Below are 72,089 nucleotides of genomic sequence, written 5' to 3'. Positions count from 1 at the left end.
CAAACAAGACACATCATCTGGGAAATGATTGGAACTTTGGACATTTCCCAGAGATGTTGATTGGTTTTCAGATATGAAACCAATGCCTCTCCCATGTCAGCATCATCATGAAGGTTTAATCTGATGTACTGATCTCTGTCTTGTGGATCGAAGCCAGTTGTCTCCACCTGGGCAAATTTTGGGTGACACCTGAGTACTGATTCCACCATGTGTGGTCGGGTGGTGACCAGCACAAAACTTTTTGTAAGGACTCTATTGTGTAAGATATCCTGAACCCTGTACATGCCCTCCTTAGATTGCAAAACATGAGATGGAATTTCATCTAATCCGTCCAACAGCAAAGCAATGCGTGATTCATGAGCAGAAATAAACCCTTTCACTACATGTTTCGTCAGTTTGGTGTCTTGAGCTAGAATTTGGTCAAATATGGCATCCAAGACACAACTAGATTGCTGCATTTGCCTCAGCTTTATCCAAAGCACAAGATCGAATCTACCATGTAAGGGTTTTGAACTTAGGGTGATGGAGGAGTTTGCAACCTTCACTAACAGGGTTGATTTACCTGTCCCGGCCCCACCAATAAGAAGAATCTTGATTTCCTTAACTTTTTCCTGATTGAACAAATCATCCAAGGAATTGAGAATGTCATATAGTGCTTCATCCAAGAATAATTTTCCTTCTGGTAATCTCACCGACCTCACTGATTTTGTTTTGCCTGGAATGTTCTTTTGCAGATGTAGAGGGATAAAGAATTCCTCAATACCCACATGACGTGACTGCAGTGTAGGGTGTGCAGGAATAGTCGTTGCAGTTTGCTTGTAGTTGTCGATAATTTCCTGTTGCAAATCCTCAAAGGTTCCCGGCCCCTGGAGTCCGGTGATTTCTAAAAGAAATCATAAAATTAGTATGAATAAACTATTTATTACATGAACATGATTCATAACAATTCTTTCAAGCTGCAATTCATCAAAACTGAACAATCTGCATGCCCAGTTTTCGACCTATTATTTTTCTTCTGTAAAAAGGTTTATTTTTTTTACCTATATTTCGTAACATATTCAATTGATTGATGTTTCCAATTACATGCAGTAAAATGTACACTGAGAAATTTTTGGACCTTAAATGTATGATTTCTTATTTCTTAGGCACACAATTTGTGCAACTTTAATGTATAAAAACTATTTGACATCCCTTTTTGATAAATTTGATTGAAAAGTGCACTGCTTTAAACACTTAAAATTTTCCATGCTTTTCCAAGCAACTGAGCGTGCTGTTGCTGTGATGTCATTTCAGAAAGACACTGTTCAGTTTAGGGGTTTTCTGTTCAATCAAGCACCCATTATTTGGTCATTGAAAACATTTGTAAGAAAGGTTTACTGACACGACTAGCCAAAGAAAAGAAAGTTTACTACCGCAAAATATCAAAAATTTTAGCAACTTGTTGTGCTGAAATAACTGTAACATTGAGGTTTCTGACCAGAATGACATCACAGTTTTGCTCATCAATATGGAAATTTGGATTAGCATAAACACACAAAAAGCACCAAAATACCCTTGAAAAAAAGCAAAAAAGAAAATGAGGTTAAATTGGACACAAAGGTGCATTTCCAAGGATTGCATTGAAACAAAAATCACATTACATGGGCCCTTTAATTTGACATCCCTGAGATCAAAATGCATGTATTGATAAACGCAGCTGCACAAGGTTGACATTGTGTGCAATAGCCAGTCTCTATTCACTCTATGATGAAGTCAATGCAGAAACTTTGATAAATTGATCACGCCACAAAAGGGGTGATGAAAGGACGAACTGTTGCTGGCGGTAAATCAAACAGCAAAAGAGCATTAATACTGTACTGTGCAGTGTTTCAAGGAATCAAGGTCACTTTCAAGTCTCATGTACAAGAAGTTTCATCTTAAGGGTGTGGACCCGCTGTTTAGTCCTCAGTGTCTTTCTCAACACCAGAACTACAAAAACAAGAACTACAAAAACAGCTAAATAAGTCATGGAACTCTGTTCAACAAATATGCTAAAAACAGTATACCACCCTCCCCCTGCCCAACCCCTCCCCACAAAAAATATGTCAACACTTGATTTAAGATATCAAACTACTTTATTGTATCAAAACAAGATTAAATTAATTTACCTGGTCCCTCCAACAGCTTGTTGTAATAAGTGATATTAACTCCCCCTGAACCAACAACGATAGGGTTCTGGCTACCACTGATCGTGCCGATGCTTCCTATGCTGGCTCCAGGTCTTTGTGGGTAATCTACAATCAAAAGCAAGAATTAAAATATCCTTCAATTCAATTCAATTAAATAATTTGGGAAAAATAGTGTGAGGACCCTGTCTCCACTTTTTGTAGCTTCACTGAATTTGTGACTTTTCTTTTGGCGATATTTCCAGACTTTTTTGTGTTCATGTTCAGGGGCCATAGTTTAGTTTATGCATGGTACCTCGTCTCTTCAATTTGCATTGTTCAAGGTTGCAGACCAGTAAATCGATCCGAAATTGCCTACGCCGGCCAAATCACAATTTGCATGCCCTCAAAATCTTCAGTATTTGAGCATGCTGTGGGCCATGAACTTGAGGGTTTGTAAAATATATATGGTTGGAAGCCGTGCACAGGACTGGGAGCTTGCAGTTCCGTTCAATTTGGATGAAATTGCAATGGAGTGTACCGATAGGCATCGTTTTTCAAAATGGTGATGGGCGTCAGGACTATTTTCAGGGGTGATCATCTTCGGATGGAAATTTCTCCTAAAAGTCATCAGTTGACACCCTCCCCCCCAAAAAAAAAAAAATTGAAAAGAAAATGAAAGATGATGAAATAAACTTTAATTTGATGTGTGTCTCGAACACCTTGGAAAGTTGTGAGTATTTTTCCCCAATTTCTGAAGTGGGAGCATTTACCATTGGGGTCTATGGAAGTTTATTTACTGGTCTGCAACCTATAATCACCCTTGCCAGCCCAGGTTGGACCAAATAGTTCATTGCAGGCATGCAACTGGGAAATCACCAAAAAGAGGAAATTCAAATTTTTCCCAGACTTTTTACAGTGTTTTTCTATTTTCAATGGCACACATGGGAAGTAAAAAAAGAGGAAATCAGCTGATCCGAGGAAAAGTTGCATGCCTGCTTCTGCTGCCATAGCGAACAAAATTACAACAATGTTTATTTCATATTTTTAGTTTTACCTGATGGAGGAAGCTGAAATTTTGTTTACATACATGTACATGTATATATTCCTCGTGTCCAAAATTACAAAGATCTTCGGTTTAGAAAAAGTAACTATGTCCTTGGACGTGTTTACAGAAAATAAATTGCAGATCCAGATTTCATCGGAAACATCCTTAGTACGAACATGTCATGTGAAGACATACTGTTGGCTCTCAGGTACATGTATGTGAAAAACACCATATTTAGGGGTTTTAAAAATATCATTTATAAGATGGAATTTGCATTGGTGTGATGTAAATCAATATTGTGTTTTTGCCCTTCACAGACGTCAGGCGCGGATCCAGGATTTTTTTAGATGGGGGGGCACAACTTTGGAGAATTTGCTCCGAGAACTAATACGAGCGTGAAGCTCCTGAAAATTTGGGATTCTAGATGCTCTGTGGTGCAATCTGAGGCCATTCCCGGCCCCTTTACCCCTGAATTGTTTGAGCAAAAGCTTTTAAGATTTTAAGAAGTTACTGTGTACTTCAAAATTGTAAACCATGTATTTTCGTATTCATATTTCTTGCACTGTATTTTGGAAAAAGAATCCAATTGACATAGTTTGTAAACTGTTGCAACAATGCGTTAAGGCATTTGCTCCGAGGACTAATGAGAGCGCAGAGCACAAATGCCTTACGGTGTGGGGTCAGGGGCCCGGTAATAAAGGGCCCCGGGAAATTCTGGATTCAAGATTCTCTGTGGTGCAAATCTGAGGCAATTCCTGGCCCCCTTTTCCCCTATAGCCCTGGGTTAAGTGTAAAATGTTTTAAGATACTTCGGATTTTTTTCATTTTCATTTTGGTTTGCGGTAACACATGTAACATGTTAACACATACTCTTGTATTTATAGCCTTTTAAGTTTCTTCTGTTCTTCACTTGATAACCATATATTTTCGTCTGCATATTTATTTTCGAGCATTTGATTTATGAAAAGGAATTGGATAGGCTTATAGTTTGTAAACTGTTGAAAGGATGGGAATAGGGGCTTCTGCCCGAGGACTAATGTGAGTGCGGAGGGCAAATGTCTTAAGGCGTGGGTCCGGGGCCGGCTTGAGGGCACCGGAAATTTTTGGATTTTAGATGCTCTGTTGTTTCAAACACACTGTTGATTTTAAAAGTCTTTTAAGTTTCTTCTGTTCTTCACTTGATAACCATGGATTTTTGTCTGTATAATTGTTTTCATGCAATTTATTTTTGAAAAGGAATAATTGTATAGACTTAGTTTGTAAACTGTTTAAGGATGCTTTCTAATGTTTTGTTTCAAGTTTAAATTGTTAGTTTTAGAACAAACCGCTTGAACATGTACATGTACATTGAGTTCAAGTTAAAAATTTGTGTAATTTAATCAAACTACCAGTAAAACAGAGGAGTAATTAGGCCTCCATGCACATTGTAACTTCACAGATCTCAATGAAATGTCCCATTCAATCCCGAGAGCCCCCCCCCCCCTCCCCCTGGGCTGACAGGGGGCTGGTCTGCAGTGGGGTCTCCCTTGTCTTACATGTCTTAGGGACGCTGCTATGCTATATATTGTGCCTAATAGCGTCAATGCAAAGGAGGGAGGGGAAGGATGCTGTCAGGGAACCGATATCAGGGCCAGGGGAGTCATAACATGCAGGGTTTACAGACAAATGTTTGTGTCTCACCCGGTCTTGGCTGTAGTTGCGGGGGTGGTTGTTGTGTTGGTTCCTGCTGGGAAGGCTGTCTGCTGCCGGACTGAGTCGTTTGTTGATCATCCCTCACTCTATCAGCCAGTACTTGTTGGGTCGCAGCTGTGCTTGGACCAGGGTTAGTTTGTGTCTCACCCGGTCTTGGCAGTAGTTGTGGCGGTGTTTGTTGCATTGGTTCCTGCTGGGAAGGCTGTTCATAACTTGACTGAGTTTTTTGTTGATCATCTGGTAGTTGTTGGGTCAGAGCTGCCTGACTGTCTATTACTGTGGTTACGGTATTAAAGAGCAACCCACAAACCAAATTTGAAGTTCCTAAGTTAAGTATTTCTCAAGCATTCATGCTGACAATACAGCAATTAGTGACCTTGACCTAGCTGTCAGCCCCAAAAGCAACAGGCCTCTTAAGACTATCAAGAACAACGGACAACCCACAAACCAAAGTTAAAGCTCCTACGTAATTATTCTCAAGTTATCATGTTGACAAGATTTCTATTCTATTGATTAAGCAATAGTGACCTTGACCTTTGACCTGTCAGCCCCAAAAGCAATAGGCTTCTTTAGACTACCAGGAACAACCTCCAAACCAAATTTCAAGTTCCTTAAGTAAAGTATTTCTCAAGTTAACTTGTTGACAAGATTTCTTTGTTTTAGCAATAGTGACCTTGCCCTTTGACCAGTCGGCCCCAAAATTAATAGGCCTGTTAAGACTATCCAGAACAATCCACAAACCAAATGTCAGGTTCCTAAGTAAAGTATTTCTCAAGTAATCGCGCTTAACAAGAGTTAACCTAACGTACCATGCACACACACACACGCACTAGCACGTTTGTTTATGGTATAAATTGAGGATTTTCTTTTGTTCCTCTTCCCTTTTCCTTAGTTTGTACCTTAGCTTTTTCGCAACAGCTCTCATCGGTTTTGTACATGTACACATTTTCCAACCGAGGAGTACTCGATGGAGTTTGCAGAAACTTAGACAGACCAGCAGCCGATTTCACAAAATCTTACGTAACATTTGGCGCAACTCTGCTTGAGCCAAAATTGATTGCGTAAGTTGCGCATTTCACTTATGACACATTTCACGAAAGTTGCATAGTGCGTAAGTCCGCAAGTTGCACAATAAATTATGAGGCAAGTTGCACCATCATTTTAGGCGGCCTAAGTTGTGGCATAGCAACTGAAATGACATATTTTACCAGCAAATCAGGACTGTCACAGAGCTCGTTATTGCGCAACTCATCAAGGTTGATACCAGTGGCGGATCCAGAGAGGTTCGTGCCGGGGGGGCGCAACGGCTCATTCGAGTGAAAAATGGCCTTATTTAAAAAAAAATTTGGTCACTGACGGGGGGCGCACGCCCCCGTAGCACCCCCCTGGATCCGCCAATGGATACAAGAGGGACAAAATAATTTTCAAAATGGCGGGCTGAGGTGATCCAATGACTGTTTCCCAAACAAAAAAATTCACACACAAACAGCCGTCGTAAATGCTGCTTTTATCCTCGTCCAAGATGCTTAAATTATTTAAAGCATTGTGCAGCTGCGCCAAAATTTGTGAAATCGATCCTAAGTTTATTGTGCAACTTATTAACAACTTTGTTGCGTAAGTCTTACTCATGGCACAAGCTGCGCACTTTTTTTTTATGAAATCGGCTGCTGCCCACTGTCATGGCGCAACCAACAAAGGGTCTATAAGTAAAACCAAAATTCAAGATTATTTGAAATGCTATACAACAGACATTTTTTTGGATAAGAAACATTCAATTTACATACCTACATTTGTATTTTTCTTAAATTATGGCAGAGTTTTTGCTTTACCGTCTTTGAGTCCGATCTCATGAATGCCTGTTGCCTTGACGTCGCCCTCACTGAACAGCCTCTCAGCCTCCATATCCAACTTGGGTGTGGACTCAGCTAGATACACGTCTACAATGTAGTCTAGTGCAGGGGTGAGATTGTTGGGAAATGAAAAATCCACAAAATAATCAGTAAATAAATGCAATGTGGATCTGCAAACATTTTAACTCATTTGCATACGTGTCCTGAATGACTTCAAATTAGCTTCAGATTCACGTTTACATTCAAATGCGTGATGCAATCAAACTAAATGAGTCGTTTGTTGGCAATTATGATTTTAAGATACAGCCCAAAATAGGCCAGTAGGGGTGAAAATTTCAAAATTGACTTTTTTGTAAAATCGGAATGTCTTCTTCCAAGTCAACTTTTTCCCCCAAGACAATCTCACGATAAAGTATTTAATATGTGACATTTTTGCTAATAAAGTTCAATAAGCTGAAAACAAAGCATGTTTATTGCTGTGTAATAAACACTTCTATTTTGAATCGTTGATTTCTCGGTTTGATTTCTCTGTTCTCTTCTTTCTGATCTGCCTGTGTTCTAAGTCCCATAACTTCTGAACGGAAGGTCGTATTCACATGGGGTTTTCAGCAAATATAAACTGAAATACAGCTCTATTCAGAAATGTAAAAAAAAAAACCACAAAATTCGATAAGGGCCAACAAATGACTCTTTTTAGCATGATCGCATCACATGATTGTGCATTTGGCCTGAAGACTGCTGACCCACCTGCGACCATGTTCTCGTGTTTCTTGTCAATCTTGAGGATTTCTTGGAAAGTTGTAACAGCTGCCTCATAATCCTCCAGGCCCTGCTGAGCCTTGCCAAGGTGCACCAATGCCTTGACGTTGTTTGGTTCCAACTGCAAGGCAGTCCGGCAGTCCTCCATTGCCTCTGTAAACTTTTCCAATTTGTTGTAAGCCTGGGGGGGGGGGAATAAGTGAAAAGAGGGGATTCAAATTTGCCACATAGTGATCAACGAAGCGTTGTGTGTCTCAACAGGATAACAGGTGTGTCGCCTGGGATTAATCGTCTGCCTTATGTGCAATACTACCAAAACATACATGTAAGATGAGTAATTGGCCCCCCTCCCAAAATGATATATTTTCCTTTCTTTTTATTCCCTTTATGTGAAAACTTTTCAGGAAATAAATTAAAACGTTGCGTATCTCTCTCAAAAGCCATCAGCAATGTGCAAATAGTGCACAGTACTATATACTTAATCCCTTTCCCCTTTTCAGAAAATCAAGCCCTCTTGGCCCCTCCCCCTACTCCTCCAAAATGGTTATGGACCCCCCCCCCCCTTGAGAATGGTTGCATGTGCAGTCTACAAAAATGGCTGTTTACTTCATGAACCCTACGTTGCATATAAGTACAGCACGTTACAAATTATCTCATATACACCACAATGCCTATATGACGTGGGCGTAAAGGGTGCATGTGCCTCGCAACAGAGTACTGCAGCTTTTCAATATCATATCTGGCACGAGCGAGTTAAAAACCTTGCTCTTTTTGACTTTCAAAACAATTGTTGACTGCTGTGATGTGGGATATGTCATGTTTAGCACCCTCTGCTTTACCTGCAGGTGCTATGCCCCCCTCTGCATGGTGTCATATCCCACATCACAGCTGTCAACAATTGTTCATTTGTCTACCTTTGGGAGAGTGTGTCATAGAGGTTAGGGTAGAGTTTTAATGATTCAAGTCAATGACTCGACTCGAGTCTGACTTGAGTCTCAATTTTTGGTGACTTGACTCAACTCAAGTAAAAGCAAATGACTCGACTCGACTTGAGTCACTGCGAGCAAATGACTCAACTCGACTCGAGTCCTTCATTAGAAAAACTCGACTCGACTCGAGGAAGGCTAATAAGACTCGAGTCCCAAAAATGTAAGCAAAATTTTGCAAAAAATATCGAATTGACTCACGCTAAATACTTCACTCGGCTCGACCCGACTCGACTACACACTGTGACTCGACTCAACCTTACTGACCTAATGACTCGACTCGAGTCACTTCATTAAAATGACTCGACTTGACTTGAGTCACAAAAATGAGTGACTCGTTTCAACTCTGGGTTGGGTTATGTGTCTCATGATGAGAGGGTCCAAATCCAGCTGCTAGAAATATGGTGTGTCCTTGGGCAAGCCACTTCACCTCCACTTGCCTCTCTCCACCCAGGAGTACTCATGTAAATGGGTAAGGGTATTAATTGGGGAGCAACCTACAATGGACTGATCCAGGGGGAATAGAAATATTCTCAGCCATTTCATGAATACAGAGATAAACGCCAGCCTGATGGGCCATCTTGGCTGGTAACAGACTTGACTTGACTTGTTTACCTTTGCCCTGTTGGTGTACAGCACCACAAAGTCTTTCAGACGCTCAAGGCCCAGCGTGTAGAGCTCAACAGCTTGTGTGTAATCGCCCTGATGAAATGCTTGGTTCCCCTGATCTTTCAGTACCGTCGCCTCTGCTTTACGCTTCTCTCTGCGCTCATTGGCGTCTGCTTCCAGGGCCCTCTTGACATTATCTGAAAATAAAGTTAATCGCACGTAACATAAAAGGATAGAGTTTACTACAGTCATCCCCCATTAACCCTAAGGTAAAAAAAAATTCTCCGGTTTCTGGTATGGAGTTTGCCCCAAAAGTTGTGCGGCGATGAAGGTGTTTTTTTTTTACCCCACTTTTTTTTTCTTCAAATGTTGGATGATATGTTGCAGATGACACTTCGATCCCCTTAAAAATCACAAAAATATCGTTTATGTGGAGCTTGAGGTGACCTCAGTAAGGCCATAAGGCTCGAGAAGTCTGCACCCACTTACAATCTCGACCGAAACGAGCATTCTTCTGGAAATTTGGATAGTCAAGACAAACATCAGGGAAAACGGTAATGTCAGACCATACAGCGACATCGACATTGTGCATGAGCTGCCAGGCTGGTCATTAGTCTGCTCCCTTACATATTGCGATAATTAAAATGCATTTTCAGATTCCCCGAGATACACGACCATTGCTCCCTCACTCTGGCTTCCAGACACACAATAACAAAATTACAACACCGTGTGCAACATTTTGCAGAAAATTGAGGCTTTATGACAAAAATGTGTGGCTGATTTTGCAGGATGCACTGCGTCAAGGTCTTGGACTGGACCTTGTGTTGTTTATGCTCAGCCATACATATTTAGGCCTTCATTATACATGTACTAATCCTCCGCACTGCTCCAGGATGCCTCTGGCTCTGCCTCAACAAATTGACAGTGATTGCTGGAAGATTTTGCAGGATTGAGGCAGTGCCGGTCACCCCTCCAAGGATCACATAAATAGCAGAGCATTTTGCAGGATTGAGGCTGTATGCAATTTTTACAAGGCAGTTGGAGGATTTTCCCGGACTGAGGGTGCATCCTCGCAAAAACGCCTAGGAAGTTAGGATTAATACAAATACTGCTGATACAAATGCTGGTTATGGGCAATGGAATGTAATGTCAGTATTTCAAACAGAGCTTTTAAGGGCTCAGTGAATAAACCTGACAATGTATTTTTAAAATGTTCTACATGGTCATGGTCAAGGAGATAAGACGGAGTTTGGGATCATTTCTCTAAATTGTTATTTAGGTATAATGGTCAATTGGCTTTGTCACTGATATACCTTTCATAATGGTGAAATTGCCCTTAAAGCAAACCAAAAACCTTCGTCCCAACTGTGCATTTACATGTCTGTGTACAGTGAATACAGTGAATACAGTGAAGTGGAGTAACTTTAATAATTACACTTACGTAATGTCATAACGAACATTTTGGCCTAGTTCGGCTGAGTTTGTATTAACGATCAGTACACTGTACAACAGCACACACAGTAGTCTTGGCCCAAGACACTATTGATCAACAGTGGATGATGCATACACTTTAATGGCACAACAATTAGACCGGCAGGCCTAAAGTTGCACTCATGTCTTATCCATTTTGTTTCAGTGGTTTTAACTTTTTCTTTAGTTTTTTCCCCAGGCTTTCCTAGGGAAACAATCAGCGACTGGAAAAAAGGTTCAATGGCTCGCCCAATGGTTGTAAACGTACGCCCTGGCATACATGTATGTGCGGTGATCAATCACCATCACTTTATAGGGAACCAATCAGCGATCGCAAAAAAGGTTTCATGGCTCACATGACGGTTGTGGACATTCGCGCTATAGATACGTGCGGTGATCAAGCATGGAGCTATAAAAATGACTGTGATTGATCAAATTTATACAGACAGTCTTATTTACATAAACTGGCCACGCCCCATTGCTACAAAATGACCAAGATATTAGTGAGAGAAAGTACAAAATCAACTATGCAAGGGCGCTACACAACAATGCAACTATCGCTCTTGATCACTGACGTCTTGGGCCGAGACTATACACACAGGGGTTTGGCATTGGAATAATAGACTTTTTCTAACTAGACCAAATCTCGGGGGTGGCCCCGGGCGACATGGTAGTAAAAATAAGCCACGTTTCTCACTTGAAATTTTCATCCCTGTGCCATCCCCCAGCCACCCCCGAGATCGCTCATCCCCGGGGCGAGCTCACCCCTGCTCGGGACAGGGTTGAAAAATCTTATCCCCAGGGCGAGACACTTTCCCCCTGGCGAAAACTGTAGTGTGAAACGAGTAGGGGTGAAAACGCCCAAGGGCGAGCATCAGAGGGTTGAAAAGACTGTAAAGTCTGATGTTATTGCAACAGTTCATCTGAAAATACGGTTAATTGCAAACAATGTGTGTTTTGGGGTGGCTTTTGGACCAAAGCAAATCCAACCGTACCATTCAACAACCAACGGCTCGATCAATCGTAATCATACTGGAAAAAATACTTGTAAAAAATCCAATAAAAATGTCGGGAAGTTTACCAGATATTTTGACATGGAAATACACACGGGGTTTTATTCCTTTCTTTCCTAATGTATTAAATAATATTGGATGAGTACTAATAAGTAAGAATAGTGAATTATGCTCTGTGAAGAGGCATACAAATCAGAAGAACGTAAAATATGGCTAAATAGGTCAGTTAACAGAGCACTGGAACGGTGATTCAGAGGTTTTCTGTTCAAATCTCACTCTAGTCAATTTCTTGACTAATCTGCTTAAAAATGCAAAGACAAAGAGATACGACTTTTCTCGTCACTGTTGCTCGGCAACAAGCTGTCAAAAAAGAAATTCTGATTCTTATTGAATCCTCTGTCTCGATCAAACTTAGAAATATGCTGACTCACGGGGATGGGTAGCGGGAATGTCTTCCACTGCTGGTGAAGATGCCTCTTCTAAAATTATGAAGAAAAAAAGTAAAACAGATTAGTCTCCAATCCAGCCACTGTCAACTTTGGAAACCAGTTACAGTCTTTATTTTGCAAATCATTTTAGTTGAATGAAAGAACTGATGGAATTGAAATATAACAGCATGGCTGATCATCAAAATAAATAGTACTAATTGTATTTCTAAAAAAAGAGAAAAACTATATAGACCATTTGCAAGGTGCGCCATGACAGTGGACAGGTTTTATTTAAATTTAGTTACAACTAGAGGTTGTAGGAACAACCACACAGTGTTGGGCCATGGATTACCGAAAACTTTGCCACACACATCAACTCAAAATATGCATGTTTTTTCCATGTTTGACTTTTTCAACATGCCGCCAGAGGGCGCTCTAACATTTGATGACGTCACCTGTAAAATGCTTGTACAGTACTGCCTAGACAGACACTCACATCGTTGAAAGCAAGTTCCCATCTTCTGCCGATTTCAAATAATAAGACACTTCCCGTTTCGACCGGAAGGAAGGGTCACGTGATTTTGCACTTAATACCAAAAATGAAGACCCTGCAATATTGCATCGATTGCCATAATAAACAAAATCATATTTGTAGAAGTTGATTTTATATTGATTTTCAAAGATTAAATCTAGAAATCTTTGATTGCTTGTAATATGATACTTGATGACGTCATTGTGACGTCATTACCAGAAAGTTCAAGAGCTATTTTAACTGTGCTATATATAGCCAAATCTTGATTATATCTATCACGGTTGATTTTTTAGCAATTTTTGAAGGTTTAAAGGTCTTTTTATTGTAACTTCCGATCTGATGACGTAATCATTTTTTTTTTGCGCACAGATCTTGTCTGCATTAAGGTCATCATGTACATGAATTTTTAAGCGAATACTGCAAACTTCGCCACAGACATCAAGTGAAAATGCGTTTTTCACGCTTTTTAACCTGCCGCTAGAGGGCACTCTAACTCTTAATGGCGTCACCCATTATTTTTTTTGAAAGGTTATTCCAGGCAGACACCAACACCATTGAAAGCAAGTTCATATCTTTTTCCACTTTCAAATTATTAGCCACTTCCTGTTTCGACCGGAAGGAAGGGTCACGCAATTTTACATGCACAGGATAAAAGGAAGAGCATGTATTATCATGTCGATCCCTGCAAAACTCTAGTTCCGGTCTCTCACGGTTGATTTTATATTGAATTCCAAAGATCAAATTTATTATATTTTGAAGTGACGTCACGTGACCCACGATGACGTCATGATGACTTAATTACAAAAAAATACATCTGCAGTGGGTTGTGCATTCGTGAATTGACAATTAATAAATACCTTGGAGAGTTGATTGTTTCTGATTGGTCGAGACTCGATCAAGTGGCCGGTCATTAACGGTGATAATGGACCGGCTTCAAAGATCAAGCGAATAAATGGCCCCTGAACCAGCATTGATCAAGCCCCGTTCAACCCTATGCAAGCCAATGATTGGTCAAAATATAGTAACAGTCCTGCGGTAGCTTTTAACAATAGAGCACTGCACATGCTCTCAACCCCCATCGCGTGAGACTGACGCGCGAGTACGCAACACAGTTGCTAGGGATGCGTGCCTGCGTGCGCGTAAGGAAGTTTTGAAACGACATCGTACAGCAGTGCAGTATATACTGAGGATGTTTACGACGAAAGCGTAGATCTACAATTTATTTTCTTTGAAACACTTCACCCACCGACATATTTACCTTTCCTAAACCAAGCATCTTTGTAATTCGGGACACAAGGAATGTGTAAACGAGATTTCAGCTTCCTCCATCAGGTAAAGATATGAAAACATTGTTGTAATTTGTTTCGCTACGGCAGCAGTTTCTGTTGAGTTTACATCGTTATAGCTGTTAAGCTAAAATATGGCCCATGAACATAACTACAAAAAAGTCTGGAAATATCGTCGGAAAAAAGTCACAAAATTGGAGCATTTTACTGTTTATTTCGTTATAAAGGTATTTATTAATGGGAATAACAGTGTGAGGATCCGGTCTTCACTGCGTGATAATGATCGGGTGTGGGGGTGACTGCTGTTAATGGACCTCGACTTTGTCTCGGTCCATTAACAGCGGTCACCCCCACACCCGGTATTATCACGCAGTGAAGACCGGCTCCTCACACTGTTATTCCCTTATTGAAGTTCATATCACTTTTCATTTTCCCAAACAGTTCGGGAGAAGAAATGTGTCTTGAAGAATAATAAAAACAAGAATATTGAATTCTTACAAAAACAATAGGTTTTAGGCTAAAGCCCAACACCTAACTAGTGCAGTGCCCGTCTAAAATGTGTATGTTCGGGAAGCGCAAATTGCTTTGCCGGAAGTTGTTTGGGCGAGTGGTTCTCAAAATAGCTGCAAAAAATAGTGCAGATATTTACCCTTACTGGACAATGGTATCACTCTGCAAAAAGGTTGATCAGTCAACCGTCTACAATGGTCGCTCAGTCGACTGCAAAAATAATGTGCCCGTGCAGCCACCACGTACGTGTACATAATTATGGAAACATATGGTTTGCAATGCTATTCACCCATACTGGACAATGGTATCGCCCTACAATGCACGTGCGCGTGCCCGTCCTTTTTCCTTTGTTACTTTGTTACACTTCCTAAGATTCAGCCCCTTTACTTGCATGCCCCCTCTCTTACCCTCTTATACCCACCTCTTTTCTTTTTTTCACTGAATCCGTTCTCCATGCTCGTCTGGCTGCCCTCCGCTCATTTTGTTCTGTTTTTGCCCTTTTGGCTATTTGTTGTATTCGGTTATTCGTTCTTTTGTCATTTAATTGTTTACATTTTGTGCCGTTTTGATTGCTTGTTGCTGTTCTGTTGAGGTCGAATAAATAATAATAATAATAATAATAATAATTGAGCATGCGCGTTTTAGCTATACATGACGTAAACAATTGAAAAGAATGGCAGTGCGTGGTGTTATGTTCTAAGCTATATATACTGCCACGTTAGGCCTCAGAAAATACTGCTTTTTTGCAGCTTTTTCGAGAACCGCTCGTCCAAACTACTTCAAACTTGACACTGCACATTCTGTTGTCCCGAGCAATACACCCGCCAATTTTCAACTTCATACGGCGCCAGGTTCTGGAGATAATCGACGGACAGACAGACAGACAGACAGACACAGACACACACACACACACAGATTCCTGGAATTATAGTAGAGATACAAGCACAACATACCTGATCAAGTGAATCCATTGATCTCCATTAGTAAGACTGGATAGGACATGCGTACACTTGCGCGCAGAGAAGATTTGGAAAACGTGGACACAAACAGCTGGGTAGTACAGTGCGGGTTTAATGTTTGCGACTGCGCTTGCGTGACTTGGGCGTGCTGTGCATGGTCTGTGTGGGACGAACGCATTTCAAACCCTCACCTATGACTACGCGTGCGTGCACAAGATGGAGGGCGCTGTGTCCTATCCAGTCTTACTAAATGGAGATCAATGAGTGTATCACACAGAAACACAGCCTTGCCTACTGTCATGGCGCACCATGCAAAGGGTCTGTTAGGCTTTATAACTTACCTGCAACTTGGGCCTTCCCATCGTCCACATTTGTTTCTGAAAGTGAAATAATAAAGGCACTTGCATTACGGTCTTTCCTCGCTAAATGTTACACTGGGACATCGAGCATGATTTCAATTTTGTTTAATCGATGAAGATCCTTTCTAACAAATGAGAATAGTATTAGACTGGATAGGACACGCGTACACTTGCGCGCAGAAAAGATTAGGAAAACGCAGAGACAAACAGCTGGGTAGTACAGTGCGGGTTTAATGTTTGCGACTGCGCATGCGTGACATGGGCGTGCTGCATAGTCTGTGTGTGACAAACGCATTTCAAACTTTAAAACCTCACTGATGACTACGCGTGCGTGCACATTAAGATTGAGGGTGCTCACGTGTGTTTCAGCCCCATAAACCGTGCGTGCATTTAGTTGTCTTCTCACGCATGCGCAATGGTTTCCTCCGCGTCGTCGGCTTGCAAACAGCGGTTGCAGACGACGCACTGAACGATTGTTTGTTTTCATGTCTTAAAATGTATCCTTCTCAAACGTACTTAGAAGATGATTCAAACCAAAAATTATCAGTAGACCAAGTGAACAAAGATATAAATTGTCTCTACAGTGTGGTAACGGTGCTAAAAACCTTTTCAAATATATAAAAAAAGCAATAATTATGGACAAAAAACGTACAAAATGAAAAGGAAAAACATCGTTCGCTTTTCAGTTTGGTTTACACATTTGGCCAATTTGCCGGGTTTACCTCAGATCAGCCGTAGTACCATCGGAAAGGATGATAGATTATATTCATTTTACAGGTGATTTGATGTAAGAAGGAAACCTGTAGCTTATAAAAATCGTCATTGTTCGAGTTAACCCATTTTGAAAGCGTCGTGCACAAATACACTGGTCCCAGTGCCCTCTATGATCGTACTTAACTGCATTTCAGGGCCGGGAACCAGTCAGTTGTCAATTGTTTCAGTTAAATGTATACATTTCCAACGCGTCAAAAGATTACAAACGGAGCTGCGCGTGGCGCGTGGCTCGCCATATGTTTACGGGCCAGATTCCAGGGTCTGTGTACAGGTACGTGCACACTAACGTTACATTCAACGAAAAAAAACGTATAACGTGAGACCTTACTTTTCTCATTGAAACGGTTTCCGACTTAAATGATATTTATACATCGTACTTTCCGTGGCATCCTTTACCATTTTACAGTGAAGACAAGTTTACAATTACTCGGCAAAACTGAAAAATTATCCCCTAAACTGTCGCCTGTTTTGAATTTGTGACCCAATACTTTCGTACTACACGACACGGAAAAACAAAAAAAATGCATCAAATACTCTCTGTTTTTTGCGCTAAGGTTTGCAAAAGTGACTTTGATTGCCTAAAATTCCTGTCCACGTGGAAAGAAAAATTTATCAAAGTATTTCGAGCGTGATGTTGACCGATACTTCAGTGGGTCAAACTGCGACTGCAAACATCCATGTTTGCTGATTATCAGTATTTCATATTTTGAGTGCGCATGCGCGCAAACTAAATGAGCGGCTGAAACATACGTGCGCTGTGTCGTATCCAGTCTTACTAATGGAGATCACTGAGTGTATCACACAGAAACACAGCCTTGCCTACTGTCATGACGCACCATGCAAAGGGTCTGTTAGGCTCTATAACTTACCTGCAACTTGGGGCTTCCCATCGTCCACATTTGTTTCTGAAAATGAAATAATAAAGCTACTTGTATTACGTCTTTCCTCGCTAAATGTTACACTGGGACATCGAGCATGATTTCAATTTTGTGATGAAGATCCTTTCTAACAAATGAGAATAGTATTAGGGCCCAGTAAACCCAAGTCCATCTTGTGCTCAACTGTTTAATCGTCTGAAGAACTTGACATGAGGAAATACTGAAATCTTTTTTGACATAACGTTTGTTACACAGATAGACTTTGATTATCATTTTTTTTTAAATGGAAGTCCAAGAATCATTCTGTTACCAACTGACGCATGCGCATTATGGCCACTGACTAAACCTGGTTGCAGAATAGTACCGGTAGCTGCGGGCAGGGTAAGGGCAGTTGCTTTGAGAATTAGCTGGTGCAAAACTCTTGCCATCAATGGGGGGCTACTGGAGCAGTATTGCGCTAGGAATGATACATGTATGTAAACGATGCGATGTTTGCTCCGATTCCAATTAAATGAGTAAGTGAGACACCTCGGAATGATATACAATGCGATGGTTGCTCTGGTTCAAAGTGAGTGAGATTCTCGCTGATCATCAATTATTCATTGATGATATTTGTCCAAGTAAAGTGGTTTGTGTGATGACATACAATAGCTGGATGCTGTGAGGGAGTTGAGGTTTCAAGATTTTGTCGAGCATACAAAGACCTATTGTAAAGCATTAGATTTAGATTTCAAATTGGCTGATGGTTGTCCAACTTCAACGAACCTCTTTGAGCGAATCTACTCCGACGATTTCCCATTGTTGGTCAGACTAGGACCACGCTCCAACACAGGCAAACTTCCTGCAGAAAAATAAAAAGGAAACCAATTGTTATACTCATTTAATTATAGCACATCCATACGTACCAATTCGAATTAAATGGTAGATTAAAAACATTGCCTTATGCCTGTACATTGGAACCGTCTGTAATTATCAACCTCCATCTCACTGCCGTTGTAGGTGGTCTGTATTCTGTCAACTATCAGTACTGATATCGGTCCACGTATCCACCCACAATAAACATAATTTAAAAATCATATCGCTAAAAATCATACTTAATTTGGACCAGCCAGACAAAAAGTAAACAAACAAAACACTTCAAACCATCCCTTTGACACTCTTCACATCCAGTAATTACACTTAATTACCTGCATGGAGCCAACTTTAAGAGTCCGTTGATAAAAATATCCTTTTTTTTATCTTCCCTTTAAGAAATAAAATGGACCGATTCCAGGGCAGTTGTTTGATAAGTTACTAGTCTAAATAAGGCAAGCATATGACTGTAAAGCAATCGTATCAGTCAGAGCCTAGCCATGACCAATTTCCCCACCTAACGTTCCTGTACCATTAAGTGTGTGTACAAATGGGCCACCAATAGCTAGCCGCTCATGGCATGCATGCCTCTGTGACTCGTATCTTGGCCTTGCAAGCTCAAAATCTTTGAGGAAACTTTTTGTAGTTTCATTATCTGTAATTTTGTGTGTAATGTGTCAGTTTTCTTCAAAATTGAAAGACGCCCAGAATAAATACACTAAGAAATAAACAAAGATTTTATCTTTGAACCAAATTCAAACAAAAAGGCCAAATGCACTGTGCAGTAATGCCCCGCCCCATCACTATGCACACATATTATTTAGCAGTATGATTTTAGTCTATTAAAAGGCCAACATCATGCAAGATTTAGTAGGCCCAAATAATTTCTAGATGCACATGCATAGCTAGGTACACAGCTTTAACATTTTCCTGGGCTCTGTTGTTATGACTGCTACAAACATGTAAATGGTAAATCTTTCTTGAAGTTTGTTTGTCAGATTTAGATGGTCTCTCTGTATGACCTTAACAACCTTGTTTCCATGGGTACGATCTTACTTAGTTCCTATCGTGCCTTGTGCGATCTTTACCCCTGGAATTGTGTAATCTAAATGTGCCAAATAGTGGCACATTTAAATTTGGACTGCAGTCAAGTATCTAACGCACGATGCGGTGGTTAACATTTGGGATTTATTTTAATTTGACGTACCTACATGTACATGTACGTCGTCCCTTTACAACACAAGATACAGATTTTCTGAGGCTAAAACCGAGACTTCCTTTATCCATCATTCAGGCATCCCGCAGTTTAAAAAAATGTTCGTACGTGACGTGACGTGCAGGAGATAATGCACAAGCGCTTACAGGGCGTGCAGTTTTTTAAATATACACACGCAGTACGCTCTGAATAGCCGGTTAACGCTGTTTATGTATTCCTCATGGCCAGGGATAAGCCAAGGAACGCACACACGCCCATGGAGTCAAGGCTGTGACCTAAACAACTAGCCAGTAAAATAAAAAACTAGGACAAAATTAGGACAAAATGTGGGGACAATATTGCGTTAAAACAAAACCCATTTATTACAATTACTATTTTTGAAAGTAACATTGCAATATGGAGTCAGACAAAATCACACCATTCCACTCAATGACGTTGTGTTTAACAATAGTTAGTCCATGTACGGTAACGGTAGTACAATGTATGTTTGTTTTTCCCAAACTTTGGTAATCTTCGGCAGTTACTTTATTACAGAAAGGAACTCAGGGTGAGTAAAAAAATGCATCCCAAATGGCAGGACCAATTCTTGAATGAAGTTTTGCCTGTAGCACTTTCAAAATCTAGGATACGAAAGCCCAATTCATAAGCTTTCTTTTAGTACAAGAATCATTCATATCACTCATTTACTTTTCAGTTATGGAATTTTGAACATAAACATTGTTATAAAAGTTCTGTTCATGGATCACAAAAAAGTGTTCTTTCAGCAAAAGGAAAACAATTCTCATAGGAATGCATGGGAATTGTTTTTGTTTTGCTGAAAGAACATGATGTAAGTTCTTGTACACATTATTGAGTACAGTTGAATGAATTATATGTGATCGATCTGAACGTACGTGTAACTTCAAGTAGGGCCAAGACAATTCAATCAATCAGAACAGAAGCCGTTGTGATTTTTCACTAGATGTTTTAAAGTACATACATGTATATTTCAATATCAAAAAAACGATCAGGCTATCTAAATTGCCTGATCACTTCTCTGTATTGAAAATAATAAAATATTTAGTGCCATTTTGTTCAATATCTTACAGCATTATGTACTGTGAACATGTCTGCATGTGTCCATATTTACCCCCCCCCCCTATTTACCCCCCCCCCACCCCTCGCTTTAAAGATATTCCAAACAACTTCCATGTTGTAAAAGAAAAATAACCACACCTGCATACATGAAGTACATCCCCAAGGCAATATATGTAACCTTAACAATGATAATACCTGTTAAATTCTTAGGGAGGGGGAGGGAGGGGTGGGGGTGGGGGCGGGGTTGGGGGCAGAGGGGGAGGTGGAGAAGGAAGAGGGGTGGTGGGGGAGGGGGGGCTGTGAGACAGCTGCTGGTGTAAATTTTGGCAGGTTCACCTGCAAATTGATATCTATTTGGGCAAATACATGTACATACAGCAATCAGAATCTGAATTAGGTGGCAAGGGAAGGGGCTGGGCCTAGCTGGGTGGGGATGACTGGACATCAATTACTAATGATGCACTTCAATCAGAGGACAATGGATAGGGCTATTATTATTCACACTAGCTTGCAAACACATGATGTTTGCCGACGTGACAATAATTTTCCGACAAACCCAAGTTATTGTTGGGTGGTCACACCCCACCCTCAACCCCAAGCAATGCCCCAGGGGTGGGGGGAAGGGGAGGCTGTGAAAAGGAAGCTGTGTAATTTCTAAAGTTTTCACCTGCAAATTATTTAGTTTATATATTTGTTTCGTTATACAATCAACATGCCAGATCTAAATTTGGTGGCAAAGGGGGAATGGGCGAGGCCTAGCTGGGTGTGTGGGGGGACTATACAACTTACTATTCATCCACTACTCTAACAATGATACATAGTGTGATTCTGTTTGTAAAAATGTTTTAGATTCAGGAATAATTCCAATTACACAAGTTATTACTCAAAACAAATAGCAAAACTGAAAATACACCTTTTAAGGTTTTTTGTGAAAATTACCATTTTTGGAGCACCACTGCTCAAAGGATACACAATAACCCAAGATTTCTCACCAGACCAATGTCTGAACTAACCATAACGGAAGGGAAATCATTCCGAGTGCCCTGGCAGGTGCTATTTTGGAGTATTAAAAATGACGTAAAAAATGCAATTTAGCTAGTTGTAAAAACATGCTGTATTGAAGTGCCTAAAAATAATATTAAGATGATTTTTCAAAAGTGTTTCTATTTTTTCTTGTTAAGGGTAAGGATGATACTTTGTCGTGATATAGTTACTTTTGTGACATTACTTCGTGTTTTGGCTTGATGGCCTTTAATACAAAAATAATACAAAAAAATGAATTTTTGCAGCCTCTAAATACTGATTTAAAAAGTATATTGTGGTTTCTTACTCCCCAAGTCCTTTCAATTTTTTGACTGCACATGGACACTTTATGAAGTATATACACAAAATGACTCTTAAAGGGAAGATACAACATTTGCAAACATCAAAAAACGAAATGATCAAATTATCACGAAATATCTTACTGGACTAATAGGGAATGCCAGTCTAAAGCATCCTGTAAAGTTGTGGCTCCTGGTGTGCTGACATTTTCAAGAAAAAATGTGTTTTTCCAATGCTGGTTCGCCAACCAGTGCTAGGGAAAACTTTTTTTTTAAAAGTGCTCCTAATTTTTCATATTTAGTTCGTATGCATTTTCTTTGCAATTGATTTCACACCTGTGAAGAACTACAAGCCTGCTAGACTGATTCTCTGATCTTACAATTACCTAAAGCCTGTAATTGCTCCGTTTCATTTTAAGTGGGTCAGGAAACCAGACTTCAAGAATATGATTGGTTTTCTTGGTTTTTCCAGCACCAACCCAAAACGTGAAACAAGTCAGTGTAACAATATTTGCTATAACATACTAATCCTCCAAATCCATTTATTTCTGAAAATTGCAGCACAAGCAAATGTTGTACATTCCCTTGAAATGTTTACATGTAGCATTGCCTTACTTGAGAGTAACTTACTTCAAGCCGACACAACAGGAGTATCACTTGCCCCAAAAAGCTATTTTACCACTTACGTCATAATGTAATCGTACTTAAAAATTGTCCAAAGTTTAAGAAAAGTTTCATTTGGAATGCGTTCTCTTGCGCACTATAAAGCATCCCCCCCCCCCTCAAAATCATGATACTTATAATATTTTTAAAAGTATTTACAAACATTAACACAACTACATGTATACCCTTAAAAATGATGGTCATCATGTAACTATTTTGAGAAGGAATTCCAAGGTACAAAATGTTGGTCCTCAAAAATCAAACTGTGTAGATTTCATATCAGTCATGCAACGTGGGTGTCTCAAGATGGTTGTCTTACTCGCAATTTATCAACAATTAATAAACACCTAAGACAGTTTACCCATTTCTATTGGTTGAGAGCTCGTCATGCAGCCATCTTAAATGGTTGATTAAACACTGACTGGCTGGTCTTTAACACTGATCCCTTTTACCCTTTTATTGGTTGAATGTTTACAATCCTCGGTAAGGCATACACAACACTATCGGTGTGTCTGTACTTCATAGTCCAAAATTCACACTACACCAGCACAGTTGCATTCTGCGTCAATCGGGCAGTGCCCGCAAGGCCAATCTCCATATACACACTGTAGGAGGTTTCTACAACTACCGAGTACTCGTAAGCCAGAGGGGCTTTTAAAAAAACATGAAGTAAACTGTTGAACCAAATGTTTGGAAATTTACAATTTTTGACTTCTGTTAACTGTTTGTCCAAAAAAGTATATTTATGAATGGGAATAAATATGCGTTTGGCCAGTATTAAACACTATGTTTAAGATTGGTTTGAAATCGGATGCCGATAATTATCCTCCCCTTCGACTTAGGTCATTATCAGCATCCAGACTCCAAACCAGTAAAACTGGCCAAACAACTATTAATTCCCTTATGAAAGCACAATAGGTTTACTCATGCCTATCCTAGTGATACAAAACCATTGCTCTCTCACTCTGCCTCAAAGGGTTATATTCTTGCTGCCCGCACAGATTCCCGCTTTGCTTTTGAGGGGGAACAATAGGGTACCACCAATTACGCAAGTATGTGAATGTCAATCAATACCCTGATTGCAAAACTGTGAAGGAGCATTTCAAATACAAGTTCAGAATTGTGTACATGTAACTAACGAACCACAATACTTGAATTTCTCATCGGATAAAGCAGCTTGAACTCTTACCTTTCTGGGCAGAACGGAGGGCTACATTACACTATGTACCGGTACACACATGTACGTGTACACTCTACAGGATGCAAACACTCCAGTCCAAGTACAACTCAATGTCTGTGAGCAGACTTCATAAATGAAGGCATGCAATGGCTGAGTGCGACGTCCTCAATCTGATGAAACCCTCGCATGCAAAATCTTATATATGTCGGCTTTGGTATCGACATTTGCATATTATATCTTTGCACGTGATCTCTTTGTGCCGCACCCACTCGATACCCACCAATGAAACTGACGGATATTTTTAGGTCATTATTAAATAAAGACGGTTATCATCAGCCTCTTGCGTGATACCCAGGGGCCCAGGTCTCCAATTGGACGGCGCATTCCCTCACTCCCTGGATGTTGCATCACTCAACAATTACTTGACTCAATTAAGGAATACACACAGTACATAAACGACACCTCATTCCCAGGGATATTGCAAAGTTCACCAATCACATGACACCAGGAACCCATCAATTTAAACGGCACGTCAGCTCATTCCCAGGAATGTTGAATCGTTCCACACTTAGGTGACACCAAGAACACTCTTGGTGGATGACACATAAGCTTGATTCCCAGGGACTGTGTCATGTGACATGGTTCCATTGGCAGGTCACATGGCTAGTTGTACCCCAACCAGAATGCACCTACGCTTAAAATGCAGGGACCCTGTAAAGCCGTCCAACAGGATAGTGATAGGATATGATTACAGGATTGCATGTCAGCATTACACTTGTTAGTTGCATTCAAGAGGATTTTATCTCTTTGGGTCTATTTTGTAACCATTAAGTCACTTTGCTGTTTCAATATTATAACAATGAACAGGAACAAATTAAGTAACATAACTTTCACTGAATGGGAGGTTTGCAGTAACACCATGTGAATGATATCTCTTTGTGAGTTGTGTGGTTCTGAGAAGAACCAGTTGGTTTAACTCGACGTTTCGAACAGTATGCTCTGTTCGTCAGCAGTCTCCTGATGACAAACAGAGCATACTGTTCAGAATGGCGAGTTAGGCCTTAACAAACTGGTTCTTCTCAGAACTACACAACTCACTAAGAGATATCATTCACATGGTGTTACTGCAACCTCCCATACATTGGTCATGTCCACCGCACTAACCCTTAAAGTCTCATTTAACATTTAACTTTGTTATAAATGATGAAACATAACTGACATAACTGACATATCTCAGGTTAACTGAATTTGACAAAGTTCCAACGCCACATAGGGTAAAAGAAGTAAAAACAACAATTAAAATATAGCCCTCAGATATCATCACATAGTAATTCAGAACATTTTGAAAATTGTAAAACCAATGTCAAACCAACAGCGCGCTTCATTTAAATAATAGACAACAGGTGACCAATCAAACTGCCTCCAGGGATTCCACATGTACACTGTCATTAGCTGCTCAGGGGATTGCAAGAACTGCAAGAATTTGATATATGTAACACCTGAACCAGTTCAATGGATATACCTGTACCACATACGACAAGTTATTGCTCAAGACTAAACTTGTCCAGCTGGATTGGACCTGAAAGTCTCATACGTTTACTCAATGCAAGGCCAGCACAGCGAGTTAAAACAGCTAAAATACAGGAGTATTTGGAAGTGAACCTATCCAAGATCCAAGGCACCATAGCGTGCCAAAAACCACTCAGCAATGACATTTGAACCGTCTGCATTGTCAATCATCCTGCATCTCTTCATAGGCCGCCGTTGTCTGTAGTCTGTAATCTATTTGAACTGATATCATCCCCAAGATAAACACAAATTATAACCAAATCACACTGTGAACCAGCCAGACAAAAGTAAACAAACAAAACACTTCAAATTATTCCTGGACACTCTAAAAAAACCAAATATGCATAAGCCTAGCCACATGAAGCCTCAAAACTACAACTTCTAAACACTTTATTTTTGTTAGGTTTCTGTAAAGAAATAAGGTGAAGCATTTCCAGGGCAGCCGTGGGATAAGTTCCTAATCCATTAACAGTCAAAATACCACTGTGTTAAGCTTGGACGGTATTTCGGTATAACCGGATAGTGAAGGTTTTTTTTAATAACCGACTAATGACGACTAATGATCTACAAAAACCGAAACACCGGCGATCTCGGTATGGAATTTCAATACCGCGATATTCTTCCTAATTGCATTCAGAACCTTGCAAAGGTCTTTCAAACAGAAAGAGAAACACCTGATCCACATGTTTCATTCCATTCAGTGTCATGTCTGCATTGTCAATTAAGTGGAAAGATAAGACGTTATTGTCAATCTCGACTTGATAACCCAATACTTCAGCGGCTGCAGTCCTACTAGAAAGGCCTTTGAAGTTTGATTACGCCGCCGTGTTTGCGGTTTTCTTTGTGTGTAGTGTCTGGACGAAAGTTCAAACAACGTTTACCATACACAGGGGATGTTTTGACGGTCGTAACAAAAACTGGTTGTGTCGTTTTTCCGTGGTTGTTTTAGGGGATTTTAATTCTGAATCATCGTGCGTATTTTTGCTAAAATAAAGTTTCCAAAAATATCAGCGACAAGAAACACCGCTACAAGTCTTGGTTTTGACCGCCAAAACAATCCTTGTTCCACGGCGTACCTTTCTTTAATTCTTAGCTATAATTTGAGAAAAATTGATCACCGTGTTTGACATTTTTATAAGGCATCATGAGTTCAACGGGTAATCAACAATCAACATCTACACACCCGCTAGACACTGAAAGAGATTAAAAAAGCTGAAGACGGGGTCGGCAGGAGTGAAGTTTATATAAGTAGTCTTGACAGAATCAGATCAGTTTCCAAGGAGTGGTAGTTTGATGGAAGTTTGTAATAAAATAAACGTTGGGTACACGTTATTTCGGAGACAAAATACTTAGTAGTACTGTCACCAACATTGTTTTATCTTTGTTAATAAGTAAAGCCTGTCTTTTGTGGTATAAAAATGCGGCCCAAAAACTGCTCCACACCCACTTCAATTTCTCGAATCAAACATGGCAGACCTCGCAGACGTCGCAGAAATACGCCTAGTGGCAAAGAAAAAAACGAAATCAGTTGTGTGGAATTACTTCGGTTTCGAGCCAAACGAAGATGGAGCGCCAAAGAACGAAAATGAAGCGATATGCCGCCTCTGCCGCAAAAAAGTCGCCGCTAAGCAGGGAAACACTTCGAACCTACTCGCTCATGTCCGTGCAAACCATCCTGCAACGCACGCCAGAATCACTACTGGGAAACAGCGTGCTACTGATGCTGCATCACGGTCCTCGGCAGGCTTGGGCGTGGACCCGGGAGCATCAACATCAACGGAGTCTACGGCATCAACCAGCGTCAAGCAGGGCACGATTAAAGACGCATTTTCCCGGGCCACTAAGTATTCTCGACAGAGTTCGCGATGGAAGGAACTGACTGACTCTGTTACTCATTTTCTTGCCAAGGAAATGCTGCCGTTTTACACTGTGGAGAAACGCGGCTTCAAAGCCATGTTGTCGAAGTTCGATCGGCAGTACGAGTTACCAGGACGGCGACATTTCAGCAAAGTCGCCATTCCGCAGCTGTACACGCAAGTTAGGTCGCGGGTGGAGGATGAGATGCGCGAGGCAGATTTTTTTTCCGCCACAACAGATATGTGGTCCAGTTCCAATATGGAGCCATACATGAGCTTCACAATTCATTTCATTTCGCCGGACTGGAAGCTTCAGTCCAGATGTCTGGACACCTCCTTCCTGCCAGAAAGCCATACTGCGGAGAATCTCGCCAACGCTCTCCGTTCCACGTTAACACAGTGGAACTTGCCTGTAAGCAAATTATCTTGCATTACAACAGACAATGGAGCCAACATTGTTGCTGCTATCCGACAGTTACAATGGCCTTGGCTGAATTGTTTCGGCCACAACCTCAACTTGGGAGTGACCAGAGCAATCACCGATGAACCTCAGCGCCAGCGAACAAGTCGCGCTCTCGGGCTGTGTCGCTCCATCGTCGGAAGTTTTTCTCACAGCTGGTCTCTGAAGAAAGAACTCACCAAAACCCAAGGCAACCTGAATCTGCCAGAACACTCACTCATCACGGTAGGTACACATTAATGTTGTTGACCTCTTTATAATTGTGGATTTAAAAAGTAACTAATAATAGAGTTAATATATTAAAAAATAATTTCGGTAATCGGTAAATCTCGTAAATGTATATATACTTATAAAAACATTTCTTATTTTGTCTTTTCCTAAGTTTCGTGACACATGTTAAATTCGTTATTTTCTTTAAATCTCTAATCCTTCAGGACTGTGCCACTCGATGGGGTTCCAAGCAGAAAATGATCGAGCGAATCCTGGAGCAAGCGCCGGCCATACGCAGATTGTTCGCCGAGGACCGTGCACATTCCCATCTACTGCCGACGTGGCAGGATATCAGCGTTCTGGAGGCAGTAAACAAGGCCCTGAAACCTGTGGCTGCCTTCACCGACATTATGTCCGGTGAGGAGTACGTCACTGTTTCATCACTGGTCCCTATGCTTCACCATCTTCAGACCAATGTACTACAGGACGATGAGGCTGATGCTGAGCTAACCGCAGACATCAAGAGATCAATCATGAGAAAGATGGACTCTCTCTACGACCGCGAAAAGACACAAGAGTTGCTTCATGTGGCCACCCTTCTTGATCCGCGCTACCGTGCCGACAACTTCAAAGAGGACCGCCTCCAGTCAACAAAGGCCACGGTCGTAGATGAGATTACAGAGCAAGCCGCACCGGCACCAGCACCTGACGTCATGGAGCAACAACAGGAAGACCAACCAGTGATCGCCCCTAATCCACCACCACAGAAGCGGAAACTAACCCTGGGTAATGTACTGGGGAAGAAAAGACGCTCAGAGGACCCGACCACGCCCATAGACCAGCGGGCAAATGTAGAACTTGAGCGGTACCTGTCCATGGTTTTGGATGATGTAGACGGAGAAACGGATCCCCTTATGTGGTGGCGCGACCATCAACGGTCATTTCCACTTCTGGCCAAGCTAAGCAGGAAATACTTATGCATTTGCGCTACCAGCTCCCCCTCCGAACGACTGTTTAGTACCGCGGGACATGTTGTCTCACCACAACGATCCCTTCTAAAACCGGACAAAGTCAACATGCTGGTGTTTTTGGCAAAGAACTTGTAAACGTTAACGGTGGCGATAACTTCAATGAACACTAAAACTAAATACGGCCTCTATATGATGATTTGTTTCCCCTTTATTTGTTTTTAACATTATGTATTTATTATTTATACATTCGTTTTTTTTGTTTTTTTTATTTATTTATTTATTTTAAAAAATTATTTACTTATTTTTTGGGGGTCATTTTTTTTATTTGGACGTCTTTTAACCCAAGTACATTTCAAGCCAAAGTGGCACTCCTAGCATAGTAGCATCCAGAGATTGAAAAGAATACATTTTACTCTTAACTAACTGGTAGCACATATTTTTCTGATTGGAAACCACAAAAAATCCTGACGGGCTCGGCCTGTTGCCTGACTCGTCTCTTATGTTTGTAAATATTGTAAATACATTTTCAATTTCGCATTATTTCGTACTAGCTAAATTGAAAGAGGAAAGTCAGGAAACCAACCTAAGATTAGTAAGAGTCTGAGAACACAACTCTTTCGCAGACAACCAAACTTGTTATTAAAAGCAATGTTTCTGTTGTTTACTGCGGAGGCAGAGAGGTTAACCAGAAACTTGTGATTTTCGTTTTTCGAACGTTAATAAACAGTTAACATGTTTCATGATCATACATAATATTTATTTTATTTCATATTTACTCGAAATAAAGATTTGGGAAGTGACATCTGTAATTCTGTATATTCAACTGAGTTTTAGGCTATTGAGTTAATTATGCTTCACGGTTAATATCACTACTGAAAATCACTTTTTAGAATTGTCAGGTCATCTTTTGTTTGTTCCCAACTTCTCAGGCGAAACGAAAAAAATAGTGGATTGGGTCACTACACGTGTTTGTACAAGGCTCACGTACATTACATGTACATGTACAGTCGTACGCACAGTATGCGTGTACATAGTATGTCGGTACAATAAGAGAGCGCATACTCCACACAGCTCAAGGTAATACACACGTGCTTTTCCCACGCACTACTTGCACGCACGCCGCGGGCTAATGTCATTTTAAACAAATCTGATTGGCCGTCTAAAAAGACGCCCAGAACATTTTTCATTCATGGTAAGGTTTCGTCACACCGATTACGGCCTCCTATTGGCGTCTGCTCTGATTGTATCGTCGTACTCCCGCCCTGCAAACAGGGCGATATTATAGTACCAGTACAGTCGCCGCTGCTGCGCGCGCACGCACAGTAGGAATCGCTGGTGGCCGGCATGAATCGCAGGAGCCTATTGAATCACTACCATTGATGCAGGGTACCAACTGATAGCATACTGATCGTGCGGAGCAAGTTCGCAGTGCATGTGGTGTGGTGCAGTGCCGGGCATTATGACTGGGCATCGGTCGATAACAATCGGCATTTCTTTGGTAGGCATATCAATGACATTACAAATTCAAACAATGATTCCACAAAAAGAAGGCTTTTTATTTTTAATAATCCATCATAGTGATACATTTTTACAAATATAAAGACTGATAATGAATCTTAGGTGTTGAAGAATTTGCCATGAAGAAGCAATTGCGTGTTTTGCCGGTTCGACGTAGCATGCATTGATTGCTGTAATTTTTTTTGGTTGATAATAATGACGTAATACCACTTAACATAACATCGCGGTTTTAGTGAATACCGCGGTTTTTTTGTCACGGTATACCACGGTATAGTACAAGGCAATACCGTCCAACTGTGTATAGCATTCATATCACTCACAGCCTATCCGCTAACCATACATTTTTGCCAGAAAACGGTACATCTTTTGGAAGATCTCTCCAGGGAGCAGCTTTGTCTGGAAGGATGCCACAGCATGAGAAGATGGAGCCCAAAAAGTGTATTTGCTATGAAATTTATGAAATTTGGCACATAACATAGATCAACTCAATATACACAAGAAATTGTATTACTATATCAAAGGGTTTTGGAATTATTGCCTAATGTTTTACCCCACATACACCAATGATAATACTGCCTTATCAATAATACATGGGAAAATTCCACTTTTGCCGTGCGCAGCATCAAAAAAAGTGGCGCTGTGCAGTAACCCTTGTTTGGAATTTTATGAATTTGGAATCAAAAGATGTGCAAGACTTTAGACTACAAAGTCATTAAGGTTTGGGGAGAGAAAAAAATATCTGCAAAAATACCGGGAAGAAAGTACAGGGCTTTTACATGATTATAGTCGACTAAACTCTTTGGTGCGTTATCTTCACTGCGCTACATGTACAGTGTAGGTATGTCACGAACCAACCACTAGTTAACCATTGGTCCTGGATCCAACTAGACTCATTATTGGTACATTATTTTCACTGCGCATGCGCTAGGTACGTCACGAACCAACCACTAGTTAACCATTGGTCCTTGATCCAACTAGACTCGTTATTGGTACATTATCTTCACTGCGCATGCACTAGGTACGTCAAGAACCAACCACTAGTTAACCATTGGTCCTTGATCCAACTAGACTCATTATTGGTACATTATCTTCACTGCGCATGCGCTAGGTACGTCACGAACCAACCACTAGTTAACCATTGGTCCTTGATCCAACTAGACTCGTTATTGGTACATTATCTTCACTGTGCATGCACTAGGTACGTCACGAACCAACCACTAGTTAACCATTGGTCCTTGATCCAACTAGACTCGTTATTGGTACATAATTATCTTCACTGCACATGCGCTAGGTACGTCACGAACCAACCACTAGTTAACCATTGGTCCTTGATCCAACTAGACTCGTTATTGGTACATTATCTTCACTGTGCATGCACTAGGTACGTCACGAACCAACCACTAGTTAACCATTGGTCCTTGATCCAACTAGACTCGTTATTGGTACATAATTATCTTCACTGCACATGCGCTAGGTACGTCACGAACCAACCACTAGTTAACCATTGGTCCTTGATCCAACTAGACTCGTTATTGGTACATTATCTTCACTGCGCATGCGCTAGGTACGTCACGAACCAACCACTAGTTAACCATTGGTCCTTGATCCAACTTGCCCGCGGCTGTGCAACTTCATCTGCAGCATTCAGATATAAAAAGTGTGAAAGTATTAACTTACCATCCTGGTTGCCATGGCAACAGTGAGTGATGATGTCTGTTGAATTGGCTGTGGAATCGTCTTCTCGTATTATCTCTGGTAGTGGCAGACGCAACTCTTAATATTGTCTGTGACTAGAAGAGTCAATTCCTATACAAAAAAAGGTACATTTTAAAAAACAAAACCTACAGAGGCCTACAGATGTTGTTGAATGGTGTACAGGCAGATTGGCCACATAAAGAGGTCAAGTTGTCATGCCTATCCAAGCAGTATATTTGCATTGTTCTCTAAGATGGCCGCTCAGCATGAAGTCTATTGAAGTAGTGGCTTGGCTGTACAGTACTGGATTATTCAGTACGGCAAAACCAGACATGGGATATTAGTCAATTCTTGGTGTTACACCTTAACCTTTATGACCAGTTCCAGTACTTTGGCTAACACCCTGCTCAACTGCTCAATTAAACAACACACAACAGGTGCTTGTCAATGTGCCACGCCTGCTACATGTAAGTCTAACCAAATCAATCCAACGGTCTGAGAGTCTGAGCTTGACTTGTCACCACAGTATACATTATTGGATGGGACAAACTCCCATTGTCTCATAATTAATAGCTGAAACTTTGATGCTGTTCATGTTGCTCTGCTCAATACAGGGTGTATCAAAACAAGGAAACCCAGATGTAAATGTAAATTATACAAAATCTAATACATATTTTGAAATAAATTCAAGATCATGTGAAACGCCAATGTGTCCTCTTTCCAATGATACCTTGATTGTGTGTCTGTGGTGAAGGAACAATGCACCCTAGAATAAACAAAGTCAAAGAATAACAGACTGACAGACAAACATAAGAAAGAAAATTAAAAACAAAAAAAATTGTCTCGCTACCAACCTGGATAATTGTTAGGATGTTACTGTAAACACACACATACATTCAGCCTTGACACACATGGCTTGGCCGGTGTCAATTCTTGCTGTCCTCTTTGGAGGTTTGTGGCCATGAACTTCCTGTATGCATCTTCATCGGTCTCTGCAAGCTCATCCAGCATTGACCAAAAGCACTGTGCCTGCTTCATCAGGTCATGTTGGACACCTGTCGCCATTATCCCCATACTTTACTAAAATTGGAAAAGAAAGGAGGAATATTTTGAACATGGAATCCACGCGATATTCGAAACGGAGCCCTCGCTGATAAACAGCGGCGGTGGAACGGGTTTGAAACTGGGGGGGGGGGCATCACCAAAAAGGGGCACTTGCAAACCTGTGCTGAAATGTCGACATGTTTTTTTCACCGGACACTTGGCCTCCGTAAAATCAAATAGTGCGGGGTGGCATTTGCTTGATGCTGCCCAAGCGCGCCCGCATAATGCATACATAAAAACGCGGCCGCCATTTTGAAATCACATGGAGGACATTTTCGGGACGATATTTGTGGAAGATGATGACTGAAAGTCGTCTTTTGGCCAGATGGATGAAAATATTGGGACCAAAGAACGTTTTTTCGAAGATAGTGGATATTTTGCCCGAGGTAATGACGGCAAACTAACGTTTACTAAAGGTTTGCCGGCGGCAATCCATATCAACAGAGGGCACTGTACTCTTTAAAATAGGGCTGAATTATAAGATGTATTAAATTCCCACCAAAAGTTGTGTAGCACGTTCGGTGTAGTGGTTAAGCAAAAGCTCTAGTGAGTGGGATGACTGGAGTTCGAATCCGATCGCCGCCACATTTCTAAGTTTTTTTTTTCCCATCCCCAAATAAATACGAATATTCTTCTTTTATTATTTTAATATGTCTCAAACATTTTATGGCAGAGTATTACATTTTCTTTTTCAGATTTGTGGCTCTGGAGGATTTTTTTTAAACGGGAAATAAAGTCCAAAATTATAAAATGGTCTGAATCCCATCTTGTGAATATGAGGTTACAACGATAATATTGGCATGGAGCCAGACTAAAAATTGCCACCGGAAAATGTTTTAAGTACAAAAAAACAGTAACTGCGCATGTTCAGTGCATACCCGGCAAACTAACGTTTACTAAAGGTTTGGCGTCTCCGGCAAAATATCCGCTGCCTTTTTCGAAAAGGTATGAGTTCCTCTACGACTAGGAACCTTAACTTTGGATAAAAAGATAATCTCGAACAAAATTTGTAGCAAAATCGCTACATCAAAGTTCAGTTTTTAGGGAAGCATGGCGCGTCTGGCCGTACTACAGAGCTTGCGATAGTACTGAATGGCCAGACGCAGTCGGGCCGGCTACGTGAGCACGTACGGCGCGCTGAATCGCAAGGTACAAACCGCGCAGGAAACTCTTCAAAATTTAGCTGGAGTTAGCCGTGACCTTGTAGCCGGCTACGAAGTGGATAGCCCCATAAATGTGGCCTATTTACTGGACTGCCTTCGTAAACATAGGCCACACATCCACATGTACAAAAACGTGTCGACTTTGCCAAATTTTGATTTTCACATTAAGGCTTATAGTTTGTACGATTTTTTTGTTTTAGAAGCATACTCACCCTCTTTATAGGCTAGTCAGAAAGTGCTGCCTTTTTCAGATGTCTAATTTTTGTGAAATTTTGATACGCAAACGTACGTGTAAAAATGAATCTGGAAAATTCACGAAAAATTAGCCCGACTGCGCTGGCCGTACAGTACTATCGCAAGCTCTGTAGTACGGCCAGACGCCCGATGCTTCCACAGAGACTGAATTTTGATGGCCGCCGATGTAGCGATTTTGCTACATCTTTCGATCGCGATTATCTTTTCATCCAGGACACAAATTTCCAAAGTTAAGGTTTGTAGTCGTAGAGCAACTCATACCTTTTCGAAAAAACGTTCTTTGATCTCAATATTTTCATCCATCTGGCCACAAGACGAATTTCAGTCATCAGATTCCACAAATATCGTCCCCCATGCGATCCCCCATGCGATTTCAAAATGGCGGCCGCGCTGTAATGTATGCAATATGCAGGCGCGCCCGCGCAAACTCATGAATATGCATAATTAGTCTGTGAGGTATGACCTCGTGTTTTTGGACGTGCGTGCAGCGGGGCCGTACGGTCATACGTCACAGACTAATTATGCATATTCATGAGTTTGCGCGGGCGCGCCTGCATATTGCATACATTACAGCGCAGCCACCATTTTGAAATCGCATGGGGGATCGCATGGGGGACGATATTTGTGGAATCTGATGACTGAAATTCGTCTTGTGGCCAGATGGATGAAAATATTGAGACCAAAGAACGTTTTTTCGAAAAGGTATGAGTTGCTCTACGACTACAAACCTTAACTTTGGAAATTTGTGTCCTGGATGAAAAGATAATCGCGATCGAAAGATGTAGCAAAATCGCTACATCGGCGGCCATCAAAATTCAGTCTCTGTGGAAGCATCGGGCGTCTGGCCGTACTACAGAGCTTGCGATAGTATAGCCCCATAATGTGGCCAGTTTACTGGACTGCCTCCGTAAACATAGGCCACACGTCCACCATCTTGGAATCTGACTCGCCGAAATTTTGAAAGTGATTTCCACATTGCGACTTCAAACCCAGTTCATTTATGCTTTAAAAATACACTCACCCTCTTAATAACAAAATTAGAACCTGCTGCCAGTGTCAGTTGCCCAGCTGCTGCGTAATTTACGACATTTTCTGGATCCTTCTTGGCAACTTGGTCCAACCATGGAGCTATCTCCATGGTCCAACTGAACAATGCCCTCGCGCAGATCGTTCACCTGTCAATCACGCGTGCAGGATGCACGCCGCAGGCCCAGTGGTAGTCCGGTTCCCAGACCAAAAGATTCTGACTATTCCTGATCCTAGGAATAGTCAGAATCTTTTGGTCTGGGAACCGGACTGGCCACATTATGGGGCTAGCGATAGTACTGTACGGCCAGACGCAGTCGGGCTAACGAAAAATATACATCTGAAAAAGGCAGCACTTTCTGTTTAGCCTATAAAGAGGGTGAGTATGCTTCTAAAGCAAAAATAAACTACAAACTAAGCCTAAATGCGAAAATCAAAATTTGGCAAAGTCGACACGTTTTTTGTACGTGTGGATGTGTGGCCTATGTTTACGGAGGCAGTCCAGTAAATAGGCCACATTTATGGGGCTACGAGGTGGATAGATCGAGTGGCGGGGTATTCTGCAATTGTGCCCAGATGTATACCTTTTTAACATTTTTACAATGACTGACCTTTATTGAGATGATATACGAAGAAAATGTGGCGTCAGATTGAAACGTTCTTTCCCAAGAGGTTTCCTTTTTTGCTGAGCTTCAGCCTTCAGGAGTTTCATCCGAAACTTCTGTTTACGAATCAACCAGTTGACAGGCGCCCTCTCTAGTTGGACGTAGAAATCTTACATTAGATGCAATTAACGGTGGGGGTGTAATTTAATAAAGCACTGGCGTAGCCAGGAATTTTTCGGGGGGGGGGGGGTGGCAGTGGCTACGCCACTGCCACCAGGGAACATGTGAAGACGACTGTTTTTCCCCATTGGCACTTTATAATACAAAGAAAGAAAAGAAAGTAAATACTGCGCCCCTCCCAGAATGCGATCTAGCCCCGCCCCTCCACATAAGGAATTGGCAACAACTGGCCTGTGAGGCGCGGATCCAGGGGTGGGCCGCGGGGGCACGTGCCCCCCGTCAAATTTAGTCCACAAAAAATTAAAATGAATAAAACAGGGGGGAAAAGAGGTGGAGGAGAGAAAAAGGAGGGAAGGAGGAGGGCAACCTTCTATCAAAAATACCGGCGCCGATATTAAACATCAGCGGCCTGCAAAAATTGTGTACTGGCCGTATGACACAGTACTGGGAACTCGAGAAGCTTCGAAATAAATTGCGATCCCACCGTACGTACTCCATACGTAACCCTGAACAAATGAAAAAAAATGCTTATTTAATTTTAAAAATTTTGCTCAAATAACTCAGGGAAAGAGGGGCCAGGAATCGCCTCAGATTGCACCACAGAGCATCCAATTATCAAAAATTTCTCGGGGCCCTTAAGCGGGCCCCGGACCCCACGCCGAAAAACATTCGCACTCCGCATTATTAGTCCTCGGGACAGATCTCCCTACGCATCTTTAAAACAGTTTACAAACTAAGCCTATCCAATTTCTTTTCCGAATAACATGCAAGAATTTATTATGCAGTCGAAAATACCTGGTTATCGAGTGAAGAAAAGAAGAAACTTAACTAGGCTTGTATTAAGAAATACAAGAGTACAATTTTAAACCAATGAACAAAAAATCAAAAAAACACATGGTGTTACCACAAACCGAAGCGATAATGAAAAAAAAATCCTCCAATCTTCACAACATTTTGCTGAAATGGGGCCAGGATTGCACCACAGAGCATCTCTGGAATCAAAAATTTCCCGGGGCCCTTCACTGGGCCCACGCCCCGAACCTCACGCCGTAAGACACTGCTCCGCGTTTGCATTAGTCCTTGGTCCCAGCCCATCGCCCGTTGCAACAGTTTACAATCTGAGTCAATACAATTCCTTTTTGTTTTTAAATACAATGCAAGAAATTATGAAGACGAAAATACATGGTTTGCACATTTGAAGTACACAGTAGCTTAACATTTGTATAAAAAACAAGAGTATATTTTTTTTGAATCCTTATAAGCTTAACTTTTGCTCAAATAATTCAGGGGGAAAGGGGCCAGAATTCGCCTCAGATTGCACCACAGAGCATCTAGAATCCAGAATTTCCCGGGGCCCTTAAGCGGGCCCCGGACCCCACGCCGTTAGGGCTTCGCGCTCCGCGCTCCGCGCTCGCATTATTACTCAGAGCAAAATGCTCTAAAAGTGTGCCCCCCGTCTAAAGAAAACCTGGATCCGCGCCTGACTGTAGTACGTGACGTATCCTAGCTTTCTTGATCCCCAACAATAAATGCTTCTGGATCCATCAGTGATTTAGCTGTCTAATCATTTTTTTTATTGCATGAAGTAAATTTGTGATTGATGGGTTGATATAAAATGTATTTTCTAAGGAATTTCTTTTGATATCCTCATTATGAAGCCTGCATGCCTGATTACAAAACCCAAGTGGTGACCCAGCTGTAGAATTCAGAGGCGGGAGATTGGTCCATCACTGAGGGACGAATGGAGGCATAACACAACAATCATCTAACCTCAAAGATTTCTCCTTGATTGACTTAAGTCATTGCATGGAATGATTTATTACACGATAATAATCATACAAAGTACACAATGTCAAAAATAATCCCTGACGTCTTAAACTTTTCCCCAAATTTCTGGTACAAAGGAAAAGAAGAGATCAGAAATGTTTCGGCACCAATAACAAATAATACAAATAACATACACATTTCAACAAAAAATTCTTTCACAGTTAACCATATCAAAGCCAAATCAATTTACTTCCGCCAAACGGTGCAAATATCAGATTTTTAATTTTTATTTACAATTTAAACAAGGAAATTGACTGTAGCAGGATTACCATTCCAGATCACCGTATCGGAACAGGAATCCAGAGGTCACCAGGTCAAACCAGCTCCAGTCAATGTCTTTGTTCAACTTTCAAGTTACACATGTATTATAATGCACCGAGACAGTTCTCCTTTGTGGTTTATTTTTATCACAACATGTAACTTAAGTTGCACGAAAAGATCCAGGTCAACTTTCAATGTCTATTTGATAATAACGAAATAACGTTTGGGAAAAACAAAAGCACAGTATTAAACTGAGGACATTTCAATAACCAGTTTTTCTGTGTAACGGGAGCACAGTCACTGGTTGGAGAAGTGTCAGGAACTATGACAATGTTCTATATAAAGAGTGAAAGTTTTATTTCGCTCAATTTCAGCAAACGTGAAACGGAATCCAAACTATCAGCAGATTATCTTGACTTGGAGACTTGACCAAGTGAGCTTTTTGATTACAATTCGGTAAGTTACTTTTGGGATAAATGCAAATGATCCCATCCCATATCCCTTGAAATGTGTCAATCAATGAGTACAAAATCCCCATCATTTAAAATTGCAATCAGTTCGGCTTTGCAGTTACAGCGTGTAAATCCCATTTTAATCGAAATCTTCTTTCATGTGTCATGCCAGCAACAACAGTTAAACATTATTTACATTCAGTTTACATTTCCAATGTGAATAAATCAAAACATTGATTCGAAGTATACTTTTTCTCACCTGCAGAACTGCTTTTACCAAATTGAATGGTTGCATTTGGGCATGTTATAAACGACTGTTATCACCTGGGCAACTACAAAATATCAAAACTGTTAGAAACAAAAATGTCAGTTTTTGTACAGAATATTGATCATACTTGGAACAAACAAATCTAGTGTCAATCAATACTTTGAAGAGGCTTGCATTGATAAAAACAAGCAAATTGTCCACTTGCACCTATTTCAACATAATCAGAAACACAGAAACATTTGCGCGTATACAACAATTGCAACGATTGGTCCTGAATGAGCAAACATGACTGTCCTCTGACAAAAATGCATCATTTGGCAATAAATGCAATATTCTACATGTATATATTATACATGAATTGTTTGACAGTATGAACACTGGTTTAGTAACTCTCAATATGGACATAGGCCTATAGTTGAATAGTAAACAAAATCCATGTTATACTGTCCATACACAACTGCACCACTTTAAAAGGTATATTACATAAACAGTCAAGGTTAAAGATCTATACAAAAAGGTAGCAAACTGGAATCATAATTTTTGCCATTTTTGCATAAATTATGTTAATTCACAGATATGATTTGATAAAGAATAAAGCACAAACACTCAAAAGAAACGTCTTTTTGGAGGCACGTGAACTTGTGAGGATTTTTCTAATATGTACAAAGCTGAGGCAAATGCTATTCCAGCAAATATGCGTCTCATTTTGGGGTATAAATGTTTATGTAGTGCTTCTATAAACGCAAAACAATTCAAAAGTACCCGAGGTTTGGAGTATTGTTCTGTAAATTACTAAGTTTTGCACAGCACTGGTCTATGGAAGGGTGTCGTGCAGCCATTTGCATGTGGTCACATTAGTTTGTTGGAATGCCATATTACTACATTGATCGGATAACAGGGTAGGAGGAGGCCTTTGTCACAACAGTTGAAGACATCTCACACAATTTTTACCTAAGATGATGCGATACAAGATATTTCCTCAAAAGTAGATATGGAAAGGAGAGGTGGATTCTCCCGTTTAATTGGCGATTAGTTTCTAGTGTTATAATCTTGTATATTGGTGCCCTGAAAGAGGGGATATTGGCAAGAAACAGTACTCAGAGGTCACCCAAGATACAGATAGGATGTGTGGATGTGACGCCATGTGATGTGTACAACAGTTAGAAACAACTGCTTTGAGTAGATTGTTGTGCTTTGGTACTATCAGAATGAATCAATGCAAATATATGACGTGAATCATACGATAGTCTCGATGAACTCAAAACTGGAATCAAAGTGTAGCCATAGGCGTGGCCGGGGGGGGGGGGGAGGCGGAAGGGGAGGGGGGCCTATGGCCCCCCTGCTGTTAAAAAAACCCCAAAAAACATGTTATCCAAGAATTGTAAAGACATTTTACAAAAAATAAAAGCAAGATGTAAAGAAGAAGAAAGACCAAAAAAAGAGAAGAAAGTGGAGGGAGAGACACAATTAATATGACAGTTCACGTCATGACCGTAGCCTGCTAGGATTAGTTGCACACAAGACTACAATTATTATTGGGAGATTATTATTGGGGCATCTGTCATACTTTTAGTTTTACTAAAATTAAAAAGCAACTGGATCAAGAACTGCGACAAGACAGCGTGCGGCGCGAAACCTATGTTCTTAAATATGTTGAGAATGCACCCAGACCTCTCTATAGCATGCAGGACACACGGCGGACAAGCCTTCGGCATGGGCGTCAATCGGGGGGGGGGGGGACATATCCCTAAACATTGGACATTTTTTAAAGTGGGGGTAGCATATCGTTTGTCCCACCCACTTTTTTCGTCCCCGAATAAATCTTTTAGCCTAGCTACTACAGTTTGGTTTTAGAGTTCTAATGATAGCTGATTCAATGACTCAAAACTCGATGTTTAAATGATGATCTTTTGCTCAAAAAAATTTGTTAAAGTGGTCAGATTTTGCCTGAGATCGCACCACAGAATCCAAAATTTTCCTGATTCAAGTTTTGACTGATAACTTGAAGGACGAACTCAGCATCGAGGCCGATTCTATGAAGTGTTGTCACACTTAACTTAGTGTAGGGATGCCCCACATACTCTAATTATTGTTTGTGTAGTAATATGTGCATTTTATAATTATCCATTATCAATGTTATTGCTAATTTAATGTTACGTTGTTATCTTTATCCGTGATTTTACAAAATGTTTACAAAATGTATTCACTTGACTTTACCGCCGTTTCTGCTGAAGTGACCAATCACAACACCTCCCTGGAGGTCACACACAACAAACGAACTTCAGCTGATTTTAATTTTGTGAATGTAGTTTGTGGTATTACTAAAGTAGGGCACGTCGTCTAAGGTTTCATATTGTTAAAATACCTTTTATTTTCTACCTTCGCTATGTTAAAATTCCAGTTGTCAAAGACCAAGGCTCTGATTAATTACTTAAATTTTTCACTGGAAATGAACTGTACGTTTTATTTGATACCCCTCAGACCACGCAGGCTGCACGATAGTGCCTGCCCAATTTTTACAGGTGGCCTTCGGGCCCAGCAGTCGGCAATAAAGTCATGTGAACACAGAGAAGTTGTCTGGCTTTGTTTCTTGTTGCCCTCACCGCCTTGCTTGGACCTACACATCTGAAAGGGCGACCCCCCACGACAGCAGCAGTCCCTCTGACTTTGTCAGACCCCTGCTTCGTCTTAGACCCCCCCTTTCATCAGCCGATGGCAACAACCCCATACTAGGGAGATGTTGGAGATGCTTGGTGAGAGCGCTCACTGCATTCGAACTGAATGCATTGTTATCAAGAACGAGTATGCGTAACTGTAAATCATGTCCAGCAGGGAGGATCTTCTTCAGGTCCTCCACGTCATCATCGACCAACCCGCATCCAGATAGGTTCAAGCTAACCAGGGATGACGGGATGTGCCTAACATTTCGCAACCGTGCATGCAGGTCAGTGTCCAACAGTGTGAGCGAACTCAACCTGCATCCTTCCAGTGCATTCAATAGACCAACAGCCTCACCTGGTGATCGTTGGGACATACACAAACCAAGCTTGCCTGTTTGTTCGCGTATGCGGGAAAAGCTGTGTGAGACAGTCTCCAGGTCCATCCATGACTCCCGCACGATGTTAATGGTGACATCTAATTGAGCACGGTGCTGTTCATCCACCACACCAAGTGTTTGCTCAAGGAGGCTAAGCTCCTTCCCCCCCTGCTGCTGCTCAGACAAGTGGTAGTTAACAACTACCTGATAAGCTGACTCTATGCTGTCACTCAGAAGAATTCCCTTGAGAAAGGTAAGCTCCTGCTGTCTTACGTCCATGTAAAAATATGTACGTTTAAGTGGCGGAGTGACATGTTGTAAGTAGTAGTTCAGTGATTTCAGGTCTTCGTAACTGTTGCAGTGTACAGCAGTTGGTCTGACAAGTTTGGCAGCCAACTCTCCTGAACGAGACTCCAACAACAACCACCTAGCCAATATCTGCGGTTTCTTCTCGAAATCTAGCCTCTCTGATTGCACATTTTTTATGTGATCCAATATGAGACCAGCAGCCTGTCCTGATCTACCGCAACAAAATCTCAGCAGATATCCCATCGCATGAACATTGTGTTCTCCAATCTGCTTCAACTGATCACGGAATTTGTTTTTGTCATCTTCGAGCAATTTCACCAGGTGACATGCTGCAAAGTATTCTTGGATGGTCTTGTGGGGAAAAGTGACCAACACCTTTACATCCAGACCACACGTGAACGTTTCACGTTGAACGAAACCCACACGACAACCCTCAGCTAAGGAAGACTGACAATTCTGAAATTCAGTTTGATCAAACATGAGTCTTTCCCCTCTGGTGTCTAGTAACCCTTGCAATGCAACACGCCCCAAGTCATCAATGATGGACATCATGGTGGACATCACCTGTTCATCACTCATATATTCATTGTGGCGCTTGAAAAGAACCACTGCAAACTTTGCAAACAGCTCAGTCATTCTCTCAGGCAATGACTTTTGATTCTTCCAAACAAGGCACAACATCTGGGAAACGATTGGAACTTTGGACATTTCCCATAGCTGTTGATTGAATTTCAGATATGAAACCAATGCCTCTCCCATGTCGTCATCATCATCAGGAAAGTTTAATCTGATGTACTGATCTCTGTCTTGTGGATTGAAGCCACATGTCTCCACCTGGGCAAATTTTGGGTTACACCTGAGTACTGATTCGACCATGTGTGGTCGGGTTGTGACCAGCACAAAACTTTTAGTAAGGACTCTGTTGTGTAAGATATCCTGAACCCTGTACACGCCCTCCTTAGATTGCAAAACATGAGACGGAATTTCATCCACTCCGTCCAACAGAAAAGCAGTGCGTGATTCATGATCAGCAATGAACCTTTTCACTATGGGTTTTGTCAGTTTGGTGTCTTGAGCTAGAATTTGGTCAAATATGGCATCCAAAACACAACTAGATTGCTGCATTTGCCTCAGCTTTATCCAAAGCACAAGATCGAATCTACCAAGAAGGGCTTTTGATCTAAGTGTGATGGAGAAGTTTGCAACCTTCACTAACAGGGTTGATTTACCCATCCCGGCCCCACCAAAAAGAAGAATCTTGATTTCCTTAACTTTTTCCTGATTGAACAAATCATCCAAGGAATTGAGAATGTCATATAGTGCTTCGTCCAAGATTAAATTTCCTTCTGGTAATCTCACCGACCTCCCTGATTTTGTTTTGCCTGGAATGTTCTTTATAAGACGTAGAGGAACAAAGAATTCCTCAATACCGACTTGACGTGTTTGCAGTGTAGGGTGTGCAGGAATAGTCGTTGCAGTTTGCTTGTAGTTGTCAATAATTTCCTGTTGCAAATCCTCAAAGGTAACCGGCCCCTGGAGTCCGGTGATTTCTAAAGGAAATCATACAATTATAATGAGTAATTTTGAGGACAGATAAACACGATTCATCAGCTAAATTCAACAACGTGAACAATCTGCTGGTTGATTTTCCAAGTCCTCGCACCACCTATTGTTTTTTCTGCATTCAGGTTATTTATTTTACCTTTATCCACATAAGCATTTAATTAGTTTTAGTTTCCCTTTAATTGCAGTAAAATGTACACTTGCAAATTTTGGCAAGTACTGAAATTTACGTATCTCTATATATATTTTTTTAAATGAGGCGCCCGACGATAACAATATTGATAAACCAAATAGTTATCTGAGGTTGATGTTATAGCCGTCCCTGAGAGTCTTCAATATACACAACTTTAATGAAGTCAACGAGAAAATTTTGATCACACCATAAACTGGTCACACCATAAACTGATCACACCATAAACTGCATCATGAAAGGACAAACTGTAGTTGGCAGTAAATTCCAACAAAAAGGGCGAAACTTTTGGACAATACTATGTGCTGTTTTTATTCCGTTATTGTCAGGAGAAATTTCTCTGTCAAACACCCACTGAACCAAACACTTGTTCATTCGTGGACGTATTGGTGGCTGCACGAGGACATGAGACCTGACCTTTCTTACCCCATCCCCTTGGCATGCTGGCAGTTTTTATAATGTCAGTGTCCCTAACCAAAATGGAAGATTTCTATTGTTTTATCAAAAGTGACCTTGACCTTTGACCTGTCGGCCCGAAAAGCAATAGGCTTGCTAAGACTATCCAGAAAAATCCAGAAACCAAATTTCAAGTTCCTAAGTAAAGTATTTCTCAAGTTATCGCGTTGACAAGATTTCTATTGTTTTAGCAAAAGTGACCTTGACCTTTGATCCGTCAGTCCCAAAAGCAATAGACTTCTGAAGACTACCAAAAACAACCCACACACCAAATTTCAAGTTCCTAAGTAAAGTGTTTCTCAAGTTAACATGTTGACAGGATTTCTTGTTTTAACAATATAGTGACCTTGACCTTTGACCTGTCGGCCCGAAAAGCAATAGGCTTGCTAAGACTATCCAGAAAAATCCAGAAACCAAATTTCAAGTTCCTAAGTAAAGTATTTCTATTGTGTAAATCAAGGATTTTCTTTTGTTCCTCTTCCCTTTTCCTTTGTTTGTACACTTACTTTTTCGCAACAGGTTTTGTACACGTTTTCCAACCGAGGAGTCCTTGATTCGGTTTCTGTCCTCGATTCATCGATGATGTTGCACTTGTGTGTCCTCGATTTACACCATAAACAAACGCGCACACACAAACGCGTTCACACCATCAATCGTGGACGTCCTATTGTCCCTCTTTTGTTTGTACTTTGACTTAGGAAGACTCCCATATGTTTTGTACATGACCCCAATCGCAGACGTATGCTAGGAATTGTAGGTGATATTGTTCTCTGGTATTTTTCGTCCACAGTTTGAATGCTGAACACACCCAGACATTTATATACTTAAGGAGTTGTGAGCCTTAAACAAGCAGCTATTCATGTTATACCCCACCCCTAGCTATTTTAACGGCTAGAAAAAAGGGTTTAATCCATCATTCAATCATACCTACCAAGGCTACAAATGTCATGAAAATAACAATTGATGTGGTTCATTCTGATACCTACCTATCAGGTCTTCAGCTATGTCCCTTCTGCCGATCTCTATCAGAGCTGTGCATAACACGTTCCTCTGATCCGGGCTCGTGGATTGTTGGCGCCTCCATTTGACCAGCATGTTGAAGATCAGGTTCTCTGTCTGGCCTGGGTCATCCATCATGATGTGCTTGATCTCTGCAGCGCTTAAACCGAGATGTGTAGCCAGCTGCCGCCATTCAGAGCCAAGCCTCTTAGAGATCTTGCCTAGATCAACGTCACTGATACCTGCAAACAGACACAAATCAATTAATACGGTAAACAACATTTCTGTACAAAATCTTCATGAGGTTTATTACTTAGTTCAACAGAAGCTCTTGTTTATTGTAAACAAATCTTACGCTTTAATATGTTCAGCACGGCAACTTTGGACACTTATGCAATTGTCCCATTCAATACCGACAGCTCTCCTCTTCTATGCCTTGCCAGTCAAATGAATAAACGTATACGCAAACGCGAGGGGAGTTCTCGGAATTGAACGGGAAATTTTTTTTTAATAGCATTCTTTTTTTTTTAAATAGCAACCTATTTTACCTCTATTTTACCTCAATTTTTTAAGAAGATATTTTTTTACTATTCTATTTTTTCGCTATTTTGGGGGGTGGTGAAATACAATGGAAAAAAATAGATTTAAAAAAAATGTATTTTCAATAGGAAATAAATATATTTTTTTCTGTATTTTATTTCGACCTGTGGTCCCCCTTGTTTCAGGTACTCTGCTATGCTATATATTGTGCCTAATAGCGTCAATGCAAAGGATGGAGGGGAAGGATGCTGTCAGGGAACCGATATCAGGGCCAGGGGAGTCATAACATGCAGGGTTTACAGACAAATGTTTGTGTCTCACCCGGTCTTGGCTGTAGTTGCGGTGGTGGTTGTTGTGTTGGTTCCTGCTGGGAAAGCTGTCTGCTGCCGGACTGAGTCATTTGTTGATCATCCCTCACTCCATCAGCCGGTAGTTGTTGGGTTGGAGCTGTGCTTGGACCAGGGTTAGTTTGTGTCTCACCCGGACTTGGCTGTAGTTGCAGCGGTGGTTGTGGCATTGGTTTCTGCCGGAAAGGCTGTTCATTACTCGACTGAGTTTTTTGTTGATCATCTGGTAGTTGTTGGGTCAGAGCTGCCTGACTGTCTGTTACTGTGGTTACGGTAAGAGCAACCCACAAACCAAATTTGAAGTTCCTGAGTAAAATATTTCTCAAGCGTTCATGCTGACAATACATGTATTTCTATTGTTTTAGCAATATTAGTGACCTTGACCTTTGACCTGTCGGCCCCAAAAGCAACAGGCCTCTTAAGACTCATCAAGATTGACGGACAACCCACAAACCAAATTTCAAGCTCCTAAATAATTATTCTCAAGTTATTGCATTGACAAGATTTCTATTGTTTTAGCAATAGTGACCTTGACCTTTGACCTGTCGGCCCCAAAAGCAATAGACTTCTTTAGATTACCAAGAACAACCCACAAACCAAATTTCAAGTTCATAAGTCAAATATTTCTCAAGTTAACACGTTGTCAAGATTTCTTTTGTTTTAGCAATAGTGACCTTGACCTTTGATGTGTCAACCCCAAAATTAATAGGCTTGTTAAGACTATCCAGAACAATCCACAAACCAAAATTCAAGTTCCTAAGTAAAGTATTTCTCACGTTCTCTTGCTGACAAGAGTTAACCTATCCAAAACATAACACACACACACACGCACTAGCACATTTGTTTATGGTGTAAATCATGGATTTTAATTCTTTTGTTCCTCTTCCCCTTTCCTTTGTTCATACCTTAACTTTTTCACAACAGCTCTCATTAGTTTGTACACATTTTTCAGCCGAGGAGTCCACGATTCGGTTTCTGTCCTCGATTCATTGCTTATGTTGCATGTGTCATTGACTTACACCATAAACAAAATAATGCAGAAAAGACAGACCAGCAGCCGATTTCACAAATCTTACGTAATGGCGCAACTCTGCTTGAGCCAAAATTTATTGCGTAAGTAGTTGCGCAACATATCACTTATGACACATTTCACTTTTATGACACATTTCTCAGAGTCAGATAGTGCGTAAGTCCGCAGGTTGCGCAACAAATTATGACGTAACTTGCACCATCATTTTAGGCGGCCTAAGTTGTGGCGTAGCGACTGCTCTTACCAGCAAATCAGGACTGTCATAGAGCTCATTGCACAACTTAATTACTTTAAAGAACCGTCATTTTTCAAGTACAAACAGTCGGTATCTCCAATCTTACAATGCGAAAACGATGTTAACGAAGAATCCTGTCACACAACGCGGCTCATATGAACTCGCAACTCTGGACGCCCTCTACCGATTTCTTTTGTTTGAGCTATAAAATAAACAGCATGAGTTTGTCCAAAGCTGATGTAAAAATGAAGTTGATTGGCCAATGTTAAAGCCCGTCCATTTCAGCCTAAAGTTTTTGCGCTAATCAGAAGCGTTGTTTGAAACTGCATTGGAACGTGTACGATCAACAGATGATAATCGACCTACTCCGATCGCTGTGCTGCCAACTTGCTGTTTCTCTCCGGTAAGTTCTCCCCTTTACAATTCCTCAGGGACTCTAAAAACTATATGATACTAAAGCTTACAGTATTAAAGATTCTCTGCATCTAAAAAAATATGAAGATACTTTATCAGAAGACATTGTAGATGTAGAAGCCCGCAAAATTGTCTGCAGCACAAAACACTAATAAAGTACAAAAACGTCCATCAAAATGCAGACATTTCACACAGAACCGCAGCACAGTTTGCCCCTATACTCCGTACTTTACCTCTTGACATACTCACGTATCTTGGGCACAACTAACATAGGTGGATTCTGTCGGTTTTTAGGCCAAAATGATGAAAAATATGCCCTTTCCGCACTGAGCCAACCGAACACTTGAAACGTGCACGCATATGATCGAGCGATGATTTTCGGTTCGCTCGGAGCGCGCCGCGGGGGGTACGGTACAGGCGAAATGATAGTATGTGCATGCGTACAAGTGCATGTACCGTTCCCCCCGCGGCGCGCTCCGAGCATTTTGATGGACGTTTTTGTACTTTTTTAGTGTTTTGTGCTGCAGACAATTTTGCGGGCTTCTACATCTATGAGGCTCCGCTCACGCGGAGCCTCATAGTTCTAGGAGTACTTGGTGAGCCCATCAAAGCCGTGGCGGAGAAGACGTGGCCAACAGCAAAAGCTGTGGTGATTTGAGACAATAGACCGCCCAATCAGAGGAAGTCTGAGCTGCCATATCTTTAGCCACATTTATCTCATTGCCAGAGCTTACTTTTGCCACCAAATTCGAACTACATGTATTTTGTGTTAAAAATCATGTATATGAATGTACATGTACGTATGTTAGTTGTTCCTGATAGCCAGTGTAATTGTATTGTGTATTTTGATGTTTTATATTGTGTGTTATAATTGTCTTTTATCCATACGCCTTGTTTGACGTGTGTGAAATAAAATAAAACAGGAATACATGTAGATCAATTGTGTTTTTTTTAGTAATAAATGAAGTCACCCCATCAGTACTTGTGTCGCCAATTGTTTATGTTCAACAACCACTTCCTCTTATGCAGCCTACTCCCCCACCCCTGCTTGAAAGTGGGATATTCCATCAGCTCATTGCCCTTCTTCATGGATGAACGAACACCTCACAGACCTTGTATGAGATAAGGGCACACACGTAACTCTATGGGCAGATGCACAGCACTTGTTGAAGCTTCTTAAGTGTCGAAATTGACTTTGAGGAATTCATATGTCAACTTTTTTTCCCGAGAAAATTTCGCGATAAAGTATTCAAAATGTGACCTTTTTGCTAAGGAGTTAATGTCAAAAACCTGAAATAAAGCATGTTTATTGTTGTGTAATAAACACTTCAATTTTGAATCATTGATTTCTCTGTTTGCTTTCTCTGCTTTCTTGTTTCAAATCTGCCGGTGTTCTAAGTCCCATAACTTCTGAACGGAAGGTCCTATTCACATGGGGTTTTCACCAAATATAAACTGAAATACAGCACTATTCAAAAATGTAAAAAAACAAAAAACACAACATTCGATAAGGGCCGACAAATGACTCATTTAGTATGATCGCATCACATGTTTGTACATTTGGCCTGAAGACTGCTGACCCACCTGCCACCATTTTCTCGTGTTTCTTGTCAATCTTGAGGATTTCTTTGTAAGTCGTAACAGCCGCCTCATAATCCTTCAGTCCCTGCTGGGCCTTGCCAAGGTGCACTAATGCCTTGACGTTGTTTGGTTCCAACTGCAAGGCAGTCCGGCAGTCCTCCATTGCCTCTGAAAACTTTTCCAATTTGTTGTAAGCCTTGGGGGGGGGGGGGAATAAGTGAAAAGAGTGGATTCAAATTTGCCACAGTAGCGTTGTGTGTCTCAACAGGATAACAGGTGTGTTGCCTGGGATTAATCGTCTGCCTTATGCGCAGTACTACCAAAACATACAAGTAAGATGAGTTGGCCTTGACTTGATTACCTGTGCCCTGTTGGTGTACAGCAGCACAAAGTCTTTTAGACGTTCCAGGCCCTGCGTGTAGAGCTCAACAGCTCGTGTGTAATCGCTCTTCTGGAACGCTTGGTTCCCCTGATCCTTCAGAACCGTCGCCTCTGCTTTACGCATCTTGCGATTCTCTGCGCGTTCATTGGCGTCTGCTTCCAGGGCTCTCATGACATTATCTGAAAATAAAGTTGATCGCACGTTACATAAAAGAATAGAGTTGACAACAGTCATCCCCCGTTAACCCTAAGGCCAAAAAAAGGTTTCCGGTTTCTGGTATGGAGCTTGCCGCAAAAGTTGTGTGGCGACGAATTTTTTTTTTATTTACCCCACTTTTTTTCTTCTTCAAATGTCGGCTGATTTGTTGCAGATGCCACTTCGATCCCCTTCAAACTCTCAAATTATCCTTTAGAGTCAAGACAAAAATCAGGGAAAACGGTAATGTCAGACCATACAGCTACATGGACATCGTGCATGAGCTGCCAGGCTGCATGGTCATTAGTCTGCTCCCTTACATATTATTCCATTTTATTACCATTTAAACACAATGACCCTAAAATAACCTCTTTCGTCCAAAAATGCGATTTGAAGAATCGTCGTCACAATTGTCTTCGAACATCACCAGCAATAAAACCTAAAAGTTTTAAAAGTTACAAATATTCAACAAAGTACTTTTGAAGGTCGGTCTTTTAAAAAAAGTGGATTTAATAAATCATATTATTAGCCTAACCAGGGTTGCTAAATAAAGTCATGTCAAATATAATTCTGTCATCTTCTGTGTTGTTCCAAACTGTCGGAAACTGCTGTTTTTGGATGAAACAGGTTTTAGGGTCGTTGCGTTTAATGGTGATAGTGTTTAAACTGTTGAGCAATTTCAGTAATTTTTTCAACTATAAGTAACTAATGAAATTGGCTTTCCGGTCATTGGTGCTACGTACATATTTGTTTTTAATATGAAATATATTTTGGGGGTTTGGGTTCTGCTTTTTTTATGCACCCTGTAGTAATGATCCATGGCTACTATTATACCCTAAAGTTGTGCGCATTTAGTTTTCCCAGGGGCAGATCAAGGAAATTTCGCAGGTTTTTTTTCATCAGCAACAAAATCTGAAAATGTACACAAGATTTTTTCTCCGGCCGCTGTAAAATCAAAAGCTGGGGGGGGGGGGGGGATCCGCGCCTGTTTTCCCCAGATATCAACAAGTAGTCTCGCCAAACGTCATTATTGATGAGCTTCAAATTCACAAAGTTACCCGTACTTACTGGCACATTTACCCTAACAAAAATAAATGGAAAATCATGGGGAAAATGAAAATGTCTTAGTATTTAGGGGGAAAAAAAACACGGGGGGGGGGGGGGGGAGGGAATGAGGTGTCCGTAGATTGGGCTAAAAATTAGGCGAAGGGTTACCTAACGTGTGAGACTTGAACAAGTACAAGGAAATCCCCTTGCAACAACTCCTGCTGGAGAATTAAGTGCCTGTTCCCGGGGCATTTCCTACCGTCAAACCCGGGGATTAGACCCGGTCGTAGTGGCGGAAATATCATGCTTGGAGTATTGGTTGGAGGGTGATTTCCCGTAGAACGACTTGAGCTAAGTTTCTTTTACTTTACTAGTTTTGGCGGAGTCCGCCATTTTTGTATAAGCACAGCGAGTATGGTTCAATTATACGTGTTGACGCTACGTGTCGCTGAAAAATACTAGGAGTCTTCTTTGTGTTACAGGGCTATTTAAGGGACATGTGGTGGGCACGGAGACTGTGGCTTGGGTGCTATTCTTTTCAGGGAGGTTTGTGCGCATGCGCACTGACATGCAAATGTAGGTAAACAGAGGTGAAGTGTTTTCTGAAATGGAATAAACAGTTTATACACTAGAGCTGTTGTCAATGTAATATTTGACCAAAATATCTGGTGTAGACATCCCTGTTGTGGTATTGTCATGTACAATTTTCGAGATATATGATAAAAAAAATTAGGTTTTTGATAAAAGTGTCGTGAATTGAGATAATAAATGATAAACTACACATCTCCAGACACTACAATGGTAGTCATCGTATAGATTAACCATGCATGAAAACATAGCTGTATAGACCACATTTGCGCTTACCAGGTATAGTTTTTGAGATATTGCCAAAAAAGGGATTTCCGGTAATGGCGGTGCTTTATTACGTCATTTCGGAGCTTAGGCCACGCCCTAGACCCAGCAGCAATGCATTTTTGTGATGTTCTCATGACACACTTTCACCCTATGAGGTCGACTGTTCCGGCACTTTTCGCATGAATGAATGTTCTGGGCTCCTAGTCTATACCTATCAGGTCAAATGGAGAAAAAAATGCAAAGTATCTCACTGACAATCTCTGATGAACAAAAATCAAATTGGAGCAACCATCGCATTGTATACCATTCTGAACACGATACCACACACAGAGGCCCCCTTCAATAGGGGAAAGCATTGTGCCAGCTATTATTCAATTCATCCGTTGTGGGGACAGGGCAATAGGTGCAATTGTTTCTTTATACATGTTAGTAAGGTCATTTACCTTCATGCACATGTGTGAACATATCATGTGATTGACATATATCACATGATTTCAAAGATTTATGAAAAAAAAATTATAAATTATAATGAGTAATTTACTTGAGTAGTGATAAACATGAGTCATTACAATTCTTAAAGGGAATGTACATCATTGGCTTTTGCTTTAATTTCCAGAAATGAACTATTTGAGGGATAAGTATAATAAATCAAATTATTGTTGCATTGACATGTTTGAAGTTTTGTGTTCGAAAATGCTGGAAAAGCCAAGAAAAACAAATATGTTCAAGTGGTCTGGTTCCCTGACTCCACTGAAAAGTAGGGATCAATTTATAGATGCCGGAAAATTGTACGGTAAGGGAACCAGTCTAGCTGGCCTGCCCCCATTCATGAACATGCAACCAATAGCAAACAAAATTTGGACTGAAAAAATGGTAAATTTGGAGCAGCAGTTGAAAAATAGTCAGGTTTTTCCAACGGTGGTCGGCCGACCACCGTTGGAAATGTAAACAAAAATACCATTTACTTGAAAATGACTTCACACCAGGTGCCATAATTTTACAGGATGCTTTAGACTGTCATTTACCAACATCCTGTAAGAGCTTTCGTAAAAACTTGGTAGGTTTATTTTTTGATGCTTGCAAATGTTGTGTTCTCCCTTTAAGCTGCAATTCAACAAAGCCGAACAGTCTTGCAGGTCCACTTTACCAAGTTATTTTTTTTCTGCATACAGTCATTTTTTTACCTTTATCCATATTAGTATTGAATTTGTTTTCGGTCCCCATTTAGTGCAGTAAAATATTCACTGAGAGATTTTGCCTAGGATTGAAATTGACAATTCTTCATTTTTTTATTTAGCGTCCCAAAGATCACAATATTGATAACAGCAAGTGCATGAGGTTGATGCAACAAACAAATAGCCAGACTCTTGTAAACACTCTTCAATTGAACACAACTGTGATGAAGTCAACATGCACATTTTGATCACACAATTGGACCAACTGGTTGATGAAATGCCGAACTGTAGTTGGCGGTACGTTAAAAAAAAAGTAATACAAATATTGAGTGGATCAGCGTGGAATGGGAGGTATATTATCGCAACGTAAAATCTGGACTTTTCCATTTCAAGAGGCGAAATACACATGGATCCTTGTCATTTGATACATTTGAACTTTTATTTCAATACAAAATTGGTGAAAATGTATTTCTCTCTTCCAAACCACAAGTTCACGAAAATGTTTGAACCCAACGCTGTAGCGCTGGCTCTTTGGAACAATACGCGCTACGCGCTACGCGCAACGCTGAGGAATCTTAAATCTTAAAGGTAATACAACATTTGCTTTTGTTGTGATTTTCAGAAATGGATGGATTTAGGGGGTTAGTATTTTATAGCAAATATTGTTACACTGACTTGTTTGAAGTTTTGTGTTCATATAGACGCTGGAAAAAAACCAAGCACACAATCATGTTCTGGTAGTCTGGTTCCCTGACCCCACTTAAGATGCAACGGAGCAATTTATAGACGTCAGGGAATTGCAAGGTCAGGGAAGCAGTCTAGCTGGCTTGCGCCCGTTCATGGGTGTGTAATCGATCGCAAACAAAATGCGGACTAACTAAATATGGTAAATTGGGGGCAGTATTGGAAAAAAAATTTTTTGTTCCAACGCTGGTGGGCTGACCAGCATTGGAAATTGATACAAAATACCACTTTTCTTGAAAATGTCAACACACCAGGTGCCATGATGTTACAGGCTGCTTTAGACTGTCATTCACTAACAGTCCAGTAAGGTATTTTATAATAATTTCGTTGTCTTATTTTTTAATGTTTGCACATGATATACTCCCTTTAAACAGTTATTCATATTAACAAAATGTTTCATGTGATTTCTTGTACACCATATGTTAAGTAAATGAAACATACCTAGCTATTTTAATGGCCATAAGAAAAGGTGTTTTGCTTCGTCATTCAATCATATGTACCAAGGCTACTAATGTCATGAAAAAAAAAACCAATGAAAGTGGTTCATTCTGATACCTACCTATCACGTCTTCGGCAGTGTTTGTTCTCTTGATCTCCATCAGAGCTGTGAAAAACACTTCCCTCTGATCCACGCTAGTGGACTGTTTGTGCCTCCATTTGACCAGCATATTGAAGATGTGTTTCTGTGTCTGGCCTGGGTCATCCATCACGATGCGGTCGATCTCTGCAGCGCTTAAACCGAGATGTGTAGCCAGCTTCCGCCATTCAGAGCCAAGCATACCAGAGATCTTGTGTAGAATAAGGTCACTGAAACCTGCAAACAGACACGAATCAATTAATGGGGTAACAATAATTATTACAAGAAGATCTCTACTATGTTTCGATTAAACTTCAAATGTGAAAGCATTGATGTTACTGTTTCAGATTCTTATATAGATACCAGGCCAATTGCTTGGTACAATAACTAGCGCAGCATATTCGACATTAAATGGGACTCACTGTGTATAATATAGCGTGCTCGAAATGGCCTTTACCTTACTTGTATGTTGCAATGGTTCTTTTGATTTGAATGTTTATTTATCAGAGAAAATGTCATTGTCTCATTGAGTAACATACCTTGTATTGGTTTTCGTGATAATATGCCTGGATTTGAAGCTTAACATGGAAATGTTTGCCACCTTCTGTCTCATAATAGTTTTGACCGTGTGTGTGGCCGCACACGTGGGTCGAGGTTGACTGCACACGCTTTAAGGTGATACCATTGTCCACAATAGATATTTTAAACTGTGTATTTACATTTTTGATCCAACAATTCTTGTTAGTTTATGTTCTAAAGTAGATAACAGAAACAATAATTGACACACAACACAACGTCCAATGCAATAAATAATCTGAAATAAAATAACCATCACTAGTTGTTTTGAAAACACAAGTGGACCGATTTTGTTTTTTAAAGGGAAGTCCGACACTCCCCAAGGATAATTCCGTTAACAACGGCTGCATGCGCACTGTGGTCATTGACTAAACGTGGTTGCAGAAAAAGTAGTTCCAAGCAGGGCAGTTGCTTTGTGAAATAACTGGTAAAATTGTTTCGCCATTGAAGGGGATCATGCTCAGAATGGTATATATTTGATTTTATTCATCAAAGATTGTCAGTGAGTGAGATATACCTGGATGCTGTGAGCTAGATGAGGTTTCAATATTTTGTCTGAGCATTGACAAATACAAAACATTAGATCTGAGCGAGAATGGAAATACATGTATGGAAAAAACCAAAACCCACCCGCTTTTTAATCCCCAGTAAAATCTAGGGCATATTTAAGGATGCATTCAGACTTGATCCCTTACCTTTCTCAACACTTCCCCAAAAATAGGAATGCAAGCAGAAAAAAAAAACCAAACATGAAAAGACATAAATTATGAAACTCAAATCGAAAGTAAAACTTCAGTATGTTCCTCAACAAATGAGTTTATAACAGGCATTTGTCTTTGATATAGTAATGCAAATTAGTTTTAATGCGATTACTTGTTTGCCCCTTTCAAACTTTCTTAGGACCAAAATTTAGTTTACAATACAAAACTCATGCACCTTAAATAGTTAATTCATGTAAACAAATTGTTTCATGTGATTTCTTGAATACCATTTGTAAAGTAAATTAAACGTACATGTAGCTATTTTAACGGCCAGAAATAAAGGTGTTTTGCTTTGTCATTCAATCATATGTACCAAGGCTACTAATGTCTAATGATACCTACCTATCAGCTCTTCAACAATGTCCGTTCTACCGAGCTTCATCAGCACTTTGTATAACACCTCCCCCTGTTTGCCCCTCCATTTGACCAGCATGTTGAAGATCTGGTTCTCCGTCTGGCCTGGGTCATCCATCATGATGTGCTCGATCTCTGCAGCGCTTAAACCAAGATGTTTAGCCAGCTTCTGCCATTCAGAGCCAAACATGGCAGAGATCTTGTACAGATCAAGGTCACTGATACCTGCAAACAGACACGTATCAATTAATAGGGTAAAGGAAGCTTCTGCGAAAAAAACCTAATAAAGTTTCCTTCTGATCCTACTGATTGTGCCTCAGATCAGAATACAGGAACAACTTTTTTTGCCTGGGATTGGAGCTAATTGTCCAACCATATGCAATGTTTTCCAAACAGAACCGATTGTTGCTCAACAATTTCATGGGATCGCCCTCCCTTGTTTTCAAGAAATATATATTCATATAATACCCTTTCCTCTGTCTCATCGCTAGCTTTAACGTTATATTTTGGGACTATTTAACCATTCACCCATTTGTGATTATCTATACCTCCTGTTGTTATTAACGATGTCTTCATCACTTTCTCTTCATAGCTGTCTTCAGCGTATTCGGTTGGATCACTACTGTAAGCCGTTGTTGCTGTGCTGCTTTCTCCAAGTTGGTTATGCTGTACCTCTTCCATGCTGCTCGAGTCCTCTTCATCTGTTAGAAAAAGTAATTCAGACAATGAAAGAGTTATTTTTAAACATAATTTAGAAAAGGAGTCAGATTGTAGTTTTAATGTTACAGCATTAGGCTACCTTTCTGCTGGTCCTTTTCCAATTCGTCAAAGAATCTGCAGGCCCGATCGTAGTCTCTTTCTGGTATAGTTGCCTGGATAGCCAAGTCACTCTTATCTTCAGTTGTCAGTTCATCTGTGATGAGAATCTCTGTCAGTTTCTTGGCGAGTTCTCCAGTGGTGTACATACTCCAGAGTTTGTTCAGGCCCTCCCGACTCTTGAAGCGAACAACAAATGTCACAGACCCAGATGTTACTTCCTCAAGCTCCCCGTCACAAGATTGTATGAAAGCTGAGAACTGCTTCAGGATATAACCCACTCCCTCTGTGTCACGTAAGGTAGTCATGGCTGTCCAGAGAATTTTAGTCATGCCACTGTCCTCGCTACCCTGCCTTGTTACTCCTGTTTCTATTGACATTTTTGGAAACCCTGGGGGGGGGGATATAAGGTGACACTTCTTCATTATCACAAGTACCGGTAGTTTGATATAACAAAGGCTATGGACTCTTCGTGTTCCTAGCAACCCTACATTCCGTATAGGAAAAACACGGCCTTCTGTATACACATATGCTAGTTAATACTCTTTATAATAAGTAAGATTTGAGGCTTTGCATGGTGGAGATACTAAATAATGAAAGGTTGCGGAAACCCCATGTGCGAATAATTTCTCAACTAAGAGAATGGTTCTGAAAAGAACCAGAGGTATAAACTCGACGTTCTGGTCAGTATGCTCTGACCGTCTTGGTCAGAAGACGGTCAGAGCATATTGACCGGAACGTCGAGTTTATACCTCTGGTTCTTTTCAGAACCATTCTCTTAGTTCAGAAATTATTCGCACATGGTGTTTCCGCAAACCTTTCATTATTTAGTCTTTATAATGTCAGTTGGCGTATACCATGGGACCGCTTCAAATCTGTTTCTCTTTTGCATTATGCATATTTAAACCGAATTTGTATAAATTATGGATGAGGCCGCACCAATTTTGCCATTTTAATTGCTCGGACACATTTTTCGACATATTGTTTTTGGCTGTAGAGGGAAAAAAGATAAGAAATCAGAGTGCAGTTTATGAAAACTTGAAATGAATTCACGATTCTTTCCGACTGGGCCAACTTAAATATATGATGTCGGCCCACTTGGCGATGAATATGCATGTTCAGTTTGAGGTGTCTAAACTGCATTCTGATTTTTCATCAACCTCAGTTTAAGCGTAGCTTGTAATCTATATACTGAGGGTTCAGAATGTGGTTTTGACCTGAGCAAGAAACACCAACAGACCTCAAAATCAAATCAAGCAGCCAGTTGAAGTGCTTTCACATAAACAAAAATCTGTTCTTTATACATATTTATCTGACGCACATTTTTCTTTTCAATTTCATCTATCGCTAGTACTTATAGTTCCATATATTTTACTCTTTTCACTGTCATTGTTTGACAATCTGGACATCTGATCGTTTTATTACATTAGGGTGATACACGTTTTTACGCATATCTCGCTATTGAGTGATTGGCTGGCTACTGAGTATGTGGCTTTTCGGTTGACTGTATGATTGAAGCGAGAAAGAACAAAAGACTAGGAAGGAAGCAAGTGAGAGAGAAATGACACATTGATATTTGGAACATGTCTTACCTGAACTTTCTAATGTAATGTTAAAGTTAAAAGTCGAATGATTATCATCTCCCACGATGACAGGACAATTTTCGCCCTTGACAGAAACTACAGGTCCATGACCTGGTTTTTGGTGTGTTGACCCTTTCAGTCCATACTCCTCGGATGATTGCAAAGTCTCTTTCTGAATGTCCTGATGTGTTCCTCCTGCCTCTTGCTGATTTTGTCTCTGTCCCTCAGATGATGAGGTGCTTTTCAGCTTGCTTTGTTCTTTAGCCCCTCTTTCTTGAACTTCTTGGTGAGATTTGTCTCGATGACCAACATCTCCCTGTCCCTGTCTTTCAGATGATGTAGTTCTTCTCTGCCTGTTCTGTTCTTTAGCTCCTCCCATTTGAGCCTCTGGTTAAGGATTAATAACACAATTTTTCATGTGATTTTTGGTATTCCGTAGATAAAGTAAATTCAACACAACTCGCTTTTTTAACGGCAAGAAAAAAGGGTGTTTTGCCTCCTCATTCAATCATATGTTTCAAGGCTACTAATGTCATGAAAATAACGATTGATGTGGTTCATTCTGATACCTACCTATCATGTCTTTAACAATGTCCGTTCTGCCGATCTCCATCAGAGCTGTGCATAACGCGTCCCTCTGATCCGTGCTAGTGGATTGTTGGCGCATCCATTTGACCAGCATGTTGAAGATCTGGTTCTCTGTCTGGCCTGGGTCATCCATCACGATGCGGTCGATTGTTGCTGCACGTAAACTGAGATATGTAGCCAGCTTCCGCCATTCGGAGCCCAGCTTGTTAGAGATCATGCGTAGATCAAAATCACTGATACCTGCAAACAGACACAAATTATTTAATACAGTAAAGAACGTTTCTGAACAAAACTTGTATATTTCTTGTATATTATGACCGTTAAGATCGGGCTAAACATGAAAATTATACAATCTTGCATATATCTTATGCTATCCAAACCATTAACTCTAGTCACTGAGGAAGCAAAAAGATTTCAACCTTACTAGAAACACCTTTGTTATAAGTACAGCATCTAATTATAGAATATTGAGACACATCTGACACTCAGCAATAGGTGGGCACAAGGTCAGGTGTGGGGTCAAGACTATTTTTAAAACATGAATTGTTCTGGTCAAAATTATTCAAAATTGATGTGTTTCCCCTTCAAATGTTCTTAGGACCGAAAGTTGGTTAATAATAAAGGAGTGGTGAGCCTTAAACAGACAGTATGTGTAGTTCATGTTATTAAAAGTGTTTCATTATAAAAGGGCCCATGTAATGTAATTATTTTGAAGCCATCCTTGAAAAGGGGCCTTTGTGTCCCATTATGCTATTAAAATTTGCATATTAATGAGCAAAAGTGTAATGTCATTGCATTGAGGCAAAAACCTCAATGTTACAGCTATTTCAGCACCATGATTTGCCAGAATTGGGGATATTTTGCTGTTGTCAATTTTGTTTTCCCTGGTGATTCGTTGATGTTTCAGTACATGGCAGGAGGCCAATGAACAAAGTTTTCATACAAATGTTTTTAATGACCAAGTAATGGGTTCACATTTTGAACGAAAACCTATCAATTTAACAGTGTCTTCCTGAAATGACATCACAGCAACAACGCCCTAAGTTGTCCTGAAAAGCATGGAACATTATATGTTTAAAGAAGTGCACTTTTCACCAAATGTTACCAAAAGGGATGTTAAACAGTTTTCATACAAAAATAGAGGAATAGCACAGTGCACAAATTGTGTTCCCAAGTACAATTCATGTCATTGCGCCTTTAATTTAAGGTACACCATAGGTAAAGTAATACAGTTTATCCACAGATCCTTATAAAAAAGCACACCTTACTATTTTGATGGCCATAAAAAAAAAACAATGTTTTGCCTCGTCATATGTACCATGTCATGACAAAAAAATTGATGTGGTTAGTTCCAGTGATGTAGTGCCTTGATGCTAGGCCTTGGCCTTAAGGCTGCCTTAAGGCTGGATTTTAGGGCCTTGGCCTTGGCCTCGAGGCTTGAGGGCAAAAGCCTTGGCCTTGGCCTTGGCCTTGAGGGTTCAGGGCCTTGCAATTTTGAGTCAAGGCTCTTCAAGGCCCATAGATTTTTGCATTTTCCAGATAAATCTGTTCGAAATTTTGCTGTTACCATTTTAATCGTATTACCATGGAGGAGGGAAGCACCCTATAGATTTGTGTGTTGGGCACACTTCCACTTTTGTAGCATCACATTTTGTTACCATTGTAGTAGATTTGCTGCATAAATATTCCGTACACTTGTGGGGCTAATGAGATGATCACTTTAATTGCATATAACTACAGAATAGATCTGATGTCTCCCTGATACATGTAAGTGCTAAAGATTTGCATGTATCTGTTTTAGATAATGCTGATATTTCTGACCATGTTGGGCCAGCAAATAAAAATTTCCCAAATCAGTTTCTTGGATCCCCCTTTTGTTACACTTGGGAGAATTGTGTGTCAATATAGAAGTAAATCATTATTTTGTTTAGTTAAACCATATTGAAGACCTGAACTTATACTTTAATAGATACAGGGCAGTCATAAAACGGTGTAGGCCTATGTGAGCATGTTGATTGCAATTAAAGAAATGTTGTTCTTCGTAACGAGCAATTCGTGATGATAAGGGCGGATCCAGGGGGCCCAAAAGGGGCCATCCCCCCCCCCCAAAAAATACGAAACCATTTTTTTTTAATGTGACGTCGTAATAAAGGCAGGCAATGAGTACACCACCATCTTTTCCTCAAAAAACATCGGTTAAAATGGTCAGAAATTGCCTCAAATCGCACCACAGAGCATCTCAAATCCAAATTTTTTCGGGGCCCTTAAGCGGGCCCCGAAGCCCAAGCCGTAATTTTTTGACCCACTTTTTTGTGGGGGACCAAAATTTCTTTGCCCCCCCCCCCCCAAAATGTGTTCTGGATCCGCCCTTGCGTGATGATGTGTCACTCATGTGACTTTAATTAGTTCTATATCAGAGGTCATTTCATATAACAGGGCCTTGGCCTTGAGGGTTAAGCCTTGGCCTCGAGGCTTGAGGGTCAAAGCCTTGGCCTTGGCCTTGGCCTTGAGGGTCAAAGCCTTGGCCTTGGCCTTGAGGGTCAAAGCCTTTGCTCCAACACTGGTTAGTTCTGATACCTACCTACAAAGTCTTCGGCAATGTTCGTTCTACCAATCTTCACCAGAGCTGTGCATAACACTTCCCTCTTTTTGCGCCTCCATTCGACCAGCATGTTTAAGATCTGGTTCTCTGTCTGGCCTGGGTCATCCATCATGATGTTGTCGATCTCTGCAGCACTTAAACCGAGATGTGTAGCCAGCTTCTGCCATTCGGAGCCAAGCCTCTCAGAGATCTTGCGTAGAACAGGGTCACTGAAATCTGCTAACAGACACGAATCAATTTATACCGTAGAAACAATTATTACCAGGAGATCTCTTTTGTGTTTAGACTGTGTGTTTACATTTTCAATCTAAAGTGCTAATCCTTGCCGTTTGTCTGACCTTCATTCACACAACAGAAATAATTGATACACAATACAAAGTTCCATGATATAAATAATCTGAAATAAGATAACGAAACTTTTTGCAAAATGTTCAGTTTCGAAAACTTGAGTAGAGTGATTTTTTTCAAAGGGAAATCCGAGATTCCCCGATCCCCCGAGGATCGTTCCATTCCCAACTGACGCATGCACACTCTGATCACTGACTAAAACTGGTTGCAGAAAAAAGAAGTTCCATGCAGGGCGGTTGCTATGTGAAATAGCTTGTAAAATTTTTTTGCCATTGAAGGGGCTCTCTGTGCGTGGTATTACATGTATGCTCAGAATGCAATGCGGTGGTTGCTCCGATATGATTTTTATTTATCAGAGATTGTCAATGAGTGAGATACTTTGCATTTGTTCTCCACCTGGGAGTAATTTGGTTTGTGTGATGAGACAGCTGGATGCTGTGAGGTCAGGGAGTTGAGGTTTGAAGAGTTTGTCTGAGCTTTACATCACATAAAACATTAGATCTGAGCGAGAATGGAAACATGAATAAAGATTACTGATCATGAAAAAAACCCAACTTTTTGCCAAAAAAAAAAAGATCAGGCTAAACAGGAGATCTTTAAAGTCAGGCTAAACATGAAAATTATACAATCTTGCATATATCTCATGCCATCCCAACCAGTAACTCTATCACAGTGGAAACAAAAATATTTCAACCTTACAAGAAACACGTTTGTAATGAGTATGGCGACCAACTACAAAAGATATATTGAGAAACATATGATACTCGGCAATAGGGACAGTCACTAGAATGAAAAAGGTTATTAAGTGCACAGGTGTTCTTGTTCTACATTACCCCCGAGGACAGACACACAAAGGGAGAAAAAAGGATTCTTTCAGTCCTTGGAAGTTGGGTCTTTTGTTCAAAAAGGTCCTCTGTAGTAGGTTCGTGTGCTTAGTCTATGGAAGAGTGTTATATTAAAGGGACAAAGGGAAACACAAAGCATTGTCCTTGGGAGTATAGTAATTCAAGAGTGTAATGCACAAGGTTATGTGTCAGGTGATGACAATTTTGGGGGCTAAAAAACTATGAACCCTTCAGGTCAAAATTATTGCTGCGATTGTGCTCTTTTCAAATCTGTAAAAAAAAAAAAAAAAATGACCAGGGTTGACAAACGACTCGTTTAGCTTGATGGCATCACAAACGTGATTTATTAATTTCAGGTATACCATAGATACACAGAGCTCCCAACATTCAGATTTCAGAAATAGTACTTTCATCGCGCCGGTATTGTTCGGCGCGTCACCATTTAAACAAAAAGGCAGTCAAATCCCGTCACAACAGTACGATACTACTAAGTAATTCCCACAGAGTGTAACCCATTCCATTCTATTCTTGTTTAATGCTGACAATGAATTTTGTTTTTGTTTGTCCACATTGATACTGTTTGGCAATATTTTGCTATTGGGGAACATCTGGGAAAAAATGTTGCAACCTGACGCCAATTTTTTCTTCATAATCTCAATGAAGGTCATTCATTGCAAAAAATGATGATAAGACATGAATCTGGGACTGAGAAACATTTCAAATTTTGTTAGAAAATTCCTAGAAAATGTTCTTGACTCTCCATAGACTTTGTACACAACTGCGTAAGTAGCGTCAGGTTTTAATATTTTTTCCAATGTTACCTCGGCGTTTTATATCAACGTGTCCAAGCTGAAGCTGGTATGGTGAGTTTCGGTGTGTTTTTAACATTTTCTGCTGACTGATCATGTTTACCCATTGCGATGTGCTTCTGGCGATCATTTCGACTGGCGTGACTCACACAAAAATCCGCGTTCCACAGCGTACAAATACCAAAATAATCTGAACATATGCTTCAAAAATATCTGCCGTGGCTTTGGCTGTATTTTAGATTGTTTGGTAGACATATTTCCAACATACACTACCACTGACTAAACAGGAAAACAACTCGATGAAACGAAGCATTCCACGGTACGTAACGTTAAACCAAGATGGCCGGCGTGTACATCCCGACCGCGGGACAACTAGACCCGTGGGACAACTCGACCGGCGCCTCGCCACCATCGTACCCCCGCAAACCAAGCCGCGATGTGTACATGCACGGCGCCCATCATGCATGCCGCACCGTCCAAGCAAGTCGAGTTGTTTCACGAAAAGCATGCCTGTGCAGAAAAACATGCCTGCGCAGATTGTCACTGTCATAGACTGGCTACCCGTCCTTCGGACATTATAAGCGAACTCCTTACGTGAATATAAGGCGGGAATGGCACTTTTTTTCAATGAATATTTTTTGTTAAAACAACATCGTAAAAAATTGTAAATTTGAAGAATGAAACCGTAAAAGCCTAAAATGGGTGGAAAATAGTAAAAGGACGCCAAAATCATACATGTTGGGAGCTCTGGGTACATGCAGCGCAATACAGTTAATTCTCCCTGGGTTCCTTCAATAAGGACGTACACATGCATGTAGCTATTTTGATGGCCATAAAAAATGGTGTTTTGCCATGTCATGCAATCATACGGTATGTACCAAGGCTACTAATGTCATAAAAATAACGATTTGATGTGGTTCATTTTAATACCTACCTATCATGTCTTCGGCTATGTCCATTTTGCCCATCTCCATCAGAGCTGTGCATAACACTTCCCTCTGTTTGCGCCTCCATTTGACCAGCATGTTGAAGATCTGGTTCTCTGTCTGGCCTGGGTCATCCATCATGATGTGCTCGATCTCTGCAGCGCTTAAACCGAGATGTGTAGCCAGCTTCTGCCATTCAGAGCCAAGCCTCTCAGAGATCTTGCGTAGAACGGGCTCAGTGATATCTGCAAACAGACATGAATCAATTTTTACGGTAAACAACATTTCATGTTTCTTACTTCGTTCAACAGCTTGTTTATGAGTAAAAATGCTTACGCTTATGTTCAGCACGGCAACTTTGGACACTTATGCAGTTCTCTTTCTGATTCTATTGATTCTCTTTGTCTCAGATCAAAATGAGAAGAACGCTGACTCACTGTGATAAGTTGGTGCACATGCAGTGTTTTTCTTTTGTAGACATTATGAAAAATGTAATACATAGTTTGTCTCCAATTCGTCCACTCATAAAAAGTTGTATCTGGCAAAGCGGAATATTAAAAAGTACTTTCTTAGGCTTTATAATTTACCTGGAACTTGGGGGTGGTCATCATCCAAGTTTGTTTCTGAAAAGAAAATAATATCAAATGTATAGATCTGCATTTGCCTTTACAGTAGAAATAACACTGTACTGTGAAAAGACACATACAAATCAGAAGAACGCAAACTATGGCTAAATAGGTCAGCTAATAGAGCACTGGAACGGTGATTCAGATCTCACTCTAGTAAAATTACTTAACTAATCTGATTTTCTTTTCTTTTCTGGTAACCAGTGCGATTGCCTACTACGCATGTGCATTTAACCTGTCTGTGAAACCTCGCGTACATGCACTTGGTAAACAGCAAAATTAGCGGCTGACATGTAATGGTGAATGGACCAGTGAGAACTCGGCTCTCGATCATGAATAAGTATGAGGTATAGTACTATGCGTAATGACAAATAACACTGTACCATGTGTACTGTGAAAAAAAAAGCATTTACAAATGAAGGCACCTCAAACACAGAACTGAGCACTGATGGAATGGTGATTCAGAGGTTGTCTGTTCAAATCTAGTTAATGTCTTTACTAATGTGTTTTATTAAATAATCAAAGAGAAAGAGATATAACTTGTCTCATCAGTGTTGGCGGGCAGCAAGCGGCCAACAAAAAAATTAAAGTACTAATTCCGATTCGGATCGATTCTTCTGTCTCATGTCAAAAAATTAATTAGAAATCTGCTAGTCTGCTTAAAAAAAATCAAAAACAAAAAGATACCACTTTTCTTGTCAGTGAAATTCGTGTACCCCATCAACGGCCAGAAAAGGAGAGTTGGGGTGACCTAGACTGGTTCCCGATCTATCCACTGCGTATTTCGAATGCTCACGCGAAGGCGCAGTGGCTATAGCTTTTGCACATTCAGGAAGTCGTGCGTACTTTGCGCGCGAACCAGTACAGTACAGTACGCGCACGCTGTGTGTCCCGTCCACGGAGCTCTCAAAAGAGGTAAAAACACACCCTCTGAGATCTGAAATCGTTTTATTCTTAATATCAAAATCGCGCATTTTTCTTTATCCATTGATATATGTTTTTGCTTCAAAATACAAATATCCTCTTACCTTCACAGTGACTACGGCGTTTCCCAATGTATTGATCTGCAATAACACCACCAATAAATTGTCATTATTTTGAAGGATCTCATATTTCAGGGAAACAATTATGGTTAAGGACACAACCACTGTCGTAGTCTTGGTTCCCAAGACATCCTTAGCTGTTAGCGGTGTGATAATGCGCGCATGAGCTATTGGACTGTGCAGCGATTCACCAAAGTGGACACTACACATTTATTACAAGCATGCACACATACCAACAAGCAGCACAAAGGACGTTATTTGACTTCTTTGTGAGCGGTTCGCTTTGCAAGTCAGGTTTTTGAAGCATGGTGGGTGCCTCAGAAAGCATGGCGGGGCACCAAGGTATTTTTACAGGTTGGAGAACACTGGATATATGTAAATGTACAGAAGACGAGAGAACTAAATCGCATAATCATGAGCTCTCTTCCTGTAATTTCATGAGTCCATATCATGTTTTGTAATAGCTCATGTGGATATTGATTACATGCATCTGGTTTCAAGGCAAATCGGTTGGAAGATTTCCATTTCTTCTCTAACCCTATATGATGACAGACGTGCCATGAATTCACTTCAGAAGGGGGTGGAGTACAAAACAAGTAAACAAAATGGAAAGCCAATAACGTTCAATCCTGAGATTATACCAGTATTCACATCACTTACATATTGCAAAACAAAATGCCAACAGAGCCACCAGAAAGCCACCAATCCCTCCAACTATTCCTCCAACTTTTCCAGCGATCTTGTAAGTAACATCCAAGTCATGTCCACCACTTCCAGTTGCAGACGGCGTATTTGTAGTCATGATGATGCTACCAAACCCTGCCATTGCTGTTCTTGTCAACAACCTTTTAAAAAGAAAGTTACGAGCACGAATTGTAAGTGAGCTGCATGCTGGAGGTGTTTGTTATAAAGACACTACAATCTTACGAATGGATTTTTTTTAATCCGAGGGCTGATCCAAGGAAGTGATTGGTGTCACTCACCACCCTGAAAGTCAAATACAAATTATTTACAAAATGGAAAACAAATCTTAATTTTTATTTTACCTTCTTTGAATAAATGTCAATCACTCAATATTGCAAATCTTGAATTCACTGTTTCAGAGAGTCCTTGATCTTCAAATGAGTAGACTACAACGCCCCATCCTCTCCTCTGGAAAATCAACTACATGTACATGTACTGAAGTCACATCCTTTGCATACTTATTGCAACTTTTATTTGGTGATCGGGCTATTAATGTCAGATTTTGGTGATTGGGACAATAATCAAATTTCACCGCAACTTTTCTTCACAGTGGTTAATAGTTTGAAACTGAAGATCAGTCTTGATACAGAGGGGTAAATATTTTAGTGACATCATTGTGACATCATCAAGAAAAACATCATGATTCTCATATAAACTCGATGATACAACCGTTGATTTTCACTCCAGTTTGAGGAATTTGCAGAGACAGGCCAATTCCTCAAACTGGAGTGCAAATCAATGGTTGTATCATCGAGCAAGTGGACAAATACCTTTATCTTGGCCATACAATCACACAGGATGGGCGTTGTGAAACAGAGACTTGAAAAAGAATTGGCATAGCCAAAACAAATTTTCTGAATATATGTACTCACAGCTAGAAAGTTAAACCTCAAATTAAGGCTACATCTGTTGCTACATCATCTCAACACTGGTGTATGCGGCAGAAACCTGGACTTTACAAGAAGACTCCATAAAGAGGCTGGAAGCGCTAGAAATGTGGTTTTACCATGCCGGGAAAATGCTGAAAATCTCCTATCACAATCACAAATGCAGAGGTTTTGGAAAGAGTAAACAGGAAAAAAAAACACTAATACATGACATAAAGGAGAGAAAGCTACAATATTTGGGGCACATAATCCGAGCTGATAGTCACCAGAGGCAGCTCAAAGAGGGAAAGGTGAAAGGAACGTGAAAGAGAGGATGCCCCAGACGCAAGTGTACAACAGACATCTTGGAGTGGAGAGGCAAGACGTATGAGGGATGTGTGAGAGCAGCGCAGAACAGACAAGGTTGTCTGATAGCCCACCTGCTGGCAAGCGGTAGGTACCATGACTGATTGAACTTATGGTTCCAGACCAGTAAATAAACTTCCATTGACCCCAATGATAAATGCTCCCACTTCAGAAATTCCGGAAAAATACTCACAACCAGTCTCCAAGGTGTTCGAGACACACATCAAATTAAAGCTTATTTCATCATCTATCATTTTCTTTTCAATTTAAGGGGGGGGGGGGGTTAACGGCTGACTTTTAGGAGAAATTTCCATCTGAAGATGATCACCCCTTAAAATAGTCCTGAAGCCCATTGCCATTTTGAAAAACGTTGCCTACAATCCATTGAAAAATAGAGCACTTTTAGGGCCCAAATTTCATCCAAATTGAATGGAACTACAAGCTCACAGTCCTGTGCACGGCTTCCACCCGTATTTTTTTACAAAGCCTCCAGTTCATGGCCCAGAGTATGCTCAAATACTGAAGATTTTGAGGGCATGCAAATCGTGATTTGGCCGGCGTAGGCAATTTCGGACCGATTTACTGGCCTGCAACCTTATGAGCCAAATGAACAATCCGGTGTTCGTATACTTTATCTGATAGGCCTTACACCTTAACATTGACAAATGTATTTTGATTTCCTAAGGCAAAGTTCATACAGTGGTCGAATTAAAAAATATAAACAGTCCTCAGAATCAGAAGAAAAATTTATTTCTTCGAAACAGTTCTTTAAAATACTTTAAACTGTAATTTCTGGATTGAATTGAGTACCGTGATCATTTTTTTTTGTGGTGTGGATACTGTCTTTTGCAATCATATGGAGAACTAGGGAGCATTTGCTCACTTGCCACAAGTGCAGCTCTGTTTACGTGGGAAGACTGGCTCATGTCTAGGCGCTCTGAGCAAACTTTTGTTAATATGCAGAAAGTGTGTCGGTTAAACTTACTCCCTCGCATTGCATCACAAAATATAGATTTTCCTCTTTCACAGGAGTATAATTTCTTTATGATTAAAGGCGAATAATTATGTGCACTTTTCCATTGAAAAATGGGCAACTCAATAAAAAATTTGCGTTTCCTATGGAGGTCACGGCACATTTCCCCGATTTTTTAGGGCGAGGGTTAACGATTTACTTCTTCGAACGGCACACGTGTGAACCCGGTCGCGTACAATTACCTCGCATGGTTTCTGAAAGAGAACTCAATAAGCTTTCCTTTCATGTAACAACCGTTTTGATTGGTTGAGAAGAAAAAGGGGCACTTTTCTTGTCAAATCAGACATCGCTTTTGTTCTGAGAATCGACCTGCTGTTTATGTATAGTCCGGTCGATGCAGAGGGGCTGTGCAGGTCGCCGGGTCAATGCACTGTTGTGTGTGACCGCAGAGCATGCAGGGCTTTGATTTTCTGCACATATGGGTGGCAAAGTTCTCCATATGAGTTTTGATACCAAAGCACGAAGCCCCATGACCCTTACTTCAGGGTTGTAATGCAAAGAGAAGACGGCGTCCAACCTTGGCTAGCTTTAGTTGAAGACTGTAGGAAAAGCATTAAGTAACTTTCAATAAAAATTACCACTAGTGACCACAAGGTGACCTTTGACCCTCAACATTACCACACGAAGTAGAACTTTAGGTCAAGGAAGATCCTGTCCAAATGCGTTTGAAATACCGGTAGGCCAAAGACTTTGGAAGATAGATATAGCATTTAAAAGTCTCGTAAGGAGAAACAATGAAAAAATCATACAATTTCTGCGACGCCACAAAGTTCACTCCTCTAGAACCACGAAAGGTGTATACTACCGTACATGTATATGTACCAATCTACTCTGTAGCCGACAGTGCAGTGACGCTGATCACAAGTCTATCACTGTTTGGATATAATGATAGAATACTTGATGCATGAAAAAGTGATGTTAGGTTATAGGTTTTGGCAACTTCCTTTGTTGTAGTGCAGCATTTCTAAAAACATCCAGAACAGCAGTGGGTGGAAGGAGGGGCAGGCCCCGCCCATGTTTTCCCTCTCCTCATTTACCCCATGCTCCGTATCAGAGTCTCAATGTCCATACTCATGATTTGCTGATGGTACATTTATCATAAGAACCTGCCTTGAAGGGACCCTCATCGTGCCAATACATGTATGAACTTTGGACAGCCACACCCACCTCCCAAACCCCGAGCATCGAAAGATTCAACCCCACTTCTATCTTTTGACTTCTATCTTCTATCTTTTGAGGACACAAATACCGCCAAATGCACGTAGTGATTTGAAAATCTCCAATATTGTCATACCATCAATGAGTGCCTGCAGTAAGTGTAGCGATGAGATTCACATCACTGATGCAATGTAAGCAAACACCACTCAGCAATGACATTTGAACCGTCTGTAATTATCAACCTCTGTCTCGCTGCCGTTGTAGGTGGCCTGTATTCTGTCAACTATTTGAACTGATAATGATACTTAATTTGAACCAGCCAGACAAAAAGTAAACAAACAGAACACTTCAAACCACCCCTTTGACACTCTTCAAATACAGTAACAGGGGCGGATCCAGGAATTTTTGCGGGGGGGGGGGTGGTTCATCAGCAAAAAAATCTGAAAATGTACACAGGTTTTTTTTCTCCGGACACTTGGCCTCCATAAAAAAAAAACTGGGAGGGGGGGCCTGGTACCATATTTCAATAGGGGGCGCTGTTCAAATTCGATGATTTTTAACACTACATTACAGAATGGTCTACCGTATTTTGAACAGGCAAACATTATACCGTCATAATTTTTTGGGGGTGTCACAGCAGAGGGAGGGGGGAGGGGTTTGCATTAATTTTAGGAATTTGTATGATAATTTTATTTGGACAGAGCTGGGGTGTTTTTTTTTCATATTCTTGGTAGAGTGTCATTATATGTAATTTGTGTGTTATGTGTCGGATTTTTTTTTCAATAATAATAAATACACTACAGAAATAAACAAAGTACTTCAAGATTTTATCTTTGAACGAAATCGAAACAAATAGGTCAAACGCACTGTGCACATGTCGGACAATTGTTCTCCATAATGAGCATGAATAGGACGTTTATTCAAAAAGAAATTGTCGTGTGAACCATCCCTTCTGACGTAAGGAGCCTATACACACAAAATGACTTGGTTGTACAGGTGTGGCGATACACATGCTAAACACGCCAGGAAAAGATGTTACAACCTGACGCCACTTTTGGGCTTATGAACAAAGTCTATGGAAAGTCATTTCAAGTATTTCCTAACAAAATTGGAAACATTTCTCAGTCCCAGATTCATGTCTTATCATCATTTTTGCAACAAATGACCTTCATTGAGATGATATATATGAAGAAAAAAGTGGCGTCAGGTTGCAACATTCTTTCCAATACTTCTGTTGACGCAATGGTATAAGTCGAAGAATACGCTCTTAATTTACAAACTCACTCGGCGCTTCGCACCTCATGAATTCTTAAATTACGAATCCACACTTTCTCGTGTATTC

General features: G+C 40.6%; 3 protein-coding genes and 1 long non-coding RNA gene across 4 annotated transcripts; 2 read left to right on the top strand and 2 right to left on the bottom strand.

Moving 5' to 3' along the window:
* Window positions 1-25,695: 25,695 nt before the first annotated feature.
* On the top strand, window positions 25,696-27,802 carry LOC119732927 (E3 SUMO-protein ligase ZBED1-like). The gene has a single exon (XM_038206505.1). The coding sequence runs from the start codon at window positions 26,644-26,646 to the stop codon at window positions 27,730-27,732; it is 1,089 nt and encodes a 362-aa protein (XP_038062433.1). The 5' UTR covers window positions 25,696-26,643; the 3' UTR covers window positions 27,733-27,802.
* Window positions 27,803-27,959: 157 nt separating this feature from the next.
* LOC119732971 (E3 SUMO-protein ligase ZBED1-like) lies at window positions 27,960-28,808 on the top strand. Its single transcript, XM_038206555.1, has one exon. It carries the CDS (start codon window positions 27,960-27,962, stop codon window positions 28,806-28,808), a length of 849 nt encoding a protein of 282 aa, XP_038062483.1.
* A 13,353-nt stretch (window positions 28,809-42,161) lies between these two features.
* On the bottom strand, window positions 42,162-66,258 carry LOC119732970. Its single transcript, XM_038206554.1, is given in 16 exon segments — window positions 42,162-42,606; window positions 42,608-43,923; window positions 45,569-45,823; window positions 46,443-46,730; window positions 49,732-49,924; window positions 50,090-50,289; window positions 54,686-54,940; window positions 56,383-56,619; window positions 56,943-57,095; window positions 57,194-57,601; window positions 58,803-59,180; window positions 59,367-59,621; window positions 61,963-62,199; window positions 64,920-65,156; window positions 65,499-65,534; window positions 66,225-66,258. Coding segments are annotated over 16 exon segments (4,542 nt in total). The 3' UTR covers window positions 42,162-42,546.
* A 308-nt stretch (window positions 66,259-66,566) lies between these two features.
* LOC119732889 lies at window positions 66,567-68,351 on the bottom strand. Its single transcript, XR_005271622.1, has 3 exons — window positions 68,197-68,351; window positions 67,241-67,425; window positions 66,567-66,601 (listed from the first exon to the last, which is right to left on the bottom strand). It is a non-coding gene; the product is annotated as an uncharacterized LOC119732889 (long non-coding RNA).
* Between the last annotated feature and the right edge of the window lie 3,738 nt (window positions 68,352-72,089).

The sequence above is a fragment of the Patiria miniata genome, unplaced genomic scaffold, assembly GCF_015706575.1.
Source record: "Patiria miniata isolate m_02_andy unplaced genomic scaffold, ASM1570657v1 HiC_scaffold_25, whole genome shotgun sequence".
Taxonomy (NCBI): Eukaryota; Metazoa; Echinodermata; class Asteroidea; order Valvatida; family Asterinidae; genus Patiria; species Patiria miniata.
This window is presented reverse-complemented; position numbering and strand designations above follow the sequence as displayed.

Excerpts from the sequence above, each read along its gene's own strand:
- LOC119732971 (XM_038206555.1), top strand. The coding sequence starts at position 27,960 with ATGATCGAGCGAATCCTGGAGCAAGCGCCGGCCATACGCAGATTGTTC.
- LOC119732927 (XM_038206505.1), top strand. The coding sequence starts at position 26,644 with ATGGCAGACCTCGCAGACGTCGCAGAAATACGCCTAGTGGCAAAGAAA.